Raw genomic sequence first — 64,030 nt, forward strand, 5'->3', positions numbered from 1 at the left:
ATCCCAGTTCACTCAGCTCCACAGGACAGACCCCCAACAGCAGTGGGGACCTTTACTGGGACAACAATATATACTCAGGTCTGTGGGGTATTAGCTTTCAGCACAGTATGGTCCATGTCCCCTCAACTCAGTCACCTGTGTGCCTGGCTCAGATATCTAGACAAGCAAGAAGGAACCTCTTGTCACAGGTAGACTCCTGACTTCCTGGCTGTTCCCCCTCTCACAGTTGGCCTTAACCCAGGCCAGTGACCACAGTCTCACTGTTCACTGTTCCACGGGAGCAAGTTTCCCTTAGCATACATGTACTATGGTCATTTGAGAGTCCTTAAGCAATATGGATGCTTATTGGCATATATTCATCATTATATAGAAGGACCTCCATGTTTAGAGCATCAGAGTGATGAATAGCAATGCCTTGTGTATGTCAAAACTCCTAGGCTGCAGACACTGCTGCTAGTCTATGAACTATTATAAGTGAGGGCAGGGACTGGATCTAATGGGTGTCCAGAGACCAACACAGAGCCTCACGCTGAGGAGATGGTCATCCCATGTTGGTTGATTGTCTATAGGCTAGTCAGTTGGCTAGGTGGGTGGGTAGATGGATGCCTGAATGGGAGAGGCAAGGTGGCTATAAAGTGTCTATATAAGTATCTAATTTATACCTCTAATAAACTGTAACTATACATTCCTGTGGTTCTGCAGCATAAAAATATTTTTACATATGCTGAAACATCATAGCCTACACATTTTCATTCAGTTAAACTATTTTCATACTGTACATAGAACAATGTTCTTGTCAGAAGAAAACTAAGCTATTGTTTCATGTATACTTTGTCTACACAGAAAAAATAAATAAAACTGCATTCTACATAAAGTTTCTAGCATAGGTACCATGCTAAGCATTAATCCCTTTTTTAAAAGCCAGTGATTTTGCATAAATCAAATAAACCGGAGGCTTCATCCTCAAGGACATTAGCTTTTAATGTTGAAGTAGAGAGGATTTCCACCAGATCTCAAATATCATTGCTAAATGACAAACCAGAGTTGGAAAAACAATACCCATTGTTCCATGGTATCAGGTTCTGTTGGGTGAGAAGTCTGGAAGTTAGAAGTTTGTGCCCTCTGGTTTTGAGGGGGACTTGACAGCTGGGCTCTGGAATCATGTGATGGCACCTGCACTCACACATCTGGGGGCTGAACTGAGATGACCCACTGGGCTGCCGAGCACAGTTCTGCATGAGGCTTTCCACACAGCTTGTGTTTCCCTGAAACATGGTGGCCTCCGGACAGTGGGAGCTTCTAACCTGACAGCTCATGGTGGTAGCGCAAGGATTCTAGTGCACGAGATAAAAGTCTCACTGCCCTTTGCACCCAGCTTTGGAAGCCCCATGGCATTGCGTCCATCTCAACTTACAGAAGCATGCAAAAAGAGTTTCAGAAGCATTACAGTTCTATACCCCTAGTCCTCAGAAATTGAACCTTAGAATGAAGATTATTATCTATGTATTTATCTATCTATCATCCATCTTATTTATTTATTTATTTATTTATTTATTTATTTATTTATTTATTTATTTAGAGACTTATTCTGTAGCCAGGGCAAGCCTAGAACTCTATATAGCCTAGGCTTGCCTTGAATTCATAATCCTCCTACCAACACTCCCAAATTCCGGGACTATAGGAATACTCACCACATCTTGTTGGGTAATCCCATTTGAATTCATCATTCTCTGGGCACCATTTTTTTAAAAAATATATACTATTTTGCCTTTTGTGGGAAATTTGCTCTTTCTCTCCCATCCTGCCTGAAGCATTGTGTTAACAGAGTTGTAAGAAGACTCTGCTCTCCTTTGATGAACTGGGACTCATCTTGGATCATGTTGATCTGGAGAGATGAGTCCTGGGCATCAGCTGGGCCAGTAGAGGGGTTCTTCCAAACGGGATGACAGAGCTCAAATTGGGAAAGCAGGCAAAGCCATAGAGTTTGGAATAACATCCAGCAAACAGGCGCTTGTGCCCCCAAGTAGCAGCTGACACCAACCTCCCACCACCCAGAGCTCTCCTCTGATTCTTGGTCTTTGGCTATATGCTTTGGCCTCAGGGCATCAGTTTTCTGGAAGGACTTGGAACCAGGGAAGAAAGGACAGTGGATTCAGATTCTTTGTGATGTAGCTTTCAGAGATAAGGATTTCAGGGAGAGACCATTTCTTAAAGCCATTTGTGTGTGTGTGTGTGTGTGTGTGTGTGTGTGTGTGTGTGTGTGTGTGTAGGGGTGTGGTGTAGAAATGAGGTGTATGTGTGCCAGGCCCTTGAGGCAGCGCCCAAAGATCTTGGGACTTTAGACTCACTGGCACCAGGGCACTGACAAGGTCACAATCTGGAATGTTGGGATTCAGATGACATCTTGGACTCTGTCCAACAAGACACCATCAACTCAGAAGGGCCCAAAGAACCAAAAGGTACCCAACTTCTCTTCCTATTACTGTGATAAAACATCTTGACCAAAAGCAACACACTCTGTCACTGAGGGGAGTCAGGATAGGAACTCAAATAGGGCAGGAACCTGGAGGCAGGAACTGATACAGAGGCCGTGGAGGAGTGCTGCTTACTGACTTGCGCTCTGTGGCTTCCTCAACCTGCTTTCTTATACACTCTAGGACCACCTGCCCAGGGTTGACACCACCCAAATGGTCTGGGCCTCCCACATCAATCACTTAGGAAATGCCCTACAGGTTTGCTCACTGGCCAACCTGGTGGTGCCATATTCTTAAAGCTCTCTCTTCCCAAATGACTTGAACTCATGTCAAATTCACATAAAACAGTGCCCAAGTTTTTCTGCCCAGCCTGCCTGGAATTGACGTGACTAAAAGGTTGTTATCTGTGGCAATAATCCTTGTCCACTAGCCCTGAATGACTCACTGTTTAGGAGACAAGATGGTAACACCCATATCCACCCCATCTCAGGGTCACTCAGGACTATAGGTAAGACCAATGTCCATCTTCTCCTGTGAGTGTGCTGCTCAGGATAAGCAATACTTTTAGCTAAGCTTAATCAGAATACATAAAATCTCTGCTGAGCCATTACTGGGCTGGAGGCATCAAAGCATGTTATATAATTTGATGGATACAACCATCCTGACAGTAGGCACTGAGTCTCCCAAACACTATTGCTGTTAAATATTTGTTGGTTTTACATGGGTAGAGACAATTCTGGAAAATGCTGATATGTTTAAACAGTGGTGTAACATATAATCCTGCAAGACATGGATATACACAGAATTTTCAAACTCATTTTATCACAGAATAACTGGAAATAACTCGATATTTTAAATAAGATAAAATTGATGCCATCATGTACGGTATAGAAGTTGCCTAGTCAGCAAAGTGCTTTCTACACAAACACGAGAACTTGGATTTAGAACCCAGCATCCTTGCGAAAAGGCCAGATGTAGTCGCACACACCTGTAATCCTCTCCCAGGGGACATGGAAGCCATACAGATCCCCAGAGCACCCTGGCCAGCTGACCTTAACATATCTTCATCTTAACATATATATCTTCATCATTTATATATATATATATGGTGAAGAGCAAGAGAGGACACCCAGTGTTGACTTCCGGCCTCCATGACCAGGCAAGTGCAATCTCCCTCCAACAGCCAGACACACACATGTGCAAGAGGAGAAGCTGAGTGAGGCCGCTGAGCCCAGCAAGCTGTTTAGAGGCGACTCAGCTGCTGCATGCCACCACCTGCTTCAAGACTGTGCATTGTTCTCCCCTGAATGCAGCTCTGGATAGGGCCCAGGACTGAGGCCACTGGCCCTGCTCACATCCCTGGGGCCGTAGAAGTCATAATAACTGCCTCCTTCTTTGTTTTTCTACATTTGCATCCTCGAGTTTCTTTCTGATCCCATGATGCTTCACGGTACAGCCTGTTTTGTGGCACTTATGCTTTTAATAAAACTCTCCACACTCAGCCACCAAGTATCTCTAAGGAACTAGCACATATATTAAAATACTTACAGGATCTTTGTTAGCTCTGTAGTGATTCTGATCAAATTAAAATGACCTTGTGTTTAGGAAGTATAGCAGGTCAGAAGGGAATTTTTTTTGTATCTCATGTGAAATAAAGGTATTTTTAGTTGAACCACACCTTCCTAAGACTTTGGAAACATCACCTGCATATTGTGAAAGTTAGTTTACTCTTTAAATTATATATGCATGCTTGTGTATGTGTGATATGGTACCAGGCACTAGGTTGAACAATAGTCAGCTTAACTTTAGTCCTCCATCAGAGACCTACGATTGTGAGGTACATCCAACCTTGAAAAAAAATCTGAGGCACGGAGTTGAGAATTGAGACACTTGGTTCAGTTTCTGCATGGGGGCGGGGGGTGTGAAGCTGGAATTTCAATCCAGACAGTCTAGCTTTGGACTCCACTGTAAACAAGAAAATGTTTTTGAAGTTTGCAGTGTCTTCCCCTATCTCATCTCATCTCTTCTCTTCTCTTCTCTTCTCTTCTCTTCTCTTCTCTTCTCTTCTCTTCTCTTCTCTTCTCTCTCTCTCTCTCTCTCTCTCTCTCTCTCTCTCTCTCTCTGTGTCTGTCTGTCTGTCTATCTGCCTGTTTGTTTCTGTGTCTGTCTGTGTGTGTGAGAGAGAATATGTGTTTGTGTGTGTGTGTGTGTGTTTGAGAAAGAGAGAGAGAGAGAGAGAGAGAGAGAGAGAGAGAGAGAGAGAGAGAGAGAGAGAGAAATGTTTGGGTGTGTGCATGCCATGGCATGGATATGAAGGTCAAAGGTCAATCTTGGACATCACCCTTACCTTCTTTCTTGTCTGAGATGGGCTCTCACTCTTTTGTTGCCCACCACTCCATAGTCCAGGCTAGCTGGCCTTCAAACTTTTGGAATTCTTCTCTCTCTACCTCTTATTCTATAGGCGCACTGGGATTACAGATGTGTGCTACCAACCTGGCTTTAAGTGGGTTCTGGGGACTCACTCAGAGTCCCCAGACTTGCATGGAAGGCTCTTTACCCACCACCCACCGCGAATGACCCCTGTGCTTGCTCTCGTATTTTACCTCTCCGTAGCCCTGATGGCTTTCTTTTTTTTTCTCATTTTTCTTTATTAAGAAATGTTCTACTCACTCCACATACTATCCACAACCCCCCACCTCACTCCTCCCATCCCCCAGCCCTCTTTTCCAAGCCACCCTGCTCTTTCTAACACATCACCTGCCGTGTGTTGTTGCCTGTGTTTACTGTCAACCCTCCAACTTGTTCACTTGCTTAACCCTGTGCTTGATAAACAATAGCTGCTTTAGAAAGATTTGCTGGGGGAGAGAAGGAAGGAGCGAGATGCTTGCTGTGTGTCCAAGAATAATTTGTTTGCCTTAAAAACAGAGCTGAGGTCAAATTGCATGTGGTCCTTTCAGAATGTTGTCTTTGCCTGGAAGACTCAACCTTGCTGATTGCTGTGACCCACTGTCTTCACAGAGCGGTGCTGACTGTGGCCATGCATCGTCACCATACTGATTCCCTTGGGGGACGGACAGGGCAGCAGGGCCACAGACTTGGTGTTGGGCTGGCTTTCCCAAATGGTAGACTCTGAAAATCCCAGTCTCCACCCACTACAGAGCCCAGAAGTAAGCTGAGATTCTCTGTGGAATGTGCCAGTATCTATATGCGGTTCTGAATACTGAATTCTCTATACTGGGCAAGTCTCAGCCACGCAGCTGGGGAACGGTATCAAAGGCTGTTTTGTTTGGTGATTGTTCACTGTACAAAGCACAGTAGGGGCTGGAGATGTTTTTATTTGTGAAAAAATATTTAACAAGCATCTCTGTCATTTGAATCTGGGACTGTTCACACACAGAAACCGGTGGGTTACCTTGAATTTCTTTTCTTTAGACAACAGACATGTACCACCTGCAGAGCAGAGAACATGTTCCACTGTGCTCAGGGCTCTGTCACGTGCATTCAGCAATGGTGCTCTGAACATTGCCTCTCTGTGGTCACCAAAAAATGCAATTTGGCAAATGTGTGGCTTCCAGCAGAAATGTATCTAAGTGTCAACTAAGTGACAGTGACAGGGAGGGAACGGGAGTCAGAGGAACACAACTGAGTTATGCTACAATCGGGCGTCATAAACCAGAAACTGAGTGTCTTGAGTTTTGTAATAAAACCCATAAGGCAATCAATCCTTTGGCTAGAGGTGAGGAGTCACGTGACAACACAAAACTACAAAGCAAGGGAGACAAATAGGGAACATGAGAAGGACAGAGGGCACGGGGGGGGGGGGGGACAGCAGCTGGGCACTTGCTAGCAACTGTTCCCCTCAGAGTGCACGGGGCTTTCAGGCATTTTAGCTTTGCATCATAATCCCTAAAGGATTCCTACACACTTTCAAGGAGCTTCACCAGACAGTGTCCGTTTCCCTAAAGACAACCCTGGCGTACTTTAGTAGGTGCAGACTTGGGAAGTGTGGCTGCGAATATTAAAGATCTCCTTTAAGGACATGCTCAGATGTAAAGCTCCTTGCTGGCTCCCCAGCTGCTCCCCAAATCAACTGTCTACTGAAATGTGTGAGCTGTCCGGTGTACCCTAGTCCTTTGTCCACAGTGTGGAGTGTCTTTGTTTCCACATCAAAGTGTCTAAGAAACATCCATTGTTCACCAAAATTGCTGACGCTGGTCTCTGTAAAAACAGCTGGACAGGTCTGTTTGGGAGAGATCAATTACAACCTTGTACCAGTAATCTGACTGTCTGCTGCTGCCAAGGGTCTCTGGTCCCTCGGGGGCCTGCATGATGCTTTAGTGTTAGGAGCCTGCATGGCCCTTCAGTGTTAGGAGCCTGCATGGCCCTTCAGTGTTAGGAGCCTGCATGGCCCTTCAGTGTTAGGAGTCTGCATGGCCCTTCAGTGTTAGGAGCCTGCATGGCCCTTCAGTGTTAGGAGCCTGCATGGCCCTTCAGTGTTAGGAGTCTGCATGGCCCTTCAGTGTTAGGAGTCTGCATGGCCCTTCAGTGTTAGGAGTCTGCATGGCCCTTCAGTGTTAGGAGCCTGCATGGCCCTTCAGTGTTTGTTAGGAGCCTGCATGGCCCTTCAGTGTTAGGAGTCTGCACGGTCCTTCAGTGTGGGGAGAATGCTATGCTGAAGAAAAGAGTTCTAGGAGGGGTGTTGAGACCCTTCCTTGGTGCTCTTGTTTCTCATATTGATCCTAGAAGACAATCAGGGTGGCTCCTGGGCATGTGCCATCAGAGCCAAGGCCTCACTACCACAGGTCTGGAGGTCAGCAGCAGCTCCAGGCCTGAGCTGGGTCAGGTATGAAAGCTGATGCTTAGAGGGATGCAATGGAAGCAATAGTATTGAGCTAGGGCACGGGTGGAGAGGGTGTAAGTGCCTACCCTGGCCCCTCAGTCCTTCCACCACCATGGGGACAAGTCTGCAGTCCGGTGGCTCTGCTGTCCCCCTCCATTTTCACACACAGAATCCACAAGTGAAGAAGCAAGCAAACACTCCAGGCAGTTCTTGGGAAGAACAAGGAGGCTTTATCTTGCAGTAGGAGAGACTGCTCAGTGTCCATAGTATCAAACAGTCTCGGTTAGTAGTGTTGATGAAAACAAACACACACACACACACACACACACACACACACACACACACACACGTGTGTGTGTGTGTGTGTGTGTGTGTGTGTGTGAGAGAGAGAGAGAGAGAGAGAGAGAGAGAGAGAGAGAGAGAAGCCCTCATAGCTAAGGATGTTACATGTATTATGTACAGAAAAACATATAGTAAGCATACATTGGTGTTTCCATTCTGCAGCCATGAAAGGTGTCAAAGGGGGCTCCACAGAGAATGAAAACCAAACCAAACCAAACACACCTCGGGTGCGTTAGTCCAGGCATTTCCTCCTGGAATGAACGGCTTCAGCACATTGCTAAGTGTTCTCGGATCTGGGCAGGTGTGAGAGCTCTCTGTTACTATGACGAAGTGCCTAAGGTGAAAAGATTATCTGTGCTCATGGTTGCTTCGGTCATTTGGCGCTGTTGTTTCTAGGCTTGTACTGAGGCAGAATAGCATGTGACGGGGGGATGTGGGGCAAAGCTGCTCACACGGAGTCAGGATGCAGAGAGAAGGAAGAAGCCACATCCTGATACTCCCTTCAAGGGCACAACCCCAGTGACCAACTCTGTCCGTCTAACACCTCTCACTAGTGCAGCAGGCCTTCGACACGTTCATTCTATTACAGCAATGGAATTAATGGGTTAGAGCTTTGAGGACAGAGGCCACCTAGGTCATCACCCAGGCCTTGCTCCCTAGATGTGTGGGTAGTGAAACCAGAGTGTACAGAGAAAAAGAGAGCGTGCTGGCCTTTTATAGAAGTCATCTTAATACCAGGTTATGAAAATAAAAAGCACTGCTAAAAAGTGAGTGCATTCATTTTTCACAAAACACAGCTTTCTTGAGGGCCAAGCCAAGGCTTGCAGCTTGCCACTCACTGGAATAGAGTCCATAGATGAACCACAGTTGTTTTCAAGTTACATTTTTAAGTATTGAAATTCTGGATTTTAAAATGCTCTCGGGAATGGAGAGGAGAAATTAGTCCCTGTGTCAGGAGATTGCTCATCTGCTACACTGGGAATCCAGGGATTTCCATGAAAAATGTCATAAGGTTCCTGAGCCTAACTCCCAGGACATGCCTCAGAGCATCTCCTGCCTTCTCATACACAGTGGGGACAATAACATCGACTCTACCTTGCTCGTAAGAAGAAAGATATCAAAAATAGATGAGTACATGAAGATTGTAGTTGGTTGTGTTTTACTCTTTTGCTCTTTACTCTTTTGGGGTACCACCACCCAGCTCCCAAATAATCACACATCTTTCTTTTGAATGCCCAGCCTCAGCTTGGCTTGTTTCTAACCAGCTTTCCTTAACTTAGATTATCCCATCTACCTTTTACCCTGGGCTTTTATCTTTCTCTATTTCTATATACCTTTCTTTATTTCTTATTTCCTATCTGGATATGTAGCTGAGTGGCTGACCCCTCTTTCCTTGCTCCTTAATCTTTCTTCCCCCCAGATTTTACCTTCTGTTTATTCTCTCTGCCTGCCAGCCCCACCTATCTTTTCTCCTGCCTTGCTGTTGGCCGTTCAGCTCTTTACTAGACCAATCAGATGTTTTAGACAGGCAAAGCTTCACAGAGTTAAACAAATGCAACATAAAAGAATGCAACACATCTTTGCATAATTAAACAGACATTCCATAGCATAAACAAATGTAACATATCTTAAAATAATATTCCACAACAGAAAATGATAGATAGGTAGGTGGATAGATATAGATAGATGATAGATAGATAATAGGTAGATAATTAGGAAGAGATGATAGAGAGATAGATAGATAGATAGATAGATAGATAGATAGATAGATAGATAGATAGATAGGTAGGTAGGTAGATAGATAGATAGATAGATAGATAGATAGATAGATAGATAGATAGATATGATATTATATGATAGACAATACCTAGGTAGATAGATGATAGGTAAGTAGATAGATAGATAGATAGATAGATAGATAGATAGATAGATAGATAGATAGATAGATAGAAGATGATAGGTAGAGAGTAGGTAAATAGAAGATAGATGATACATAATAGGCAGGTAGGTAGGTAGGTAGGTAGGTAGAGAGATGGATGGATGGATGGATAGATAAATCCTTATTTATTATTTCCAAGATACAGAGTGACATTACTCAAGCCCCAAACCTAACTAGTCTTGTTCCTTAGGGCTCATGACTTTGGGCCTGACCTACACACAGGTTCCCCCCGACCCACCCACCCATTTCCAATGCTTCTTTTGTAATGGCAGCAACTGGACAGCACAAGCCTGAGGAAATCCCAAAGATCACAGCCCCTGGATGTTGTATCAGCGTCTGAAAGGGGGGAACTTAATAGTGATGATGATAAGCTGCCGTAGAGGTCTCCTCGCCTGCAGAGAGTTTATAGCTGCGAACATTCATGAATTTTGGTAAAATGCAATGAGTAGCTGTGTGGTGCCAGGTAGCATGACATGGGCTTTAATTGTGATGGAAAGTGTGCATAGGACCTGAGCTCATAAAGCCAGTGGTTTGGGGGCTCCTGGCTCATAACTTCAGAACTATACTGCTAGGTGTATGGTTAGCAGTCCTCCAGGTACCAGCAGGGAAGTGGTGAGAAGAAAGCCTGGAAAAGTGGCAGAGGCCAGACCACACCCTAGGAGACTATGGTATGGAGTTTTGCTTTTATCTTAAGAGTTGATGGAGGTTTTAAGTTTCATGAAGCGGGGGGTGGGGGGGTGGGGGGTGAGATAAGGTTGCATGATTTGATATTTATTGATTCCTTGGGGGAGGAAACATTTCTTCAATAGCAATTCTTACATTCATTCTTTCATATTTTCTAATAATCTATAAGCAGGAGAACTTGAGAAGCACGTGAATGAGAACTCTCACTTCCAGAAGCGCTTTACTTTTCCCTGGGGAGATGTCTGAGACTCTGGGCACCCTCTCCAGAAAGCTGAGTGTGATTGTTCTGAGGGGGCACCTTGAGCAGGTGTGGGGGGCGGTGTTTGCCTGTCCCCAGGTTTATCTTACTATCAGACAAAGCCACAGGCTGAGTAAAAAGCATATCTCAGGGGTCCCAGGGCCAGCAACACCAGCATCGCCTGGGAGAATGTTAGGGTTGCAGAATCTCGGGTCTTGCACTATACAAAGTGAACCAGAAAGTGAGAGGTTGGGTACCAAATAGTCTCCCAGGGAACTCCATGGCTGTCTCTGTGAGGAGCCACCTACAAGTTTCAGACAGGAGAATCCAGACCTGGATTTGTTTGTGGATCTAGTTTAATAGCTCTGTGGTGAGAGGCCACAGACCCTGAGTTCCTTCTCCCGAAGAAAAAGAGGTCTTAGAATGAATGCCAACTATAGTTCAGATACGAACAGCTTATCGTATGTCCACATGACTAACGAAGTCTGTACAATATAGTTTTAAAAGTAATTACTATTTAATAGAACTAAGTTATAATTGTAGAAAATTCCAAATATATAGAAGAAAATAGAGGCCTGTGGCAGTTTCTCCACCCAGAGATACTGTTGCTTACATTCCACAGTTTGGGGTGAGAGGGAAATATTTTGGTCTATTTCTCATACAAAATGGGTAATATGCCTGTATCTGGCTCAGCGGCCTGCTCTTCCCCTAATAATATGTGGGGATAGATGCTCTCGTCATTGAGGTGTCTACTCACTTTGGTTAACGTTTGTGTAATATACCATTACACACTTGAACCATCATCTATTTACCTTTTCCCTATATTGGATGTTGGCCTTTTCCCATTGCTCAGGATTATTGCTTTGGTTAATCTCTCTATATCTTTCTCTGTCTCTGTCTCTGTCTCTGTCTCCCTCTCCCTATCTTTGTCTCTGTCTCTACACACACATACACACACACACACACACACACACACACACACACACACACACACACACACACCTGTCTCTCTCCACCCCACCCCTACCCTGTGTGTGTGTGTCTATTTAAATCTCTGTCTTCAGACCTGCCTAAGAATGCTGGAAATAGAACCACTGGCTCCATTCAGGCCTTTAATAAGTCACCAACTATTTTTCCTCAGACATAACTCTAGTTGCCGCAAACACCGGTAAGATAGTCGAGCCCCCGCCTGTGGCTCCCTGGCCAGCGTGTAATAGTGAGTTTCATCTCTTGCACTGTTATGAGGCAGCAGAAACGGCAGTTGGGCTAGTGATTGCAGACAGGACGTAGCTTGGGTTGTAAGCACTTAAGGAAGACACAGACACAAGACAGGGCAGTGTAAAGGGCCCAGGAGTACAGACGGGGACTGGGGTCACTGGGCTGATGGTCATGCTCTTTGTCACACCTCTTTAAAACGCAGCACTGGGACACACTTGGGGTCTGTGGGGAAACAATGAGCCTATAGTAATCACTGCTTTAGAAATCTGCAGGTAAGGCAGAAGGCTGTGGCTCCCAGAGGCCGAGAGGGGCCTGTCAGGAGCGGGTGGGAAGCAGCCAGTGAGCTCACGAACTTCTAAGGTCCCACCTTCTCCGTGACGCTGGGTGCCCCAAATGGCTGTTTCCCACATCTTTTCAGCTACTGAAGCAGCCAGTGAGCTCACGAACTTCTAAGGTCCCATCTTCCTCCGTGACGCTGGGTGCCCCAAATGGCTGTTTCCCACATCTTTTCAGCTACTGACCTACCTTCTCCTTCCTCCACCTGACAACATTCTGTTGCTTTCTTGCTACTGGACGCCTTTCTGGATGCTAGATCCTGAACATGGAGAGAAAGAACAAAGAGAGACACTCTAAAAGTGGAATTCCAACCCTCATTATAGGAGATGGAAAAAAGAGAGGGAGATGGCCAGCTTTTCACCATGTATTCATAGCCTCACCTGCTTGCCAGGCTGTCTTTAGTAGACACTGCTTGGAAGAGGATGTGGGGCAGGCAGAAGCCCCTCTCTAAGCCAGTCAGTCTACTTCTGCTAAAGTGGTCAAATAGTCAATCTTTGTTATGTGTGTTTACCACAATAAAAAATAAAATTTGCTCTTTGGTGGAAGAAGCCCAGACCTCCTTAGATATGCTGATGGACTGCCCACCTGCCCGATTTGGAACCTTGGGCAAAGTATGTAAGCTCATAGTTCCTGTGTCCTCATCTGTAAAATGGAAGGAATTAGAAAAGTACTGCATTGTAGACTCATACATCTTCAGTGCATCCTAACATGAAATACACTTAACGTAGTACTTGGCACCTAAGTAAGTGCACTTAAATGTTTATGCTATTAACGTAAGCCAGGCAAGCCCCACTGGAGAAGGGTTGGGCAGTACTAGGCAATGTCCTTCAGTGATCACAACGGGGATTCTACAGGTAACCAGTGAGGAGAGCCAAGGCATGCTGCCAAACAGCTTACAACACACCCCAAAACAAAGACTGCGCTGGCCCAAATGCCAGCGGCCCAGGGAGAATCCCAGGTTTAAATAGAACATACAGAGAGATGTGGAGATGTGTGTTGAGGACAGTGACTCGTGCTGTGGAAGATGGAAAGGACTGGGGTGATTCCCCGCAGATGTGCTGATAAAGAGCCCCGTGAGAGGCATTTCCTAAGGAGGGGAGGTCACCCAGAGAGTCTTGTAACCATTTTTTTTTCTGGGCTAAGAGGGGGACTTAGAGTATCCCTAAGCTATCATTCTCCTGGGGAGCTAACACTCACAGTCCCTGTAAAGAGGATTCTAGAAGGACAGTGTGTGGTTCTTGCCCATGGCTGAATGCATCTTGTGTTTGGGTAAATGATCTGGAAACTGAAAGAGAAGTCACTGTCGTGAATAGAAATAAAAATCGCTGGTTATAAGTAATAACACACATACACACACACAAGAAAAGAGATTAAATCTTGTATTCAGCCAGCAATCCGCCACAAGGAGAAGGAGACTCTGTTACCCACTTGCCATAGAAATGGTTATTTAATCTGATTCTCAAACAGTATAATCATACACTTTGCCTCGCACATACTCCAGTACTGGCTATTTACATCAAAAGGTCTATGTTCGTTTACTAGCCATGAAGATTTGAAAAAAGATCTTTATTTATGACCTCCAAAATTTTACCCTTAGGCTAACCCTGGAAACATTTGTAAGGTCTAACAAACCCCCATTCAGCCCCTTCATGGGCAACTGAACTTCAGGACCGGGTCAGGACCACATCAGGGCAAAGATTCTTTAGGGGAGAATGGCCTTGGGCAGTCCTGGTCATTAGAGGCTGGGGTGTAGTCAGTGATGATCATAGGATGAGTGGGAGATCCCACCCTATGAGGAACACCTTCGCTTCCCTTTCTCCAGACTTCTGGCCCCTCCGTGTGCTAGGGCTTTCTAGAACCTTGTATTTGTTCAGTGGATGCTATAGCAAGGAGTCCCATTAGAGACTTGCAGGGGGACCCAAAGGTGACCCAGGCACAGGGGGATTACCTGAGTTCTTGGTGTAATGGAGAGTCAGGACTGTCACTGATTCCACTAAGACAGTGGTATGTGCAATGAAGAATGGTACTTAAGAGGGCAGAGTGCTCCACCAGTGGGAAGTTTGGGACCGTTTTCTTGGCAAGGGTGGCATTGAAGTTGGAATTTGCATGTTGATAAGGATGTAGGTGTGGTTAAATGATGCTGTAACACCCTAAAGGAGAGCGGGAGCTGCTCCGTGGAGAAGCTGAATATGCCAGAAAAGAGATTTTTCTAGGATTTGTAGGGCAAATAGATATTGAGACCAGTAAAAGCTCACAGCGCCAGGATTTGTTTCAGCCATGGAGGAGCATGGGATTCTGCTACTGATACAAGATATGTGTCCTTCAGCAAATTATGTTACCGCTCAGTGCCTCGGTGTTTTCATCCAGAAATGGGCCCTTCTCCCCTTATGCTGGAGATTCAATGAGTAGATGTACTTTAGTGCACGCTGAGTGTTGCCTGGCCCAGTGTAAGTTCCTTCAAGTGACAAAAACTTTGCCTGCTATTTCTGATAAATATATATATATATATATATATATATATAAAATCAGGATGAAATGGGAGAATGGCCGGGAGAGCGGATGAGGGAGAATGGCCAGAAGCCTTGCCTCTGACTCGCTGGCCTGGGAGCTTGCTGAGCCCAGAACCAAATGTTTCACACTTCTCCCATAAGCTGCTTGGGCTCAGACTCCTGCAGTTTGATAAATGTGTTAAGAATAAAGATAAGGTTTTCAAGTTCTGGGCAATTTAAGAAAATATGGGTGCGAGTTTATCCCTGTAAGATTAAAGAATTGGGTGGGTTTAAAAGTTTAGTCTGCTGGAGGTCAGCCCAGGATGAGATTCAGAGGCCCAGAATAATTGGATACAGCTTTGACTTAGAACACCACAAGGAGCGTGTGTGTGCGGGGGTGTCTGTGGGGGTGTGTGTGTGTCTGTATGTCTCTGTGTGTGTTTGTGTGTGTGGTGTGTATGTGGTATGTGTGTGGGTGTGGGTGTCTGTATGTGGTGTTTGTGGTATGTGTGTGGTGTGTGTCTGTGAAGGCTCGTGCACACACGTGCATGTGTACACATCGCTGCCTTCCTGGGTCCCCTGGGCTGACTGGATAATCTGGGGGTGGCTACACATGAATGTGTGCTATTGTTTCAGGCACATGCCAGCCTTAAGAAATAGCACAAAGCAGGCCCATCCCTACTCAGCCAGAGCCCCCTCCATCACTCAGTCAGTCCCTTCCAGGTCACATGCCTCAGGGCTCTGCAGACAGGACACAGCTGCCTCAAATCTGCTGCCACAATCCCAAAGCTCTGCTGGCTTTAGAGAGCTCCACAGGGGACACTCGGAAGATCCGAGACCCAGGCACTATGTTCTCTCAGGAACTGTGGCTGGAAAATGAGAGAAAATGTGCTGTGGTTCGGAAGGCCAAGCCGGGCAGGAAGCGCCAAGAGCTGCTGGCCATTGCATTTGGGGTAAAGGTGGGACTCAGAGGTGCCTTTCTGTGGTCTCCTCTCAAGCTCTTTGCTTGTTCACAGATCTCCTCGCTCGTCCGAAGAGCTGCCCTCACACACAACGACAACCACTTCAACTATGAGAAGACACACAACTTCAAGGTAGGAGTCTGCATCCTTTCTGCTGCCCTGGGGGGAGGGCTGTGGGGGTGGGAGAGGGTCCCTGATGACTTCCAGCTGGTCTCTAGACAGAAAGGCGGGCGGCAGCAAATTCCTTTGTTTTCCACGTACCCGATGCCTTGTGTCAAACTAAAGGCCGGAGAAAGCAGCTGGCACCGCGCTACGGCTCTTAATACCTACACGTGTGTGTTAACTTGGTTCTGGGAAGCCAGGCCCACTTCCTCTTCATCTTTCCATGCCCGGTGAGAGGGAGGCAGGAGATTCCCACCCGGTGGCATTTAGAAATTCTGCGCAAAGCCTAGCAGTACTTTTCCACCCAGAAGGGCTGCTGCTGTCTATGGCAGAGTGCAAACAGTTGTCCAGTTCGTGTTTGCTGTTTGGTCTTTTGTGTTCGGCGGTTCTGAGGAGCCTGTTCCTTTGTAGACAGCTGCAGATGTCATGAGGAGAGAACCCATTCACTAGCTCATGTGTGCGCTTTGGGTTCAGGGGCATCTTGCAGCCTGGCCACGCTTGACCCCCCGCTCTCCAGTCTAAACAAAAAGATAGGGAACCTGGTGGGGGTTTGAGTGGTTTTTCCCACGTGCTGTCTTCCTTTGAGACCAGCTCTGGGTGTGAGCCGCCACCAGAAAATTAGGGCCTGGTTCTTTTACCCTGCTGTGTTGTCCCAGAAGTGTTCAGAGGGGAAACCGATGGACGACAAATTGCCCAGCATGGGAAGCCGCTGGGGGAGGAAGGATGGGGCCATGTTAGAGATCCACCTAAACAAATGGGTGATGATATGTGAAGCTGGGGGTTTTCAGATGCAAGACTCGGGAAGAAATGACTAGGTGGGGACTCGAGTGTGGCTTTCCTTCTGGGGCCACTGATCATGGGAATGAGATGGAACGGCAGGAACAAGGAAACCATTTCTGCTGCTGCTTATGAAGGGTCAAGCCCTTCCTAAGGATACATGTGCACCTATTTCCTTTGCATCCGTGTTAGCATGTTAGCCTGCTCTATCTCTCCGCTTCTAGTTTTAGAAAGCATGCAGCTCAGGCCTTTGTCTGTTATCCTTGATCAAAGAAACGCAAGTCTTCAACACTATGGGTTTAGTGATGGCATGGAGAGTTACGTTGTTCCGGGTCTCTTCCACACTAAGACGTTTATCATTCTCCCATTGCTGAATAATGACAGGTCTGGAGCATGAAGTGTCCGAATATTTTTTCTCCTCCTGGTTTTCTGTTTTAACCCCTGTGATCTCTTCTTTCCTTAAGAAAGTGTTTTTCTGACTTTGGACAGAAACCTCTGGTTTGGGCATCCTGTGGATGCACTGCCAGGCCTGACTGGATAGGTCTCGCTGGATTTTCAGATCCCTTCCCTTCCTCTCCAAAATTCCAGTGCCTTTGCTCTGAAGGTGCAGTTTGATTGCATTAGCATGAAACAGCTTCTCAGTGAATATTCCCCATGAGTTCAAAACATACGTGTACTCAGGTGATTGGCACTTTCAAAACCAACGCCAGTCTGTTTTAACTTATTCTCTGAAGCAGAAATGTTAAGACACTTTGAAAAAGCATGGGTGAATCTTATTCCCTAACTTTGCTCCCAAGATATGTTGGTAGGAGAACAAAGCATTCAGTGTGCCATGGAGAGAGAATGAAAAAAAACAACAACAAAACCCAGTATATATGTGTTGTCCCAGGTGGCTCCATGAGACAGACAGGAACACACCCCTTTTGTGGCTTACACAGACTGAAACCTAAGAGGCCCTGGAGTGGCTGCCACAGTTAACTGTGGCTTTCAATGCTACTGTTCCTGCCTTTGTCCTTCAGAATACGTGGCTGGGGCTGGAGGAGGCATTCACTGTGTTGTTATTCATCCCGTCCGCCTTAGGTCCTTTACCTCTTCTTACCTTCGACTGACCACAAACAGAAACGTAGCATGATCTTTTGGGAAAACATTCTAAAAACATATCACTGCTGTAAATATATCCATGGGTTTTTAGGAATACATCACTAACTAAAGAAAGCAGTCTTTTACCAAGGGCTCCACTAACTACTTGTAATTTGTGTTTTATACCTTAATTTTACATCAGCTTTTTATTTACGTTGACTTCTAATGGGTTGTATTCTGGAACTGGAAGATATGATGTACATAGCGTGGAGTTAGTGTTCTAACAAGAATGCATAGTCCTGGTTTTGTGCTTATCAGCAAATAACTTTTGCTTTGCTCCTACCTGAACTCTTACCTGAGATAGGAATCTGCCATCAGAGCCTGCTACCTCACCTCCAGCAAGCCTCCTTGCCCAGTAAGGTCTGTTGGTGTGGGGGGGTAGTTAAAGCAGCCTCTTCCATGCTACATTCAGGAACTTCTTCATGCGGAATGATCAGAAGCTGTCACTACTACACAACACTGGGAGAGCGCCCTTCTCAGACACTCCAGAGAACATAGCATACCTGGTACCTGCTTTTCACACAACACTGCCTAGAAATAAAAGAAAAAAATCCAACCAGTGCAAAAGCTTTGGAGGGTATGCCTCACTTCATGCAATAATCATCCTTTTCAAACTATTAGCTAGTGCTGTTTTGGTTCATTCAAAGCTGGGGTTTCCTAGGGCTCCTTGCACTTAAAACGCTCAAAGACAGTGGTAAAATTAAGACTCCAGGATAAATGAAAATTGTTTCTAGAGGACTAGAAAGAGCTTTCACTCTGTTGTCTGGCTGGCAGGGGGAACTCTCTTCTGTTGATGGAATAATCTCTTTAGGGCCTTGGTGGCTCACCTCTAAAACTCTTCAGGTGAGCAAACCCAAGCCCTAGCAACCTGCATCCATGTCCTCCCATGCCATCAGCACCCTGGCAGGACAGGTGCAGATAAGGACCATGACTACTCCATGATCTCTGGCAATGAGCTGGGCTCTCTCAGCTTCAGTTTCCTTGCCTGTAAAATGGGACTGTCATAGGGTTTAAAGACTGCATGCTGACCAGCAGGTAACTCTTCTGTGATTCCTGTGCCTAATGCTTTCTTTGCAGTGGGCTAATTAAATGTGGAAAAAAAGATAGATGTGAATGATGTGTTGCTTCTCTGTCCCTTGGGTAAGAGTTCATTTGATGCACACTTTTACTATGACTTTATTACTCATCCGTTTGTGCCTCTCACTCTGCTCCGTCTTGTGTTTGGTTTTCTCCATGATGTGTTTTTTTTTTTTATTTAATTCCCTCATTTCTGCATGTTCTTCTTTCTTTCCTCCATTTTTTCTCCCTTTCTTGTTAAATATGTATAACAGAAAACAAAATGAAGTCTGATGATGCTATTCCTTGAAATGTGTTCTGCCATGTACCTGAATGTCCCTCATTTGTTTAAAAAGTAGATGAGGGATTAAAATTTTTAGGCCTGGGTTCCATGTATATTTTACTCAGTTTTCAAGAAGTTTGTCATGTCTGTGAGGACTCTAGTAAGTTCCTGCCTCTGTCATAACAAATAACCACAAATTTGGTAACTTAAAGGAACAAAAATGTATTTTTTCATAGTTTTAGGTGCCAGAATCTACAGCCAAGCTGTGGGCATTGGCTCCTTCTGGAGATGCCCCAGGCCCTCACCTACCTATCCATGTGACCGGCAGTCCTTAGGGGTTCCTCAGCTTACATTCCTGCCTCCATCTTCCTATCACCATCTTCTGTGTCCTTGTAGATTTTCTTCAAGGTCACCAGTCACTGGGTGCAGGGCCATGCTCACCCAGCACAGACTCTTTCTAATTGTGTCTCCCACAATTTCCTAAAGGCCACATGCTCAGTGGCTAAGGATTAGGACAGGATCATACCTCAAGACACAGTACAGCCCATCTCAAGGACTTCATTGATTTTTTTTTTTTTCAGGAGACTTAAAGGGGAAGGACCTCTTCCTCATCCTGAGGGTACATCTTTATCCTCCACATGCGTTCAAGCATGCCATTTTATTAGAGGCTTTCAGGCCACAGAATGAAAGCTTTAGATGGTAATTAATGTCCACTAAGTGCCAGTCTCTAGTGTGGGCACCACTGCTAAGGTCCACGGCTACTCATTTAACATCTTGAAGGTTTCCACTGACTGATGTTTTTCCTACTTGTGCTTCATGGGTCTGACAGAAAGTGAAGAAATGTCCTTGTCTCTTTATTAAGCATTTCTTCACAAGTAAAAGATACAGTAAGGACACGAAGGTCTTAAAGGAGCTGGACAACCTTCCACTTGGAGGGTTGCATCCGAAGTGTCTGTTTGTTGTGGTTTGTTCGTGGAGGATGTATATGTTACCATTAAGGATCTGGCATGGCTGTTAGTTAAGACATGTGGTTAGGCAGCTCCGGCTGCATCATAGGCATGGCCTGATGCAAAACAAAAGTGTGAGGTGCCATGTTAAAACAGTAGTCAAGACAAGACAGGAGAGCCATTAGCCAAGATGGCCTACGACCACTGTGCCATTTCAGAGCCAGGCCTGCCCCTGAGCAAAGCTGGAGAGGAAGTGTGTCCATCTCTAGCACACTCCCACACCTGTTGTTTCTCTTGCCTGGTTACTCCTGTCCGCGGTGTTACTCCACTGATTCCTCCACCAAGACATGACGTCACTACTCAGTAGACCCGGGCTCCTCTTCCACTCCATTCTTCCAGGGTTCCTTGCTACTGCTGGGACACATGTTAAACTTGGTTTGAAAACAATCGTCTGGTTTCTGATAAACCTGCATGGGAAGTTACTCAAAGGTCCTCTGTTAGGTCTCTGTGATTAACCAGGACTGACTACTGCTCCACAGCGAGGACGTGTGTTGGTAAACTTTCCGTCACTATGACACAATGCCTGAGATAAACCCACTTAAAGAGCAAAGGGTATTTTTTGGCTCACGGCTTCAGAGATTTCAGTCCATGGTTTCTTGTGTCTGTCATTTTTGGGGCATGTGGTAAGACAGAACATCATGAATCAAAGTGCATGTTCAAGCAAAGCTGCTTACCTCACGGCAGCCAGGAAGCAAACAGAAAAACAAAGAAATGTTTCTCCTTGGGAACACATTCTTCAATGCTCTAACTTCCTCTACCTCCTAAAGTCGCTCTCACCTCCCAGTAGCACCATAACTGAGGACCAAACCTTCAGCACATGAGTTTCAGGGGAAACATTTAAAATCCAAACTGTGATAGTATGTGCTTAACATAAAAAGAGCTTGTTTGTGACGATAATGACTTAATTAATCCAGTTGTCCTGGTTTAAACAGATCCTTTGGGACCTAGTTGCATGCCATCTGCACCTAAAGCAGTAGTTCTCAACCTGTGGGTCACAACCATTTTCACAGGGGTCACCTAAGACCCTCCAGAAATGCAGATATTTACATTATGACTCACAACAGTAGCACAATTACAGTTATGAAGTAGCAATAAAAATAATGTTATGGGTTGGGGTCACCACATGAGGAACTGTAATAAAGGGTCGCAACATTAGGAAGGTAGGGAACCACTGCTCTAAAGGAACTGTGTTCACAGCAGGAATTTCAATCAAGTGTGAAAACAGTTTTTAGAGAAGGGCCTCATGTAGTCAGATGTCTGACCTCCGTGCCAGGGCGGACTTAGAGCGTGTCTCCCACCTAGCTAGTCTTTATGTGCATGTGAGGGTAACTTCATTACTTTCGCTGTGAATTCCTCACAGACCATCAGAGCCCAGGATAGAGAAAGGGGTCCAATGCAACTCCCAGCAGGGTGCCCATGTTAGGCCACACCAGGACGTGGCTCAGCCACACAGCTTCACAGTGTCAGTTACGGGCTACAGAGTCCGACCCCTATCAAGTGCTTAACTGTTTTTTAATTTTTTATGGACTTTGTCTGGATCTAAATAACACAAAATTCAAAAGGACTATTCTAAGTGACTAAATGCCTGATTCTGGCACTTTCCACCCAGAGAAATAATTATGCCTTTTGTGTTCTGTGTGGGACAAGAGAGTGAGCACCAGTGGTCACAATTCATACTAGGGGACTCCTTCTGAAACTTTCCAGAAAAGAGAGCCCTTCAGCCATTTATGCCTTTACTCCACCAACGCAGACCACAGGCTGCTTGTGTGCCAGGTGCCAGAAAGTGCTGAGGGAGAAATGGCTGCTCTCTCTGCCAAGGGCTTCACAGCCAGGACGCTTTTGACCACAGAGGGGACATTTGGCAATGTCTAGAGTTGTGCTTTTTTTTTTTTTTTTTTTTTTTCCAGAGACAGAGTTTCACTGTGTTAGCCCTGGCTGTCCTGAAACTCACTCTGTAGACCAGGCGGGCCTTGAACTCACAGAGACCCTCCTGCCTGCCCCCCCTGCCTCCTGAATGCTGGGATCAAAGGCGTGCACCACCACCACCTGGCTGGAGATCTGCTTTTCATCCCACCAGAGTGTACCAATGACATCCAGAGAGGCCAGGGAAGACATGGCCAGAACATCCCCCAGAGTAGTGTTACTCAGCTGCCTTTCCACAGCACTGAGGAGGAAAGACCATGCTCCAGGGAATGGGGGAGCCTCTGGTTTCTCCTGCCCAAGCAATAACCAGGTCTGACCCCACTTAACTTCTGAGATCAGGTAGAATCTGGTCTTTTCAGGGTGGTATGCCTTAGACCTCGAGAGGGGGTAAGTGTAACCAGGGGGGGAAATTGGCACAAGAGTATCTCAGTTCCAGGAGAAGAGCCAAGAAAGGCTTCATGGCCGGTGGTGTTTTAGAACATGGCCCTCTTTTCTCCGCTATAGTTCCACTTCCAAATGAGCAGCTGCTGGCACCTGCTCTTGCATCTGGACAGCAGCTGGGGTGTCACCTTCACCCCTTTCCCTGCCTTGGTGTAGATGACTCAAGCTCTGCCTTGGAACCTCTGCTGAGGAGGGTCCGAGGGCTTCCCTCAGCCAGGAACCCCAACTCTTCAGTCTCTGGGGACCACCGTTGGGATGATGAGCATGTAGCTGAAGCCTTGCTCCTAGTTTGTCAAATTCAGCATCGCCAACAAGGCCAGGTCTCTGAGCTTGTCCCCAGCTTTACCTTGGCACCACATCTTTAGTCCCGTTTTAAGTGCCCAGGCAGCTACTCTGGGGAACCTCAATGCCTTCGTTAGAGCCTGGCTTAGCACGGGGCTGTCTCACATCGTCTGTGCAGTGGCCCACACCGAGGGAGCAGCAAGTGTCTCTGTTACAGATGACGTCATTCCCTTCTGCTATCTCCTTACATCTGAGAAGGTTCACTTCGGGGTCAGAATTTCATCGGCTCCCGCAGGAAGGGAAAGCCCAGAGTTTAATGTCTCCCATGAGTTCATTGTCACATGATTGTGGGAAACACAGTAAATCAGAGGAACAATCCTCTGTGGAAACCTGGAGGTCTTGACTGTACTACTACTGGCCTTCTGGGCAACTGAGGCTGATTTGCCTTGCCTCCCACAGTGAGCCCTGGACCTCCAAAACGCAGGCTCTTGAATCTGGAAGGGTCTTTTGCCTACTCCAAGCCTGTCTTTTATACACATTAAACAGTCTAGAAAGTGGCTCTAGCCCTGTAGTCCTTTTCCAAGTAAAATGAAAGAGTCAAGTTCCTGTTTTTAATATGAATAATAGAACTGATAAGCTGGGGCAAAATGGTTTTGTTCTGTGTCAGTGAGTCTCAATTGAGGTTGTATTGCCCCACTACCAGGAAGCGTTGGCAATGTCTGGAGACATTTATGGCCCATCCCTTGAGGGATACTGTGAGCCTCTGGTATGTAGACAACCAGAGTACTGGGGGGGGGGGGGGGGAACAAAGGGGGGGAAAAGTCCCTGTAGTGCCCAGAATAGCCACCTACCTCCACAACCAAGAAATGTCTAGCCCCCAAATGTTAACAAGGATAAGGCTGAAGAACCCTGATATGAACTGATAAGGAAAAATAAAAACTCCTCACCACAGCACATCTTAAATAGCATTCGCTTCCAGCTTGAGTCTGGGCGAGTTGATTGTATGTTCGGGTGGTGTCTGCACTGGCCCATGAAAACATTTGCTCTCAAACCACTAGAGAGACCTGCCTTCCAGATTCAGCAAATGTGAGACAATAACATCCTGTTCATCTCCAGAGAGCCACGTGGGGATGCCTGGTGTCTGCCTGTGACTTTAACAGCTCTTCTTCCCCTTGTTTTTATTACGTGCCCATTTCTGGACCATTTGTCAAACACACCTTATCTCTTGTAATACCATCTTGTTGTTTGGTGTGGTTTTTGAATTCCAGGCAGACCGTGCCAGTATAATAGTCTTGGACAAACACTCTTCCTGTCTGGAGAATTTTCTTCCTGTCTGGGGTATTTTAGTTACTGCCCTCGAGTCTGCAAAATGCTCTTTCTCTTTTAAAAAAAAGATATTTTTGAAAATCAATAAAATTTCAGAGAATAGAAAGTGCTGATTAGTGATTTTTTTTAAGATACGGGATCTTTCACAGAGATGGAACATGTCACACGTCAACCCAAAGAGGGTGGCTCGGAGCACACCCTCAGCATTCCCTGGAGTCCGTTCTCTCCTCAGGTTCCAAAAGAAAACTGAATAACACACAAGCCACAAAAATAAACAGTGGCCCATCCTCAAAAGGAAATCGGGCAGTGGGCCTAAAATAACATTTGTCTAACTCACATTCCCCCACATTTTTATTTTGTTTTACTTGTGTGGGACTAGGCAGGAACATAGAGAGTCACTTGTTCCTTGTGAGGTCTACCTGCATTTACTGTTTGGTCCTGAGATACGTGTTAGGGAAGGACACGTTAACATGGGTTAAATAAGGACAGGGCTGATAAGCACTATATGCAGTTTTGATGTGCTGGATGGCTCTGTAGACTACTAGCAGAAATGAAGCTTAGAGTTGTGCAATGAGCAGCCCCTCATTTCTGGAAGTGGTTGGTAGTTAGCCCCCATCTATGTGCAGTAAACACTGAAATGGCTTTCCTAACTACTGAACCTGGCATTTGGACTTTTGCCCTGGGGAGGTTCCTTGGCACACTGGGTATGCTCCAGGTAGCTTTGTATCATCCCTCTCCTTACATCCCTCACAAGAAAAGACTGCTTCAACACCCAAGCCCACCTTCCTGGGCCCCTGAGTGTGCTGCTGTCTCATCTTAGAATGTTGTCAAGTGCTCACCAGTCAACAGCAATGGTCCCTCCTACTCATCGGCCCCAGTCTGGTGCATGTCTGTCTGTCTGTGTAAACCCTGTACCATCACTTGCCTCTGTTTTATTGCAACAGCTGGCTATTCTCCCTGTTATCCTGGCATAGACTGCCTTACATTATCAGGTGCGTCGCCTGACTCATAATCGCTTCCGTTGCCTGTTTATCCTTATAGACGGCCAGATCCTTGGGTATAGGGTTTGCTTGCTTCTCCGCTGTCTCTCAACTTCACATATACAAGGACAGGGCCAGGCTCAAAGCAGCAAGCTGCATGTAAACTAAATAGGCTCAGAAATGATGAGGTGATGGCAAGGTCACAAGTGAATATGGTAAGAAGCCTTTCTTCTCTCTGTCACCCTCGCACACTGAATGAGCTGCACACCATTCTGAGGTATGCCCATCACTGCTGTGTACCAAGTCTGCTGCATACAGTATATTTGGGGTGGTGTTTTGTCTTTATGATTTGCAGTCAGCTTTTGAAAATGCTGTGTGTTTTTGGGGAAAAAAGTACAATCTTTGAATTCTTGGGTACAAACAAAGTCCCTTTCCTATGTAGTCTATTAACATTTATTTATCAGTTTCAGTAAATACATGTTGAGCTCATCATAATGGTAGAGTTGTCAACATTTCCTTATAATTTTTCCATGTTTATTTTAGATTTTTGAAATTGTTTATATCCATGTAAGTTCAAAGTAGTTCTATCTTTCTGGTAAAATTTACTAATGTTAGGCCCTTTTATCACTACAACATGTAATGGGTGTATGTGGCTTACTGGGTTCACTGGGCCAGTAGCATTTTCCAAGTGCATCTTTTTGGCACCAATATTTCTCTGGCATTGTGTTTTGAGTGTGTTTCTTATAAATATTTGTTAAATACCATCTGCAAATACGTTTTTCCTCTGAGTAGATCACTAGAGAATTATAAATACTTTACATATGCCCACTAGTTTTATTGCTTTTTCTTACTTTTTTTTTGACTTGATCAAATCTGTGTGTCATTTCCCCCCCTGAGCATCTGTGGATATTTTTCTTCATTTATGGATTCTATGTACTCAAAAAAAAAAAAAAAGAAAAGAAAAAAAGAAAGAAAACCACTGTCTTTAATTACTTAAAGCATTCCTTGGTTAATAAATAGTTCCTTTTACATCTCCCAAAGTGTAAAGACCATGCAATGACTTGATTTTTACCCACATTCGGCCTTTTCACTTCTCGCTTTGTTCCTAAATCACTACAATTAGTTCTTTAGTGTTGATGTTTTATGCAGCTAGAACCACGGGGACTGGCCCCTTTTCTTTCCCTCACCCACCACTGTATCTTGTCTAGTACTCCTTTTTCTGATTCCTGCCACTCATGGAAGCATATCCTTTATCTCTTTGCATGAGGATCGGAAGTGCATATTGTCCACCAGAAAATATCACTATTTACCCTTCTCTGTGATTAAGTGGGTATAATTAAGTTAGGCTCACGATGTGATGGAGTTGTTCTGTGATCTGTAACCTCATTTTTGCTGAAGAAAAGGACTGTCTTCACCCTAACTGCTATCATTTTCCAGGTAAGTGGTTTTGCTGTTATATCTACAGGGATCAGGTTTGAACAGCGTTACCACAGTATGTGTTGAAAGCAGATTGTTTTTATTTTACTTTGTTTGAAACTCCTTCCACTTTTTTTAATCGGATGTTTTTGTGCCTTTTGCTAATTCTGGAAAATCTTAAATATTCCTTTCTTTCAGGATTGCATCCATCTATTTCCAATACCCTGCCATTTCTCAGCTCCTCAGGATCATCGCGCCTTTGTGTGTATTTGCCTGTTCTGCGTCTCCAGTGACTGATTGTATCAGTCCTATGGACAGTTCAGCATGCCCCAGTGTCTCCCACCTTTTCAAAGCACTGTCTCTTGAGCCCACAACTCCCTTGCAGTGTCTCCTTTCCCTGAGTGCCGTCATAGACAAGCTTCCTGTAGTACTGGGGACCAAACCTAAGGCTTCAAGCTTGCAAAGCAATTTTATTGCCACTGAGCTGCATCCTGAGAACCTCTTTCACGTTTCATATTTTAGTTCATGCCATGCTTTTGTTTTTTATTATAATTTTCTTTATTCTTAGGAAATGTATATATGTATAAGATGAAATGTGATCATATAAACCCCTTCCTGAGGAGTTATTGGCAATTGATGACTGTTGGGAGTGAGAGGATCATTGGTTTTTGGGAGTATGGCCACTGGCAGATTTCCCAGGATCTAGCGGATGGCTCTATACCCATGAACATATGGACAGAACTAATTGAATGTAGTGGGTTTGCTTTTTGCTTTTTGAGACAGTCTTGCTGTTGCCCAGATGGGCCTGAAACTCTCAGTCTTCCTTCCTCAGCTTCCCTGAACCACCAAGCCTGGCTAGCCAAGTGCCCTCATGGATTTTCCTACATGTTTCTCTAGTTCATTATTCCCCACTTATTCCTCAGTTCAAAGTGAACCCTTGAATCCGGGTTCAATCTCCAAAGAGACAGTTCCCGACAAGGTTTCCAATGACTTCCCTGTACCCAAATGGACATCTAGTACCCTAGTACCCTAATAGGGTGTCTTACCAGCGTTCGACATAGTGGTCCACCCCTTCCCTAAAACCATCTTCACCAGTTGGCTTCAGAATGCTTTGCTCTCTTGACCTTCTGACCAAGAATGGAGGAGCAGACATGAGCTCTCCTGATTTGCTTTCTCCTCCCTATCCCTAATACTTTTTAAGCCATTTGCCAAATTTAAAACACCGTCTGTTTTTTCAGGGATGGCCACAGGGATGGCCACATGCATCTCTGTAACCCCCACTCCTCCTCCAAGCTACCAAATGCATGTGACTTCCTGCTTTAACTAACACTTCAGCATGATGGCATTGTCTGTAGCCTACCCAAAGCCCAGCACCAAACTTCTCCCCACTAGAGTATCATCCCCACCTCATCACACGGTATTACCTTCCACCTGGTTCTTAAGGGGGAAGTAAGGGGTCATTCATAACTTTCCCCACTCTCTCTCTTTCTCAGAGACCCATGTGCATTCTACTGTGAGGTTGTACAAATTCTACCTTCAAAACATACCTTAATGCAGGCCCGTACCATCTTTCCTGCCAGCGCTCTGCTTTTAGCCTCCATCATTCCTCAACTAGACAACTAAGCAGTTTCCAAACCTGTTCCACTGTTGACACCATCTTACCCATGCTCAGTACAGGTTCAGAATAATCTTTTGAGTGAGTCGCTTTTCTACTTCAGATCCTCCAGGATTGCCTTGTGGAGCCTACTCCAACTTGGCATCACAAAGAAAGTGAGTGGCCCACTTGACTTTCCCTTTCCCACCCTCTCCCTCATCTCCATCCCTCCCCTCTTTCTCTCTGTTCTAGCCACAGCCGCCTGAGCTGCCTAGTCACACCAAGCTCTTTTGTTCCTACAAAGTGTCCATAATTCCTTCTGCCCCGAATGTTCCCTGCCCTTCCTCTACAAAAGCGGCTTTTCTTCTTCTCTCAGTCACCTTCCAGGACCGTCCAGGAAAGTGCCTCCCCCGTTATTCTCGCTATGGTAGCAGCCCCACCTTCCTTCTCTAGCCCTTTTCATACTAGTTTTGTTTAACTTAGATATTATTTTACCTTATGGTACAACTTCGACAGTATATTAATAATCAACTTTACTGCCAAAATTACCTGGCACCTTTAGCATTTTTCTAGTAAAACATTAATGGTTGTTGAATTCAGAACATGTTCGACTCTTGGTGGCTCATTTTCCCCCCAAGAGTTCTTTTAGTGCGGAGTTCTGTTTCAGTGGGCCTAGAAATGAATCGTGGCATTTGGAAAAGGCAAGTGCCTCGTGGATTCTGTGCATTCTTACAAGGAGTGCTTAGTCATGGGTTAGGCTCATACCCCAATGGAACACTTCTCCACGTAAGTAAAAACAGCTTTTGAGACCGGCGTCACCATTTTTAAAACAAACAATGTACTGGGCAACTTGATGAGCTAAAATACCCGAAAGGCGAGGGTAGCTGAGTTTGTCTGCATAGAGCCGCGGTCATAACACATTCCTTCGGATTCATTACCACACTTTCTTTCTCTGTTGCCGTTCACACTTGAGTGCCACTGGGAGGCTGGTGTGGCTTGCCACCCTCTAGACACAGTTGCCAGGGTATGTAGATGAACAAAGGAACTGAATGGGCTGCTCCTTCTACAGGGGTATCAGGTTGATTGCTTCTCCTTAGAGAGTGTTCACCTTCCCAAACTGTGACAATATTTGTTATTTTGGTTTGTTTGTTAGCTAAGAATAGTATTTTTAAAAAGTACTAGTACATGGGTCCCCTACCTTGTTTAAAAACATGACTGTCTGACTTATCTTAGCTTTAATTGAGGGTTAGAGAAGTTTTGAAAGGACTTTGTCAAAACTCAGATTGTCACATAGATTCATGTCCTCAATATACTGTCTGTGTGGTTTTCAGCTCCTCTTGGCCTGGTTCCACAGCAAGGACTCTCCTGCTTCTGCCTTCTGAACTGCCTCGGTGCTGGAGAACAGTTTTGCTTTGCATTGTGCCGTGCTGTGCTGTGCTGTGCTGTGTTGTTGTGTTGTACTGTGCTGTGCTGTGTTGTGTTGTGTTGATTCATGGATTAATGAGTACCTCTGCACCTGAATAACCTAAGCTAAGACCATTCTTACTTTGTAACGTTTGGAATATCGAACAGCCGGGTGAGATACTGAACAGTAAGACCAGCACTTTGGCCAGCCAGGAGAGCCTTCCGAATTACTCACCTGAAAGCCATGTATTGCAGGGCTGGCTGAATATAGCCCCTGTCCCTGGAAAAGCCACTCCGTGGGCCCTTCCATAAGCCTGCTTTTTTCACCAACTCCTTTACTTTTTTAAATGCCTTTTTCTGGAAGTGGCTCAAAGCCTTGAAACCTTTTAATTATCCCATAACCATGGTTTATTTATATCTGGCTGGAAATTCTACACCTGGATGGAGCAACTTCAGTCAGGAGGACACAGTAATTGAGTTCTTGCCCAAAACAACTTGCTGAGCTAAATGCAGGATGGAGCGACCTAGCAGCCAGCTTTTAGGCTATCTTAGGTTTATACTCACAGAGCCTTGTTTGGGGTGTGACAGTCTCATTCCTTCTCTGTAGTCTCTCTCCTTCCCTACATTCTGCTCATGCCAGGGTATGCTGGATCCTTGGAGAATTTCTAAGATCAAAGCCTGTCTCTGTTTCTTCCAGCCCAGCATGCAACTCTGCCTCGCTACACGGAAAAGGGCCAGGGACAGAGCATCGCTGCTGAGCCTTCTTTGTTTCATGTTTGATGCCTTCAGGTGACTGAACCTTCTGTGCTGTTCTGTTTGGCTCACAGGTGCACACATTCCGAGGCCCACACTGGTGTGAATACTGTGCCAATTTCATGTGGGGGCTCATCGCCCAAGGAGTTCGGTGTTCAGGTAGACACAAAACTTTCTCCTCTTCTACTTACATCAAGTGCCACTTTGTTGAGTGGGAAGCAGCCTTCAGAGCCAGGGACTGTGATTAGATGAGCTCAGATGTCTCGCTTCCTTAAAGGCCCAAAGGCCCCCCCCACTCTCTCTGCTTGTTGGGGAGCCCATTCTAAGGGTTTGCAAGACTGAAACAGAACTTTAAAAAGCCACCAGACAAGTCCACTTCCTTAAAATGCACCTGTCTCCCCAAATGAGCAGTAGCCCTTAAGAGAAAATGGTTGAGCCGGGCGGTGGTGGCGCACGCCTTTAATCCCAGCACTCGGGAGGCAGAGCCAGGCGGATCTCTGTGAGTTCGAGGCCAGCCTGGGCTACCAAGTGAGTCCCAGGAAAGGCGCAAAGCTACATAGAGAAACCCTGTCTCGAAAAACCAAAAAAAAAAAAAAAAAAAAAAAAAAGAGAGAAAATGGTTGAAATAGATTCTAATGGAACTGCATAGGTTTCTAAAATGCCATATTTCTTTCCTATCCCATCTTAGACAAGACATAAAAACAACACTGTATAATTGTGGTGAGTATTTGCCACAAACACAAGGCTGCAGCCTCACCAGCAGAACCAAAGGAAGATATGGTTATCTCCTATTAAATGAAAAGGAGATAGAGTCCTAAAGGTGATGGCTCATTGCCAGATGCTAAGTGGTGAAACATTCATTTAAAAGCGGCAAGAGTCCAGAACTCACGTTCAGTTCTTTGCCATCAAATTGATAGTGAAACTACATCCGTTAAATAATTTAAGTTTTTAAACTTAAAAATAATTTAAATCATGTTTTTCTTCATCCTTTGAAAAATTTCATACAATGTATTTTGATCAAATTTGTTTTGATTTCACACACTTCAAAGTAGTTTGAACCCCAAGGTGTTTTCTATCTAGAAATGGATGCATACCCCAACTACAAATATCATGAGTCACATCTTCTTTAAGGGACACTGAACAAAATGCCAAGGGCTGCCAAATCAGCGTGTTAGCTGGGCTTTCTCTCTCACCCTGCCATGCCTTTCCTGGCACACACTGGAGCTGAGAGCAGGAACAGCTGCCTCTGGTTTTGACTGGAATACCACAGATTCTGTGGCTGCTTGCCTCCTTCCTATGACATGACCAACAGAATCAGCTGATGGCTCCCTCTGAGGGCTTCCTCTTGCCCATGGTGTCCGTTTAGTCCATGGGATCATATATCCTCTGCCTTCCTTCCTGCCTAGAAGGTACTTTCTTAGCTCCCATTCTGTAGGCACAGCAACACCCATATCAGTGCCTAACTGGTGTGTGAGTAATTCCAGCTTCTCATCCTGGGTCCTGAGGCAGGTGGCAAACCCAGATCAGAAACAGCCTCTCCAGAATGTTCTAATACCCTGCTGAACACAGAACAGACGTGCAGGGCTTCACAAAGCATCCCACAGCCTGAGTGCGGTAGTCTACCAGCTGAATTACTCTGTGCTTGTTAGTTGGGTCTGTCCAGATTAGACCTACCAAAAATATCCCTTGTCACAGATATTATCCAGTTTCAGCAGGAAATTGGTCCAAAGTCAATATTATGGAAACAGGACTCTGGGCTCCAGTTAGCTGTAATCAGCAGATTTCTCTAGGATGGAAGGGGTTCTGTGATTTTTTTTTTTTATTTGCTTGTTTCTGTCTCTATTTTGTTTTAATGGAAACATAATATAAGGTTATATTGTAAGTTGTCTCCAGTGGTTACTTTTTGATCTAATATTTCCCCCTGAAGATCAGGAAGACTAGAAATTGGCCGTTGATAGTCAAGGGAGTCAACACAGGCCTCTGTTGTCCATAATGTAGATATTTTTTTAATGGTCCAGGTTTTATTTGGGCACATGGAGTTCTACTGGTTTATAAAAATTAAACATTTTTATATTTGCTATGAGAAATCCTAATTTTAATAGGATCAGTGTTCTCTATAAATAAACTAAATGCCTTTAAAGTTTAGGATTACATGGCAATTCTGTGCTTAAGTTTCTTACAAAGGCAGTGTCTGCACCAGACACTTGCAGGTTCGTGCTTAGAGCAGCACTGTTCATCGTGGTTGAAAGATGGATAGAACTCAACCCCACTGACGATGGCCGAACAGATAACGTGCATAGACACACAGTGGAATGTTCATCAGTCATAAAAGACAAGAAAGCCAAGCAAAGTGTGAAGAAATGCAGCTGTTAGAATCTAGGTAGGACCCACTGGCTGTCACTGCCAGCGAGTGAGTCCAGGGTGTGTGTGTGTGTGAGTGTGTGTGTGTGTGTTTACTATTTGGTGGGCATCAAGTTGTAGTGCTGTAGGAGCACACAGGCTTTCATAGCAGGTGACGGAGTAGCTGTATGACAATGTTTTTGATGCTACTTAACTCTGCACATTAAAATGCAGAAGCAGCTGGATCTCCGTGAGTTCGAGGCCAGCCTGGCCTACATAGCAAGTTCCAGGCCAGCCAGGGATACACAGTGAGACCCTATCTCTAATAAATAAACAAATATAATATAATATTAAATTAAATAATTATTGAATTATTTTAAATTAAAATTTAATTTAAAATTTTAATTAAATGTGAATAAATTACAATTTAATGGTTAAAATAGTAAATATATCTTGTCTATTTTGCTGCAGTTTATCAAAAATAAACTTTTAAATGAAGTTTGTAAGTTGTAGTGAAATCCACTAACGAAAGAGCAGCAGGCCTGGCCTCTGTGTCTCCGCTCTGTGTCCTTGCTGTGTCTGATTTGACTGAGCACGGGCACAGCAGCACGGCACTAGATTGGAGACACTGTGTAAGGATTCGACCATCATGATCACCTGGTGCTGGTGTAATCCTCACTTTATAAACCAGGATCCCAGGAAGAAAACCGGTTCGGGTTAGTGAAGTCCAAATTTAAATTTACATCCACTAAGTAGCTCCATCAAAATGAAACTGAATTATACTTGGATTTAGTTGAATTTCACATGCCGATTAAGCTAAGACAGTTAGAACTTTTCCTTTGAAAGGGGGAGCAGAGAACTGAGCCAGGAAATATTACCTGGGACTCACCATTGGTGGCTGCACAGAAGTCAGCACATGTCGACCTTTGCTGTGGTTAACACTGCTTTTATAAGCAACTCTCCACAATATTTATTATTGTGCTTGTATCTCATATGTATAGAAATACCATCTTTATACCTAGGAAAAACGATGAGAAGACATTTTAAGTGCAGAGCACATTCACATTGAGCAACTTTGTCATGAAACTTTCATGTTCCAGAAAGTAAACTGTGTCTCGTAATTGTGGAGAAAGTTCGTTGGTGGATGCCAACTGCTAACAAGGCTTTTAATTTGTGCATTGAACTCAAAAGCATCTTTTCAGCTTTGGCTCTGGGTATAAGCTTTATAAATAATTACTGTAATCATCACATTACAAGGCATTGTCGTCAAATATCAGTTCTCAGTGTCCTGGAGTACAGTTCAACGTCACTTCCATTATGTCACAGCACAGCAACTAGAAGGGAATGGCCCCCTCCAACTTCCAGTAAGAAGAATTAGAAACTACAGGCTGGTCTCCAGGAAAGGCAGAGGGAATAGAAGTCAGGAGCTCTGCAAATCAAAGACCAGACAGTCCTGCAGACAGTTACTATGTATCCCACAAAGGAGCATCAGGGATTCAAGGGCACCTTGAAGGAGCCTCAATGCTCTTAATGAGTCAAGACTAACTCTGAGAATCTATATCCCAGAGCTCCCTGTGGACCCCCCAGAAACCCCAGTATAAAGAGAAAAGGCCTCCTGGCACCCTGACCAGTGACCTGACTATGTCAGCCAGGTGTTCTGTTCTTCTGGTCCAGAAAACAGAGACAGTCAGAAGGACAGTACAGTCATATAACACCTCCAAGTCAAGATGAATCCCATGCTCATCTAGTAGGAAGCACCCTCTCTGCATGGGATGGACATTCCAGGGAAGTCCATCAAACCCTTGGGTACTGTGATATGCAAGGCTAACGTGGCTTCTTTGTTCACAGATTGTGGGTTAAACGTACACAAACAGTGCTCCAAGCATGTCCCCAACGACTGCCAGCCTGATCTCAAGAGGATCAAGAAAGTGTACTGTTGTGACCTCACCACGCTTGTGAAAGCTCATAATACCCAGAGACCCATGGTGGTAGACATATGTATTCGGGAAATTGAAGCAAGAGGTTTGGAAAACACTCTCTACCATGAAATTATTATATTATGTTTACTATATTATATTGATTTTAATTTTAATTTTTGTTGAGGAAACCAACTCACTTTACTACCCGTTATGGCAATGACTTGCACACACACAAAAACACACATACAGATAAATATACTACAGCCAACCAGTAACCTCTATGTCTGCAGATGTTTACTGAGCATTTAAATACAGGCTAGAGACTGATGATATGAAAGTTTCCATTCTCAGCCTCAAGATGGTAGATTGGAGAATCAGAGGGACAAATAAACATAACTATACCCAAAGTACCACAGGTCCCAGAGAAAGATGTCTTTGTCCTGTTGGAGTCCTTTAAACAAGGGACTTGGTCCCTTTTTGAATATGCTTCCTCGTCTGTACAGTGAGTGAAATCAGTTGTACCCTAGATAGTGGTGTTGAGGGTCAAAACAAGTCTGTACATATAAAGGACCTGTACAGTGCCCAGCATGGAGGGCACATCTTGTGCAAGCTCCTTCCACTCTTGCTGAAGGACCAACTGTGTTAGTTACTTCTCTCATTATTCTAACAAAATACCAGACAAAACAGCAGCTGGAGAAAGGAAGCATTTATCTGGGCTCACAGTTTGAGAATACAGTTCATCACAGGAAGACATGGCAGGAGAAATGTGGGGCGGCTGGTCACATGGTGTCTACAGTAAACAAAACAAAATGAAGAGGTGAACGGTCACTACAGTGGATGCTGTTTTGAATCCAAATGTTCCGTTAGAGTAGGGAGATAAGAAAAAACAAATACTAGGACGATGGCTGGCAGCCTCTGCTACTCTACAAACTCCAGCCCATCTCTCACGACTGCCCCCCATGATCAGCTTCCGAGGGGGTCTCCCTAGATGACTTCTCCCCCTATAAGCAGGACTGCACGTCCACCACTGTGTACTCCCATAAACTGCTATGACCTTTCTCTGTCAATGCATGCCCCACTCTTGTTGGGATGAGCTTAGATGTACTACCTGGAACAGAGTGGCACCCAGGTTTTGTCTTGTGGCTCACTTCCAGTTAATCAAGAGTGGCAATTTCAACAGTGGATACTGAACATAAAGACGAGAGTCATTAAGCATGCCTGTCATGAGATGGTAGAGCTGAATATAACCAAGCATGCCTGCCATTAGAGGGTAGAGCCTTGTGAGATTAAGCATGCCATGGTCCCAGGAAAAGAGCAGAGACCCCATCCCTTGTATTTAGTACAGACCCTCATATATGGCAGATTACATATGCCATAAAAGTAAAAATTGAAAACCAGAAACGTATGTTAGTTATCAAGAGTTAGTTAAACAGAATGTATGTTTCACTTATTTTTGCTGTAGCTCAGTTTTGACACCTGTTCAATTTTTACACATGGAATCTGATCCTCTATTCTTTCTGGTATTTTAATCTTGTATGTCACTGACTGGGTATGGGTGGGCAAGCTAGGTTTCAGCATGGGTCCAACACATCAATATACTCCAGAGGGCAGAAACACATTCTCTTTCTTACAGTGATGAATTCTCAAACTACTAAATAGAACTTAACTTTACCACATCTAATTTATATGATTAGCTATCTGAAGGCAGAATAATTAAATCAAACATACTTAGTAAGTTAGCATACTGTCTTATTTATGATTATGATTATGATTAAACATAAAAGGCTATAAAATTTCCCTAATAAATTGGGGATAATCAAGGATGGGTATGTACAATATACCACATGGCTGAATAAGATGCCAGAGAGAAAGCTGAACTCTGCTTGCATTGGTGAAATGGGTGTGCAGAATTCTCATGAACAGGGGTAGGTAGGGAGAATCTTAGATCTCGGCTCACTTTATAGCCAGGCAGAGGGAAGACCCACTCTCCACTGAGAAGCCCATCTCCAACAGGCAGATGAAGACAGACTCATGTGGAGATTGGTAGGAAAAGGCCAAGTTCTTAGGCAACCGAGCAGGATGCATCAGTCAGATTGCTACCCAAATCTGCTCACTTTTGACAGCACTCGGTGCAGGTAGAAAATCAGAGGGGCTTTTTTAGATGCCATGGGACACCAAAATTAAAGGCTCCTCATCTCTCCTGCACTCCCCTGTCCTGCAGGATTAAAGTCGGAAGGGATTTACAGAGTCTCTGGGTTCACAGAACACATTGAAGATGTCAAGATGGCATTTGACAGAGGTGAGTGTGAACTCTTTAACGCTTCCTGACTTACCCCAGTACCCTCTATGACAGAACAAGAGCTCCCTTAGAGTGGAAGTGGGGTTTTTAATGCTGCCTGACTTACCCCAGTACCCTCTAGGACAGAACAAGAGCTCCCTTAGAGTGGAAGTGGGGTCTGGGAACTACCGAGAGTCCTTCTTCAGAAATTGGAAAAGTTGAGCTTTAAAATTCTCTGGGAGAAGTGTTTCCTTAGAGAGGTAACCTCAGGAGAAAGAGTATCTGAAAGATTTGAACGGGAAGCTTGTCCACATACCATCAGAGAATGCTGTCTGCATCCTCATTTCAGGATCTCACTAGTAGCTTTTTCCCAAGGTTCCAGAGAAGGGAGCTGGGCATGAAAGCATGGGGTTCGGGAGATAAGTCCTTTGTTCTTTAGGGACACACACTATTCAGGAGCCTTTCTCTTAATATCATATTGTCTGTCATATCTGCTATGCATTTGCTGTCTTGGTTTGTGCTTTTAGCTATCTGATAGCTTCTTTAAAAACTTAGAACCTGCCAGGCGGTGGTGGCACACCAGAGTGAGCTCCAGGACAGGTACCAAAACAAAACAGAGAAACCCTATCTCGAAAAAAAAACCAAAAAAACAAAAACGAAAACCCAAAGCAAAACAAAAACAAAAAACCCTTAGAATCAGAATCAATTTGCTAAGGCATTTATGCTTTAAATTCTCCATATAAAATATGTCAGTAATCTCTATATGATTGAACAATATTTATCCAGAAAAAAAAATCTCATGACCTGTGTTAGGTGAAATGGTTTGAAACTAATAGTAAAACTTGAAAGTTAAAAAAATATATATATTTAAGGGCCAGCAAGACGGCTCAGTGAGTGAGTACTTGGCACCAAGCCCTACCACTAATGTTCCATCCCCTAGAGCCACACGATGGAGGAGATAGCCAACTCCTACAAGTCATTCTCTGACTGCCATCTGTGAGCCGTGGCACAGCACAGCTAGACCCCCTAAAAAATTAAATATAATCTTTTTTAAAAAATAGAATGCTTCAAAGTGCTGGGAAGATGGCTCAGCAGGTAAGAGCACTTGGTGAGCAAGCATGAAGATCTGAGTTCAAATCTCCAGAACCCACTTAAAGATCTCATGTGTGCTTGTAAGCTCAGCACTGTGGGGTTGGAGATAGGAGGACAGCTGGGGCTTGATGGCTCCTGGTTCCATGTGTGCACACAAGGGGCATGTATATACACATACCACATGCATACACATACTCACACCTATGCACACACAAAAAATGCCTTGAGAATAACCATAACAATTAACAAGAAATAGAATTGTACCTATGCTATGAGTAGGAAGGGTCACATTCAAAGACACTTCAGTGAGCCTGACAAAAGGCCTTGGAAACCAAAAATATCCAGTGATTATTTATACATATGATCTTCTAGTCCAAGGCCAAAAACACTGGCAAAGACAACATAGAGATTAAAAAAGATGATCTGGCCACAACATATCAAGTTTCATGATGACATTTTCATACATGTGTATCATTGTATGTCACTTCATATTAGGTTGTTTCTCTATCATGAAGAGGCATGTCTGCAATAGGAATTAGTGTGATGCATTTCTGCTGGCTGGTTAGCAGGGTCTGGAACTAGAGAAGTCCTGCTCATCTACCCTGCTGCCCTCTTGTCTGTCCTCACTCTTCAGAGCTCTGCCACTCTCACTGAGGGCCCTTCTGTCACCTCAAGCTCCCGACATTATTAGGAGCTGAGAGTCTGAGGCTTGCCAGGACACATCTGTGGGATCTCCTTTTCCTGCGTCTGCTTTAACTTGGTGAGAGAAGATCTAATTGAGCCGTGGACCATTCCCTGTTTTTCAGATGGTGAAAAGGCCGATATCTCTGCTAACATCTACCCAGACATAAACATCATCACTGGAGCCCTGAAACTGTACTTCAGAGATTTACCCATCCCAGTCATCACATACGACACCTATTCCAAATTTATAGAGGCAGCGAGTAAGTACAGAGAACTACAGGCCTCTTCATCTCAGGAAAAATAAAGCTAAGAACTCTTCCAAGATTTTCATGGGCACTGGCCTTGTCGAGTGGGGCCCCAGAAGTTCAGCAAATAGAAACCCAGGTAGCACTCGCTAGATGTTCCACATCCATACCCGTCCAGCTCTGCAGGCAGAAGCTGAGAACCAGGCAGCTCTGACTCTCATCATTGCTCCCTGTGTCCTGGACAGGAGCACAGGGAGATCAGTTCTAGCATTTTCTGAAAGTAAATTTTTGTAATTAAAAAAAAATTAGTTTTTCTCCAAAGAGGGACATGTAAACCACTGTGCAAAGTCACATTGGGAACCAGCTAAAACCACATCCAGGCTTTGCCTGTTCATGTTGTTCAAGGTAAGTAAAAGCAGTCAGCTGTAGAGCTGCAGAATCCCAGCACTAAAGGAGGCAGAGTCAGGAGGATCTGGAGATCAAAGCTAGCCTGGGACCATCAGCATTTATCTTCTATCAGCCAACAGTTCCTCATCCAGTGTTGACCAGCTAGGCCCACTGCTCTTGGGAGAGGGCGGGTAAAGGGTATTTCAAGAGAAGGGGCCACACTTTGCCTGGTAATGGGTAGTAACAAAGCAGGAGGAACTCAGATGCTGAGATGCATGGACGTACTTTTGGCTTTGTAGAGTATTATGTATCTTTAAAGGTTTCAGTATATATGTTAGTGTCTGACAGGAGGAAGCAAAGGCCTGTTGAGATCTGTCCTAGGGTTTTTATTGCTGTAAAGAGACACCATGACCACAGAACTCTTACAAAAAACATTTAATTGGGGTGGTTGGCTTTCAGTTCAGAAGTCAGTCCATTATCATCATGGTGGGAGTATGGTGGCGTGCAGGCAGATGGTAGCTGAGAATCCAACATCTTGCAGGCAACAGGAAGTTGACTGACAAACTCAGTGGTATGTTGAGCATAGGAAACCTCAAAGCCCATCCCCACAATGACATACTTCCTCCAACAAGACCTTACCTACTCCAACAAAGGCATACCTCCTAATAGTGCCACTCTCTATGAGATTATGAGGGCCAATTATATTCTGTGGGGGCCAATTACATTCAAACCACCACAAGATCCATGCACAATGTACTTTCCAGGTGAGCTGTGGTCCTGCCCCCTGGGTTCTGGTGGTATGAGATAGAAAAGGTTCTAGCAGCAAGTGTTTCCATTCCAAGAGGGATAGCAGAAGGGCTTGCCTAGAGTGCCTGCCAAAACCTATCAGTGGCCCGAAGTCCACACACTCTTCCTTCCATTGATAATGTGCATAGTATCTGCTTCCTAACCTGGGTTGCACACAAGGTTAACCCTTGCAGTGCCTTTGTGCATATGCTTTTATTGACAGCATTGTTGATTGGCCCATCTGCCAATGTCCTTGAATTGAAAAGTGTATTTGAAATGGAGGCCTAGGAAGGAAAGAGCCATTAGACAACTTCAAGGGCACACTACCCACACAATACAGAGGAAATTAGAGCTTTGATAGATTCAACACAGTCAGGCCTCAGAAGGGCAACACAAACTGTGTATACACCACCAGAGTTAAGAACTCTACAGGACTCTTGCTCCCTGGGTGGTGAGCACAAAAGCCACCTACTTCACAGATGTCCATTTAAATATACAGTGCTCAACCTCAGCTCTTTCTGGAATGAGACAGGACACAAGGAAGCTGAGTGAAAGAGTATATGAGATTGTAAGAATTTGTTAGATGCCCCATTTGCAACAAAGACAAAGAAAACAGACTTCTCCTCATGCCTCTGGACTGTTGATGTCCAGTGTTGTTGATTGTGTGTTCTTCACAGAAATCGCCAATGCGGATGAGAGGCTGGAAGCTGTCCATGAGGTCCTGATGCTGCTGCCTCCTGCCCACTATGAGACCCTGCGATACCTGATGATCCACCTCAGAAAGTAAGCCAACCCCTCCATACCTGACCACCCCTGACCTGCCCAGGGCAGGAAGACGTTCAGGGCACCCCACTGAAAGTACACAGAGCAGCTCTTGGTGTGGTGTGAATTCTAGAAGCTGTGACTGGAGATGCCCAAGGAAGGCAGCATTGTTTCCTTTAAAGGAGCCTCTGTCCACTCCAGAGAGGAAGGCTAACAACTTTTCCCATTTCCATTTCCATTTCTGGCTATCAGCGTGGGATGCAGCCTTGGCTCCCTCTGGACCACCACTTCTGTGTGCTGACCCTGGGGAAATACTTCCAGGAGACTTTACCTCAAGGATGCTAGTTTCTTAATCACAGCTGATTCTTCAGCCGCAGCTGACCAGAACCACACAGTTCAAACCACTGTATGAGCAGCCCTGAGGCAGTCTTGGCTTCCTACTGAAACTTCATATGCCAGGCCTCCATCACCTGCATTGTTCTCAGCATTCTTTTTTATTTAATTAAAAAAGAATTTTTTATTCATTTTACATACCAGCCACAGATCCCCCTCTCATCCCTCCTCCTGCTTCACCACCACCACCACCACCACCATCCGCCTAAGCCCCTCCCCTGACCCACCCCTCATCCTCTCCTCCAAAAGGGTAAGTTCTCCCATGGGGGGGGGCACAGCAAAGCCTCGTACATTGAGTTGAAGTAGGACCAAGCCCCTTTCTGCTGCATCAAGGGTGAGCAAGGTATCCGACCATAGGTAATGGGCTCCAGAAAGCCAGCTCATGCACCAGGGATAGATCCTGATCATACTGCCAGGGGCCCCTCAGACAGACCCAGCTACACAACTATCTCCTGTCTGCAGAGGTCTAGTCCGGTCCCATGCAGGTTCTACGGCTATTCTCAGCATTCTTATCTTCTAAGAGCACACAGAACACCCCATTGAGCACTAATGGCTTCTCCAGCCCAAAGTTCCAAACACTCCACAAACCTCAGAAAAACAACATGGCCCAGTCTATTATGACAACCATCCACTCTCAGGTACTCATGCCTGGTCTAGTTAGGTTTCTGTTGCTGTGATAAAGGCCATGACCAAAAGCAACTAGGGGAGAAAAGGGTTTATTTGGCTTACATTTCTTCACTGAGAGAAGTCAGGGCAGGAACTCAAGGCAGGCACCTGGAGGCAGGAAGCTAGAGGCAGGAACTGAAGCAGAGGCCATGGAGGAACCCTGCTTACAAGGATGGCACCACCCACAGTAGATGGGCCCTCCCATGTCAATCATCAATCATGAAAATGGCTCACAGGCCAATCTGATGAAGACCTTTTCTCAATTGAGGTCCCTCCTCCCAGGATGAAGAATGACCTCTCTCCTGCTTGGTTTTTTTGTTTGTTTGTTTGTTTTTGTTTGTTTGTTTGTTTTTTAGCTCTGCAGCATGAAAATGATTCAGACTGAGTTGACCAAAAATAACATGAAGTGGCTAATTTGAATCTGCTCCAAGGGAACAGAGAACAAGGGATTGTTTCTCAGCAAAACCTAAACACGTGTTTAACACAGTCTATTCTGTTTTGTAGAACTTACTCCTTTTTGTCTATGATGAACACTCTTAAAAGACTTAATTCCTTAAGGCCAGAATCTGGAAAATCATCATCCATTCCAAAGAGAAACCAGTAACGCAACTTTAGGAGTTAGATTTCCTCCTTAAAGCCTCTGGTTCTTCTCTGGATGCTGGTCCAACAATAATGACTGCTCTGTACCTTATCCTTTGGGAACTAGGCATAATAAACAATTGCCCTCTAGTCTGGCCACATTCCAGCCATTCTTCTGCCCTGTGACAATAGCCAGGGTCTTCCTAAACACAGAGCAGCCTGTTCTACAAACAGTCTTTCCCCTCTGTACCAATCCACACTCAGCCCCTTCTCCAGCATGCAGACCTGTAGGAAGTAGTGACGAAAACCAGACTTCCATGAGAGGCCCATGAAGGTCCCATGGGTCAGCTAGTGACCTCCTGCCCCTTCAAACCGATATCCCCTAAATAACAGTTGCACATTTCTTCAAGAGGAAGGACAGATTCCCAATCTGTAAACTGTCTTCACTCTCGATTCTAGTAAGTCATTTAGTTCTACTGACTGAAGGCAGTATCAATAACTAAAAAAGGAAAATAAATCAGAACATTACCTGTTAAAAGACAGTCTTTCATTCTTAGTCTCCATTTGCTTTTGCAGGCTCCTGAACCCAGAGATGGTCTCGGAACCAAAGTGCAAATAGCTAGTATGTTAGTCCTTCTGCAAATGTGCATGAGGTTTCTGTGTTTGCCTTGCAGGGTTACTATGAATGAAAAGGACAATTTGATGAACGCAGAGAATCTGGGGATCGTGTTCGGGCCTACCCTGATGAGACCCCCCGAGGACAGCACCCTCACCACCCTCCATGACATGCGGTACCAAAAGTTGATTGTGCAGATTTTAATAGAAAACGAAGACGTTTTGTTCTAATCCATCAGGGAAATGAGCTGGTATCGCTAATGGAATAAAAACATTTCTTACACTTGATTTGTTTTTCAAACAAGTGGCAGAATTTCCTGGACCACAGTGGACTGCAGAGTTGGGGACTGTGTCTCCCTCTTCCACAGGAGAGCAAGGGTGAGGGTAGGAAACCCCTTACCTCGGGTCTTTTGCCGTGCCTCGTATGTATGTCCGTTTTGCTGGAAGAGTGATTAATAAATCTTTCTTTAACTTATTAAAAAAAATGTAGACCTTTAAGCTTCAGTCTTACCAGTAATAAAAGGGAACTTAATTCATAAAGGTACTTGGTACAGTATACATTTTCCACCTTCAAAAAAAGAAGACAATTCTATATGTTAAATGTTAAATGAATCCTATATTGTAAAATGTATTTTATTTTAGCTGCAAGAATGTTATTTTATTTTAGCAAATAGAACTCAATGCAGTGCATTGGTTATTGCCCTGTACCAAGCTTGTCCCCGTTCTTGCTGTGATGGCTGGTGAATGTTGACCGGAAATGCAGTATCACCTTGACATACCTCTGTCCTGATTAGTGCTTCAATGAAAGTCCACCCCTCCTCCCACGCCCCGGCTTTTCACAGTTTGTGCTCCTTGGCACTGGCTTTCTGCTGTGAGATAGTGTATGTTCATAGTGATTCTTAGGATGGTCCGAAGCATCCACAAGTTTCCTTTCTATAAGCATTTTGTGACTCCCCAGAGGATGTTATGGAATTGGTTGTGGCCTTTCCATATCTCCAGTGTGTGTCCTAGAACATGCAGAGTGTGTCTTGTTACCCAAAGTGACCTGAGGACATGGGATGCACCTGGGCCACATCACAGGTTAGCACTTTTCCTCTCCTCAGCTGGGCCTGTCAAGTTTATGTCAATGGAAAATTGAAACTCTTTGCCATATTTCCATATTGATGAATCACGAACCTACAGGATCATTGTTGAGTCTTCTTCCTTACTTTTGTTTTATAAACCTATTATTAAGTTATGAATAAATAAGGCTTTTTTTTTTTTTACCAAATGTTTTTCCTTCATGAAAGTTGTTCTGTATGGAAGATAATTTAACATGATTTTATTACTAGAGCCCCATCCAATTGGTTATATTTATCTTAGCATGAGTTTTTCACACCAAGATCTCTATATTTGTAAGATAGGCAAAATATTTAAAACAGCAAAAACTGTAAATCTAGATTTTTAAAGCCAGTTGCAGTGTCTTTGTGTGGATTGTCTGAGATGACCCATGTACTGACCAGTCTTGTCTGGAGTGCCCAGAAGAGAACCGCCACGTTAAGGGGGTGGAGACTGCAGAGGCTGTTGTTCAGTACCTTCCCCAGGCCCTGCAGGCAGAATCTTGGCATCTGGGGTTCAGTTTGGCCTGCTCCCTGCTGTCAACACTCCTCACACTGTACAGATTTGTTTGTTGTGGCTTCTGCTGTACTTCTTGATACTGTCAAAAATAATCTGGAAATGGTTTTATTTTGTGAAGTGAGCAACACTTTGTAATTTACAACCGTGTAAATGGAAGGAAAAGCATTCCATGTATTAAATGCTCTGTCCATCATTTTGGAGTGTGTTAAGGGCGTGGTATCTGGGGGCAGAAGATGAGACTCTTCAAAACCTTGTTTTCAGATACATGTGAGAGTGGATTCTATCTTAGCAAACGGCAAGATGAAGTAGGACCTCAAGACGTCCCCACCTCACCTGAGCCACCCCAAAGAGTTCACAGCTCACGTGGGTGACCCCAGAGCATCCCCACAACACCTGGGCAATCTGTTTCTCCATGCACTTTACCTGCTGGGAGGTAAAGACTTCTCACTTCTGAAAGGCACATTGCACCTACGCCCCTGCCCCCTCCCTACTATGTAGCAGTAAAGAGTGTTCTGAGAAAATGATGCTGGGACTTGAACAAAGGACAAGGACTTTGGAGTCAGAAAGGCCCACGTTGATTCTAGACTGACTAGCCTGATACCAGATCTGACTAGTGGAAGCAGGAGATAGGATGCAGAGGAGGGAGGCTGGAGATGAGTATGTGCCTGTGGAAATGTGGCCATCACATTCAGATTGTGACACTGTAAAGAACCGTGTGGCCTAAAATAACCAGTTATTGATTTTTCTTGTTACCACTTTAAGAGCGGCTGGAGGGGGTGGATGGTCGCATGGGAGTAGGGAAGAAAGGAACAGAGGAGAGAAGACTTTGTCCTGGGTTGAGATGAAGTCCCAGCAATATTCAGGGATGTTGGGACGTGGCTCAGTAGTGTGCTGTGAGGAGATTCGCTTGACTCTTCTCCAAAGTGATCCCAGCACTTGATCCCCTCAACCTTGCTTTAATCTATAGCCTGTTCACCACACCTGTCACCCAAACCATCTGGCAGCCTGACATAGCTCCTCTTACCTGGCTCCACATTTCCTTCCAGTGGGATAATACCAACTATAAAGAAGAAGCAGTTTTGGAGATTTCCACAAGGGATTTGTGGGAGGTGGAATGGGCAGGGTGAGTGGGAGAAGACAGCAGGAAGGTGCGTGGGGCCGCTATTTCCTCCCATCCCCTTGAGTGGATTTTCAGAAGCTCTGGTCTTGGCTGGGTTGGGTCTGGTGTGTAAGTTAAGGATGGCAACAGAGGACAGTGAAGGGAAGGGGAAGTGTCCCTGCGTCAGGCGTGCAGAGAGCATCAGGGAGAAACAGCATCAGCCAGATGAAGGCTGTCTGTGCTGTCCTCACTCCACTGAAAACCAATGTGGGTGGCTTATACAATCCCAACCTCTATCGAAATCCAATTTATACATGTTCTTTAAATTTTTAAAATCTAACATTTATTAGCTTCCAGCAAACTTGGATCAAGCTTCCCTTACTCTGAAAGGGTAGAGGCAAGGGAAAGGTTTATCTCATGGAAAGGATTAAATAGTAAGTTTAGTCTGGCTAAAAGAAAAATCTGGTCATGCTAAGAGTTTCAGCCTTTAATGTAAGGGGTGTGGGAGCCCCTAATGTTTCCAAAGAAACTTTAAGTTGTCTATTTATCTTATATTTACAGAAAAGTGGCCAAGATGCTAGAGAATTTTTACATAGCTGTGAGCCAGTTTCCCATAATGCTACTGTCCTGTGAAACCAGGGCACACCCAGCAAAACCGAGAAATCAACACTAGCGTACCTCTATTCACTGAACTTTAAACTATCAACTTCCATGGGTGTCGTCATTAATTTCTCTTCTGTTGTTGTATCCCAGGATACAGGCTATTCATGCAGCACTAGTACGTGCTCTTAGGAATCTGGAATGGCTCCGCATAGAAAGGCCCCCACCACACATGCCTGGCAACTTGAGTGCCAGCACCGGAATGAATCCATGTCAACGGACTCGGCAAAGTTGTCCTCTTCCATACGCACACATGCTGTGGCACACTTATATCACACTCATATCACACACACACACACACACACACACACACACAAACACACAATTGTAATAAACTAACTAAAAAATAAAAGGACTTGAGACTGCTGAGGTGGCTAAATGTATTCAAGAACTTGCTACACATCCTTGATAATCTGTGTTTGGTCTCCAACTCATGGTGGAAAGAGAGACACAATTTCTGCAATTGACCTCTGACCTACACACAAATGCTGTGGCACAGGCCTACCTATACCTTCATACTCACACCATGCACACTAATGATAAGTCAGAAAGGAAATGTGAAATATTTGATTGTGACCCCTTAGAGAATGTGGGAGCATGCAGGGAACAACGATGAGCATCAGTAGTTGCTCATAGCAACAAGACTGAGATGCTGGTAGCTTGGACCAGGTAGAGATAGGCACGACTGGGTTGCAGTTAGGAAGTGGAAGTTGAGAAGTTTAGCTATAGACCGGATTTAAGAGTCTGATCTAATGCCCAGTCTCTTACTTCATCAGCCATGAGGTATTTACTAAAACAAAAGGTACACACAAGCATTAGGTGTCACTGGGGAGGAAGAGGAGATGTAAGAAAGGCTGGACCTGATGACATGGAACCACCAGGGCCATTTCCGAATAATTGCTGAGCTGGAGATACTAGCTTTGGTACTCAGTGAACAAAATGTCTGAGAGCATAGAGGGGACACCCAGGAAAACCAGGTAGACATCTCCAAAGTACTAACGTTCAGGAGAGGAGGAGAGTGGGCAATGAGACCCATTGCAATGTAATAAAACAGTGACGATTTCCATGAGCTCTTCAGAAAGTATCCCATCCTGGGGGCTGGAGAGATGGGTCAGTGGGTAGGAGTGCTGGCTGCCCTTGCAAAGGACCAGAGTTCAGTTTCCAGCACTCGTGTTGGGTGGCTCACATCTGCCTGTCACTCTAGCTGCCAGAGATCCAGTGCCCCTTCCTGGCCTCCATGGGCACCTATGCACACATGCTTACGTACACTCAGAGAGACACACGTATGCTCATAAATAAAAATAAAACCCTTTGTACGTGCCATACATTCTGCTTAGTGTCACAATGTCCTTGTACCCATTGTTCTCTTGTGTTTGCTAGGCTTAAGGCATCTAACATAGTTAGACCCTGTGTTCTGGAGAGGTTTGCTTAGTTAGATGCTTTGTGAATATGAGTAAGTCATGCTGTGGTCTCATTCTTTGTGTTCCCCTCTCTCAAGTTCATATGCTGAATCCTTCTCCCCTGTTCCATGGTTCTTGGAGGCAGAGCTTTCCAGCAGTGATTGGGTGGGGCCCTATGACTGGAATTAGTGTCCTCACAAAAGAGAACCCAGAGAGCTCTCATGTCTTCTCCACTGTGTGAAAATAACTGCTTGTGATCCAGGAAGAGGGCAGACCAGACAACAGACCTTCCAGCATTTTGCTCTTGACTTCTCAGCCTCCAGAAATGTAAGTAATACATGTATATTGTTTGCAAACCACCCAGCCTGTGGCATTTCATTATAGTAACATTGACTTAGTTAGGATTACTGTTGCTGGGATGAAACACTGACCAAAGCAACTTGATGGGGGCGGGGCGTTATTTGGCTTACACTTCCACATCTCTGTTCATCAAAATAGGAAGTCAGGACAGGAACTCAAACAAGACAGGAACCTGGAGGCAGGAGCTGCTGCAAAAGCTGTTGAAGGGTGCTTCTTACTGGCTTGCTCCCAGTGGCTTGCTCAGCCTGCTTTCTTATAGAACCCAGAATGAGCAGTCCAAGGAAGGCACTACCCACACAGGCTGGGCCCTCCCACATCAGTCTCTAATTAAGAAAATGTCCTACAGGCTGGGTGGTTTGCAGATCTTATGGAGGCATTTTTCTCAGCTGAGGCTCCCTCCTCTCTGATGACTCTAGCATCTGTCAAATTGACGCAAAATTATCCAGCCCAAGCATGAGTAGACTAAGGTAGTTAGCAGTATTATGTTTTCCTAATTTGAGTTGAAAAGGTTTTTATCACACAAGTTCCTCTTTGTTGTCTTCCTACTGATGACTTGTTTTTATATTTCTAATATAGAATATCACAAACTACAGTAATTGTATATGCAGCTGCCTCCCACTAAAATACAAACTCCTTGAGGCAAGACGCATGGCTTCCACTTGCAGAAGTAACACATGGCACATCTCTGCTCATCCTCTGACACTTTCCCTGGCTTCCCAAAGCAGAGAATGCAGGAAGTGCTAGCCATAGTATGTGAGAGAACATATGGGTGGTTTGGAAACTAAAGTGGTAGTGCAGAGGAAGGGGATGAGAGCAAATATTCAGGCCAGCATGAGAGATGGAAGAGCCTGTGTGCCAAGAAAGAGGAGGATGTAAGTTCAAGGATGACAGGTCCATCAAGTGGCAAGACAAACCAGAAAATAAAAGACTGCAGGCTCCATGCCAATCAGGATGCTGTTTTAGGCAGGAGCAGTCCAGCTCAGCTCACTCATGGCATGAGGGACAAGAGGAGAGAGGAGAGACAGGTGTGAGTTCTTCGGGAGGGAGGCAGTCAGGACCACCAACAAGGGCCAAGTTCAAAGGATAGAGTCTCATATGGACATCACAACTTCTGGTTTTCATCACTAAGTAATTATTTTTAAGAAAATAAAAGAATCCAGAAGAAAAGTGTGGTCTGCAGGGAGATGTTGGGGGTTTAGTCTGTGTGTTAGCATCAATGGTGTGAATTTCTGGTTGGTCTCTAGAACTCAGCAGGGAGGATGAGCTCATAGACAGGTAACTCAGAATGATAACATGGACAACTGGTAAAAAGAGAACCCAGATGACCACCCAGGTAAGAACAAAACCTAAAGAGTATCAAACTCAGAGAACCTGGGGGAAGAACAAAAAGTGGCCACAGGAGGCAGAGCCGGGAACATAAGACCAAAGCTGGGAAGACGCCACTTTTGGAAAAGGCCGTGCTTTGCACTCTCACCCTCCAACCCCAAGTCAGTAGTGTCAGCAAGAAGGGCTTCAGTGGGGACAGAAGCTAAAAGGCAGGTGGGTGATGAGAGTGGGTGTGATGAGAAGAGACAATACGACTCAAAAGAACAGCAGATCAGCTCTTGTTTCACAGGCTTATCAATCCCCTGTGTGTGTAAACAGCAGCCAATAGAAAATCCTCCATGGTTGCCGAATGCGTAACTTTGCATAATCTTTTCAACAGCTGTGCACTTCAGAATCTTCAGTGTTAACATATTTACTGGAACATATTTTGGAAACTAGTTGCCAAGCATACTTGCCTTTCCTGCCCCTTAATTTCTAAGCTGAGTGTAATCTTGGTCTATAGTAGTTCTCTATCTGAAAATTGATACAATAACAATAAGCTGCCCTCCTGGCACCTCAGACACTTTTCAAAGGGTCAGTTGATATCCTGTGAATACTCCAAGCTCAACGTAAAGTGTATAGAAATGCACAAATATTAGTTGTATACCCAGTCCCATTCTTCCCAAACCAATCCCCTACCTGATGGGGCAAGCCAAGTTTAACTCATGTACTGGTGGGTTTGGAGGCCAGAAAGGCACAAGACTGGATAAAAGGATCCTACCAAGGACAATATAAAGCTTCAAGCATTGAGGAACAGGCCCAAAAGAACTCAACCTTGGAAAGAGCATCCAACTTTCAAGAAAGAACCTGTGTGGGGCTGGGGATGTGGGAGCTCTGTAGGAAAGCACTTGGCCAAGCATGCATGAGGCCAAGGTTCAACCCCAAGAACCACAAAAAAAAAAATTTAAAAAGCTTGCATTCAATTTCCTGGGCCAGCAAGATAACTCAGCACTTGCTGTTAACTTGACAATCTGAGTTCAGTCCCAGGACCCCACATGATAGATGGTGAGAACTGACTCCAAGATGTCTCTAACTTCCAAAGGTGTGCTGTGGTAAGCACTCACCCACACTCACACAAAAACACACAGAAATAAAAATAAAGGAATTAAAAAAAAAAAAAGACCTGCATCAAGACAAAAATAGTTCTCCTCATTCCAAAGATTCAGTGCTACAGCCAAATCAACAATAAGCCTGTTCGTTCACATACATGGTGTGTATACAAACGGTATGTGTCTGGGAAAGGGACATGAGGTACTTTTCCAGGGAGTCATAAAAATACAATTTTTTTTTATAATCCATCAAGCTCCTGGATGGATCCCAGTGTCTCCTCCCTGCCTCATGAGCAAGTTCAATGCTAGCATGGTCAACTTCATGTCAATACCCATAAAGACTTCTTGAGTATGAATAAGGAGACAGACATTAATCTATAGGTAGTATTAGCAGTAGATCTATCTACCAGGAAAGGTTATTTTAAAAATTTATTATGTATATGTGTGTAGAGGGGTATGTGCCCCATGTACAAGCAGGCACCCTCACAGGCCACAAGTGGGTGTCAGATCCCTTGAAACTGAGTTCAAGCAATTGTGAGCTGTCCAGTATGGATGCTGGGAACTGAACTGATGATTTCTTCAAGAGAAGTTATCATTGAGCCATCTCTCCAGCCTCAATCAGGAAATTTTTGTGGCACATGAAATAAAACTGATTTAAAAGGACTTAAACAATAAGACATATGCTAGCTGAACAGGAAGTCCAGCTGTAGGACCGTCCAAGCCTGGTTCTGTCTTTCTGTCAGTCAGCTCTTCTCTCAGGTTTTGACTCGGGTGTTTACATGGCTGCTTTGTTCCAACTAATGGCAAAGAACCATTTCTAGGAGCTTTCACCATCTGTCAATCACACTGGCCAAGATGGTTTTTCATGTGCATGGCTAAGCCAGTGGCTGAGGGCAATGATATCAGAAGGGATTTTCACACATGGTGCTTCACAAAGAAAGATCCCTTTGACACCAAGACCTAGGACTTGCTAATGAGTCCGGATATTGGGCTTGGCTCAGGTTTGGGGCTCTGCAAACGATTTTTTTCTATTTTTTCCACTTTTTATTGAAAAATAAAATGCAATACATCCTAACCATGCTTTCCCCTCCCTCCCCTCTCCCTCACACCCACTCCCCCTCCATCTCCCATCAGAAAAGAGCAGGTCTCCAGTGACAACAACCAAACACAACAAAACAAAATACAACACGACAAGGCAAAAGCCTTCACACCAAAGCTGGACAAGGCAACACAACAGGAGGAAAAGAGTCCCAAGAGCAGGCAAAAGAGTCAGAGACACACCCACTCCCACAGTTTGGAGGCCCACAAAAACACCAAGCTAACAGCCACAATATATATGCAGAGGACCTGGTGCAGACCCATGCAGGCCCTGTGCTTGTCACTTGAGTCTCTGTGAGCCCAATGTGAGACCTGCTTAGTTGATTCAGTGGGCCGTGTTCTGGTGTCCTCCACCCCCTCTGACTCCTACAGTCTTTCTACCCCCTCTTCCACAGGATTCCCTGAACTCCTAAGGGAGAGACCAGCTGGAGGCCTCTCTCTCTCTCTCTCTCTCTCTCTCTCTCTCTCTCTCTCTCTGCACAATGTCTGGCTGTGGGTCTCTGCATCCACTCCCACCTGCTGCCAAAGAAAGCCTCTCTGTGAAGAAAATTGTACAAAGCACCGACCTATGAGTATAGCAGAATATCATTAGGGTCATTTCATTGACTTGCTTGTTTCTCTCTCTCTCTCCTCTCTCTCTCTCTCTCCTCTCTCTCTCTCTCTCTCTCTCTCTGACCAATCGTATTTGGTTCTACTCTAGGTCTCCAAGCTATCCAGTCTCCTGTTTCTGGCCACCCAAGCAGTGTCAGGCACAGGCTCCCTCTCTTGGAGTGAGCCTTAAGTTAAATCAGACGGTGGTTGGCCACTCTCACAATTTCTGTATCACCATTGCCCCAGCACATCTTGCAAGCAGGACAGACTGTAGGTCAGAGGTTTTGTGGCTGAGTTTATATCCACGGTTCACTTTCGGTAGCCTGCAGAGTACCTTGCCACAGCAAAGAGACTAGGAACAGGGTGAAGGCTCCACGCAGGTAACAACTGGACTTCTCCACCTTCAATGAGCTGTGTGGATGTTGTCCTTGGCAATGAGGCACCACTATCAGAATGTGGAAAGTGATCCTCTGTCCTAGCATTAGCCTTGGTTGTTTGGGGATCTCCACAGGACAGCTACTCAATTGAACGCAGCCCAGTCCCACCACTGGGAGCCTTCCCTGGCTACAAGAGATGGCAGTTTAGACTCCATATCCCTCATTACTAGAAGTCCTCACTAGGATCACCCTCATAAATTCCAGGAGGTTTCCACTGCACTGGATTTCCACACTGACCCCATAATGCTCCCCAATTCTAGCCCTCTCTCCCCACATCCTCTCCCTCCATCTCCCCACACACTTGATCCCTCCTGTTCCCATCCCCACCCACCCCAGTCTACCTGCAAAATCTATTCTATTTCCCCTTCCCAGGGAGATCCATGCATTCCCCCCTAGAGTGCTCCTCTTTACCTAACCTCTCTAGGTCTACAGATTGTAGCTTGGCTATCATTTGCTTAACAGCTAATATTCACTTATAAGTGAGTACACGCCATATTTGTCTTTCAGGATCTGGGTTACCTCCCCTGGGATGATTTTTTTCCTAGTTCCCTCTATTTGCCTGCAAATTTCCTGCTGTCATTTTCTTTAACAACTGAGTAATACTCCATTGTGTAAATGTCCCACATTTTCTTTTCATTCTTTGGTTGAGAGACATCTAGGTTGGTTCTAGTTTCTGGCTATTGTGAATAAAGCCTCAAAGAACATAGTTGAGCAACTGTCCTTGTGGTAGGATGGAGTGTCCTTTGGGTAAATATTCAAGAGTGGTATGGCTGGGTCTTGAGACCTAGGACATTAGTAAATCAAGAGATCAGGCATGGCTCAGGTTCTGGAGCTCTGCAGACTTGATTTTTTATTTATTCCTCCAAGCAATTTAATTACAAGATAAAGTTCGGCAAGCTGAGATTAAGAATAACCAGAATTTATACCTGAGCCAGGGATGGGTCTGCTTTACTTAAGGTATCTTGATAATGGAGGGAATAGAATTCCCTGATAAGAGGACAGTGGCTATATAGCATTATGCAGACTGTTCCATTCTTAAGAGATGCATAGAATCATCCGCACCTCCTTTAGTCACTTAGGACTCCAAACGCCCCAACTCCACAACTCTACTGAGAACTCTAGTGCAGGTCTGTTTAAACTACTAGCATCATGAGGTGTGGGAGCCCACAGAGGCTTCCTAGTGAGAACTTACTCAGGGTCAGAGAATCTAAGCTTGCTTTACCCAGCAGGCCTGCATAATCAGATGATTTGACCACGGATGTGGTTACCAGGTGTTTGGAAGGGTCTACACTTGGCTGTATGATGTGCTTTGATGTTGCTAGGGGGAAGTCTTTTGCCTCTTCCCTTGGCATATTATAAAAAGCTCTTTTGAATAAATTTCTGGACTGTTGGGTATTGATCCAGGCCCTCCCAAAGCTATCCTGTGTTTCTGTCTTTCTCTCATCAGCTAGGTCTCTCCTTCTATCTGATATTTTCTTATCCATCTGTCTTCCACCTAAGAGCCTTTCAAAAGGTAGGAGCTGGACTCCCACAATGAGGACATGAATCTTAGACCTGGTCCTACCTGGAATGGTACCTCATAGACAATAGGCACCTCAGGCTTAATGGTATGTATTTCGAAAATAAAATTCCCATTTGGATGCAGTGGAGGGTAAGGGGGTGGAGAAACAGGAGAATCTGGAAATGTGCATCTATCCTGTGCAGAGGGATATACTAACTTTCTACTGAAAGCAGTGCTGTATCCTTACAGGAGCACTGGATTTATAGCCACGTGACCTAGCTTGGCGCAGGGTCAAGGCTTTTTAACATTTCTGAGTTTCAGGTTTCTCTCTTTTGAAATATGAAAATGAATGCTTGTCTGGCTACCATTCAACCATCTACTTCATGGAATTGTCACGGAAGGCAGATGACATTGGAACAGGTGTGAAGCACTACCACACACCTTCACACATCTCAGTACCCCATCCCCATCCTCAGGCCCCTCTGCCCATCCTCCTGTGGTAACACACATGTGTGCCTCTGAAACTACTGTGTCCTCTACTTATTTTCAGACAATCATACCCGCTCTGCCTTTGAATACTATCTGTCAACAACTCTAAATTAGCTTCAAGATTCAGCAAGGTACCTAAGGTCCTGTACAAATCCCTTCTGCCTGAACTAGCCTGGAAGCCAGTCACACAGTCAAGGCTCCAGAGGAGCATGCCTTCCCTCTGCTGCTTAGCTCCCAGAATCCTTCACACCCACTCCATTTGTATCTCATTAAGAGATTTTTAAAGTTCTAAATAAATGAGAGGCCTTGGCCCCATTTTCCCAGCCTCTACCATTCTTTGACATATTTTATGTCTCACATCACATATCCAGCAAATGCATGGTTTATACAAGTAGCACCGTGATTGTGTAAGTGTACATTCTATCTTCTCTCCTCCATGTTTTTGGAATATATCTATACTGACACATCGATCTAGTCCATCCACTCTTATTGTTGCAAAATACCATATTCAGTAATTTAACATTCCTAATGTCAGAGATAGAAACTAGGTCATTTCCATTTTTCTGTTGATACCTGACATCTCCAGATGTATTTTCATTAAATTCTGCATCTACTTCAAGTCGAGAGCTAAATCATGAAGGGAGATTATAATCAATTTGACTAGCCTAGCATGCTTCCCAGTGGTGGCAACAACCCATTTTTCTCCCCAGCCGTGCTTGGGAGTGCTTGCCCGCACTTCGTGTCCTTGTCAACACTTGGCATTATCTATCACAGCTAAATATTTTTGCTAAACTGGTGAGATTTTGTTTTCATCTTTCTTTCCTCAATCCCACTGAAGTTGAGCAATTCTTTTGGTTTAATGACTGTTTGTCTCCTCTGTGAAACTGGTCTTTCTGAAGTTCTACCAGGGCTCTATTCAACTTGTCTCACCTCTCCTGATTTGTTTTATTTATGAATTCCAAACTATCTCCTTTTCAGTCATCTGTGTTCTGTGAACAGCCGAAGCAATCTTGAACAAGAGAGAAACATGGCTGAGAGTATTACCATGCCTGATGTCAAGCTGAGCTAGAGAGCCATAGGCAACAAAACAGTATGGTATTGGCACAAAAAAAAAACAGATCAATGGAGCAGAATAGAGGATCCAGATGTAGACTCAAGCAATCTCAGCCAAAGATTTCAGTTTTGACAAGCCAAAAACCACAGTGGAGAAACGAAACAATCTTCAACAAACAGTGCTGAGAAAACAGGAAATTAACATGTACAAGAATGAAATAGATCCTGTACAAATTCCACTCCAGATGGCTCAGGAAGCTCAGAACAAAGCTCAAATGAGCTAGAGAAAGTGTGCTACAGGAAGTATGCCATGGGAAGTGCACTATAGGAGGTGTGCAGCAGGGAGTATGCAGTAGGAAGTACACTGTAGGAGGTGTGCTATAGGAAATATGCAATGGGAAGTGCACTACAGGAAGTATGCTACAGGAAGTATGCTACAGGAAGTGCACTATAGGAGGTGTGCTACAGAAAATATGCAATGGAGAGTGCACTACAGGAAGTGTGCAGCAGGAAGTATGCAGTAGGAAGTGCATTATAGGAAGTGTGCTATAGGAAATATGCAACAGTAAATGCACTACAGGAAGTATGCCATAGGAAGTGTACTACAGGAAGTGTGCTGTGGGACAGAGACACAGGTTTTCTAAAAAGGACGCTGGTCATTCAGGAAGTAAGGCAAACAACTGACAAATGAGACCTCATGAAGTTGAAAGTTTCTTTGCAACAAAGGAAACTGTCAAATGAATAAAGAGACATCCTACAGGACAAGAAAAAAATCTTTGCCACTTGTATGTTTGATAGAGAACTAACATCTCAAATATACAAAAGAACTCAAGAAAAACAACCTGATCACAAAAGGGAAGTGAGTTGAACAGAAGAGGCTTAAAGGGGGTGTGCCTTTCATTTCTACACTCCGCCCCCATCTCTGTCTCTCTAAAAGGGGGCGTGCCTTTCATTTCTACACTCCGCCCCCATCTCTGTCTCTCTAAAAGGGAGTGTGCCTTTCATTTCTACACTCCGCCCCCATCTCTGTCTCTCTAAAAGGGGGTGTGCCTTTCATTTCTACACTCCGCCCCCATCTCTGTCTCTCTTGATTTTGGGATAGGTTCTCATGCTATACCCTCAGCTGGCCTTTTGCTCACAGCAACTCCCCCATTTCAGGCTCTCAAGTGCTGAGATTACAGGGATGAGGCACCAGGTCATGCTATCTATTTCTAATAGATTATCAGATGTTAGGAATGTTGCTGAGTATCTATATCTCTATATCTGATGTCTAATAACCTGTTGGATAATCTCATTAATGTTCATAGTTTTGTCTAAATATCATCTTAGTTTCTGCATAATTTAATGGAATATAACTTTAGGCAACTTTTCCCATTCTTCCTAATTCTCATACTTCCTCCTCCTCCCTCTCTTCCAGAGGCATGGACCTCCAGTAATGACAGCAATCAGATCTTGCTTCTGACTAACAAGAACATATCTAAAATGTCCACATTTAATGTGATAGATGTTGTAACTTTTACACAACTGTTCCTCAAATTTGATATGTGTTGGAGTCACCTAGAAAACTGTAGCTAGAGTTTTCTTGCCTGGCCCACAGTCAGGACAAATCTCTGTTACCCGCCAGTCCCACAGCCACTCAGACCCAAACAAGCAAACACAGAGACTTATATTGCTTACAAACTGTATGGCCGTGGCAGGCTTCTTGCTAACTGTTCTTATAGCTTAAATTAATCCATTTCCATTAATCTATACCTTGCCACATGGCTCGTGGCTTACCGGCATCTTCACATGCTGTTTCTCATCGTGGTGGCTGGCAGTGTCTCTCTGACTCAGCCTTCCACTTCCCAGCTTTATTCTCCTCCTTGCCCCGCCTTTACTTCCTGCCTAGCCAACGGCCAATCAGTGTTTTATTGATTAATTAGCAACACATTTGCCATACATCCCACAGCACTTCCCCCTTTTTTTTTTCAAAAAGGAAGGTTTTAACCTTAACAAAGTAAAATTACATATAATTTGGGAATTTGGGCGTAGCTTCTCTTACTACTTCCTGCTGGAGGGGGGCGCTGTATCTTATGGGGATACAAAGAAAATTTTAGAATTATGGAATAGTCCATGAGGCTGTATCGTCTGAGCCAGATGCCTTCAAACCATTCTGGATGTTGGATCATCTGGGCCATGGTGTCATTGGAGACCTTCAGGGGGTCTTGGCTGGTCAAACCTGATGTATCTTAATCTGGAACAAATCCATAGCCTTTGGCTTTCTGTGGGAACAAAAGTAGAGACTCCTTTCCAAAGTAACATATCCTTATATCCAAATTTTGAAGTCAAGGTACCTTTAAAATATACATTTTGGCATAACTCAACAGCTTTTACAATCAAATGTTTTTCTGCAGTTAAAAATTCCAAAGACAACACAATCCAGATTCTCTGTGTAATATTCATCTTTACGTGGCTTATTTTTTATACTACCTTTACTGTCTCTTTAAAGACTTTATTTTTAAAAACTATTTATTTCTTTATTTAACTTTATATATCACCTTTTTTGTCTCTTTCAAGCCTACGTATCTTTTACACACATTGTAAACTATTACACCTGAATCTGTCTTATTGTGAATCTATTGCTTTAAACTGCAGCAGCTGTGGCTGCTGGCTCCGCCCACCTCAGCTTCCCAACATGGCTACGTTTACCGCCAGCTCTGGGAGCTATCGTGGGTCTATGCTTTTATCCAAGCAGCGTGTAGCCCAAAAACCTCTTTTTTTGTTTTGTACCTGCAAAGGCTAAATCCACCACGCAGCTTAATGTGCCACTTGCAGAGGCCTCATTCCCGCCAGTAGCTCCAACTGGCAGCTGCCGCTCATTTGAGAGAGACAATTAGGAAGCTGGTTTTAGCTCCGTTTTAGAATCTTTTTTCTCAGTTTTTAGGTGGAAACTCTTGCCACCACGTTGGACGCCATTTGTAGATAGAGTTTTCTTGCCTGGCCCACAGTCAGGACAAATCTCTGTTACCCGCCAGTCCCACAGCCACTCAGACCCGACCAAGCAAACACAGAGACTTATGTTGCTTTCAAACTGTATGGCCATGGCAGGCTTCTTGCTAACTGTTCTTATAGCTTAAATTAATCCATTTCTATAAGTCTATACCTTGCCACATGGCTCGTGGCTTACCGGCATCTTCACATGCTGTTTCTCATCGTGGTGGCTGGCAGTGTCTCTCTGACTCAGCCTTCCACTTCCCAGCTTTATTCTCCTCCTTGCCCCGCCTTTACTTCCTGCCTAGCCAACGGCCAATCAGTGTTTTATTGATTAATTAGCAACACATTTGCCATACAGAAAACTAACACCATGGATGCCAGGTGTGCTGGGAAAGGAACAGACTGTACCACCGTGGTCCTCTGGGGTTCTGCTTCCCAACAAAGGAGAACCACTCTTCCTCATGAACATTCTATCACAGAATCTCCCTTCTTGAACCTGTGAGAACATTCCTTAAAACTCGTGCTCCAATGGTGTTTCATAAAATGGCCTCTTCTGCAATCTCTGGAGCTATTTCCTCCATCAGCTGTTTATACAGTAATATAGCAAATATGTTTCTAAAAATTAAGCCATCCTTACTACCCTAGAAAACATTTCATCCTGGAATATGTAATGTATTTTTAGAGTACTGGTTTAGAGAATTATGCATCCAGCTCTTTACCTATTTAAATTTTATATCCGAGCTGAGGGTACAGTTCACTGAAAGAATACTTGCCCAGCATGCATGAGACCATGAGTTTACTTCTCGTTATAGGAAAAAATTATCAAGCTTTATTTATGGAACTGAGCCATAGAGGTTCATGGCTTTCTGCAATTCTCCTTTCCTACTTAGAAAACAGTCAGCACAAGGTTAGCTGCAAGGGGCAGAAAATCCAGATTTCAATAGACTGAATGAGACAGCAGCAAGTTATTTGTCTCTCAAGAAATTCTGAGTGCATGGTGGAGACCTGGTGTAGCAACAGCATGTGGTGGAGGGCCAGGGGCCTTCCCTCGGGGGTCTACTGCAGATCTCCTGCCTGTAGCTCCCTGAGCCAGTGCTGTCTGCTCCCGCAGGAGGATTGCTAATGGCAGGCACAGAGGGCAAGCAGCACTGCTGGGGCTATGTCAGCATGGAGCAGACACTGAGGCCAGCCTTGTTGCCTTGACTCATGACTTGCCGCTCCACACGCTGGTGTGCTCCCCCAAAGCAAGGTACCCCGAGAAAGAGGGAAGCTCCAATGCAGGAAATATGGGCAACGGTTCCAGGCGTCCCTAGGGCAGGCAGCCAGGAAGAAGTCAGCCCAGAGTGAAGGGGCATGGAGGTACCCCAGAGTGGCTTTCCCAGAAAACCCGAGAGACACACAGTGTTGATGTGATTACGCCGGTAAAGAAGCACACTGTGATGGTTACTGCTCTCAGCACAATGACGAAGTAGCCATCAAAATACAACTCAAGTGAGGAGGGATTTGGCTCACGGTTTCATGGGAATCAGTCTGTCGTGGAAGGGGAGGGGGAGGGGACAGCTAAGTACAGGACTGCAGGGGCCTGCAACTACACATCTCTAAGGCCTAACACCACCTGCCACAAACTTCTCAAACAGCAGACTTGCTTGGGAGCAGCTGTTCCAGCACAGGAGCCTGAGGCGGACAATCAGACTCAAACCACAACATGCACTAAAAGGTTACGGGAAGGGCAGAAAGGGACAAGGTAAACAAATAGAAAATTTTTATTTAAAAAAAAACAAAAACCCTGTCTCAGAAAACCAAAAAATAGAAAAATAAAAAAATAAAAAAATAAAATAAAAAAAATCAATAATTTCATGAAAAGAAACTTGGAGAGTATATGTGTATCTGTAGATTTAAATGTTTAACCCAAACAATATCTGCATAGGCTCAATATAAACATAGAGCAGACAAACCAAACCTGTGATATGTTTTCAGGAAGGAATATGAAAGAAGAGAAAGAGTCACAGTGGCATAGGTGAACTAAGTTCTCAGTTATCATGCTAGGGCTGTCTAAGGCTCAGTAAATCAAAAGAAAGCATGACACCACCATGTTTGGAGGTACGGAGAGCTGTGAAGACCAAAAATAAAGTAAAAAATCACTGGAAATGGTGGGAGAGATAATTGTGGGACTTAAGGTAAGGGACTGTACTGGCTGGTTTTGTGTGTCAACTTGACACAAGCTAGAGTCATCAGAGGAAGGAGCCTCAACTGAGGAAATGTCTCCTTGAGATCCAGCTGTAAGGCATTTTCCCATTTAGTGATCAATGGGGGAGGGCCCAGCCCATGGTGGGTGGTGCCATCCCTGGGCTGCTGGTCCTGGATTCTACAAGAAAGTGGGCTGAGCAAGCCATGGGAAGCAAGCCAATAAGAAACATCCCTCCATGGCTTCTGCATCAGTTCCTGGCTCCAGGATCTTGTCCTGTTTGAGTTTCTATCCTGACTTCAGAGTGGGTACTAAGAATTGAACTTGGGTCCTCTGCAAGAAAAGTAGATATTCTTAACCACTGAGCCACCTCTCTAGCCCCAGTAAATCCCTGTGATTTTCCAAAAACATTTTAAAAACATTCAGCCCTTAAATGTACAAACATATACTATTTTAATAAAATAAAAACAAAAAGAGAGTCATGTTGTCTGACATATTAGAGACATTACTCCACAGACCTCTTCCTTCTCCTGCGTGGCTCTGTGATGCAGGTGATTTGTTGAGACCCCAGAACTACAGTCTGGTGATGGTGACCTTCCTTCTGAGGAGCTCTACCAGCCACTTCTTAATCCTTTCATGTCTCATTGCTCTCAGACCTACCCTGATATACTTTTCCATTAACTAATTTTGGTGCTTAGAGGTAAAAACCTTTCCTGAGTCATATACAGAAAACTCCCGCCTGATTGGATAGCCATTGAAAATGCTCCTGAAAGCAGTGTGACTCAGAATGAATTGTCACATATTACATATTCTACAGTAAATGTTGTTGTTGGAGCCAGGAACCGGCCAAGGCCAACAAACAATATTGGGAACACTTTGTAAGACTTTGATGTTACTTTCCAAAAGACTTTGGAATTGACTGGTGGGTTGGTTGGTTCGTTGGTTCGTTGGTTCATTAGTTTGTTGGTTGGTTGGCTAATTGATAGAGTTTACTTACACAAATTTTAGCCAATAAAAGAAATTAGTCACAAGGAAAGCAAGCATTCCCTGGGTGTCTACTGTATGGACAGTATGCTAGGGAACTGAATAAGCATATTGTCTACTTTAGTCCTGGCTGCCTTCTAGAGAAGTGAATTGAATTATCCCCACTTTACATACAAGGAAAGCAGATTCTGGAGACACCAAGCAATTTTTTCAAAGCCACCCAGCCAGCATCCAACCCAACCGTCAAGTCCTTTTTGTAAGAAACTTATTTTATGACAATCCCCACAGCTAATCCCAGCTCTCTGTGATCCCAGAGCGCATCACCACTTAAGCAACCATGTGTGATTTAGTTTTGTCTGAAAGGGAAAGTTAGAAGACAGTGACCTAATCAGAATTTTTGAAGTATGACTCTTCTGATAACCTTGATAACAACAAAAGTTTATCGATCTAATGATTATCTAAATGCAAGTCAAGACTTAAATAGGCAAACAGGAGAAAAGGCACTGTACTGGGTACTGACGAACTGAAGCCTGCTCAAAATCGCTCCACCTCTTAAGTCTGGTGACCTTGGAGAAACTGCTTCAACTTCCAGGATGATTCTGTAAGACTGGAGGTGCACATCTCTCAGAGAGGCTCTGGCCATTCAAAGTGAGAAGCCTGTAGTGAGATTCCAAGTTTGCCGTTATAACAGAGGCTTTCCAGTTGCAGCTGAGGCACTTCCTCTTGCTATGTAAATGAAATTGCATCTGTGTGCACATGCCTGAATGCTCACTAAGTGAAAGTATGCAAAGGAGGTGCCCCTGTGCTTGTCCTGAGGACAGATGGGCACCCTAAGCATCACTAACCCCCCTGAGAGCCCGAAGAAAGGGAAGCAGTGACTCTTTGTGGATTGCTGCTCCAGACACTGGACCATCCCTGATGAAGGTGAGGAAACCCTAAGATCACCATGCACCTTTCATCAGATAGCCACCTCTGTCTGTGTGACACACGGGGCTGACACGTCAAGCAACCACGGAAGAGAAAACAGCCCAGCAAACAGAGTATAAGGGAACTGCCACTTTGCACAGGGACATGAGCAACAGTAGAGAGCACGTCACCTTTGCAAGGAGCCCTGACCTGAAATCAGGTGACCAGCAGGAGAACCTTGCCTTAAAGGACAGCACGTGACTTCCACCGACATCAATGGTTTTCTGACGAATAATAAAGCTGAATTCTCATTGTTCCCTGAGCAAGGTCAGATGTCTTATTGAGCCTTGCTGGAGAATGTCCTGCTCTGAATTCCTTCAGTTCAGTTTTTAACAAAGCCTCAGCAACAACCCTATACCGTAATATCCCTGTATTTTACCACCTAACCCATTTCTCTCTGTTGTTACTTCAGCATGATAGTTTTCTTCCAATATGCTAGCAACAAAAACAAACAAACAAAGCCAGATTATTGTCTACCAACCACACTCACATCAGAATTAAAGGGAAACCAAGCTGCTGTCACATGGAATGCTGAACAGCATTTCATGGCTGTTTTATTGCTTTTCTTTTTTCTGAATCAGTCATTTTATAATCAAAGAATTCATAGCTATGTTTTCTATGATAACTCATTCAACAATACTGAGGCTATTGTTGCAGGCCCCATTCCAGGTGCAAAGACTCGTCAGTGACGCATCTACACTCACGTGGAGAGACACACAGCAGAGTGGTGGACTGTGTCCCTGTACTCGGAAGCAGTCTCCCTGGGGTCACATGCCAGCTCTGACACCAACCAGCTGTGTGATCTCTGCAAAGTAGTAAGTTCTCCATCCCTAGCTTCTTGGTCTATAATAATGGCTGTCATTGAGCTCTTAGGAAAATGAGTATTTATAGTATGCTAACAGGTGATTCTAGAAGTATACTTGATACAAAGCAGGTATCATGTAAATGATGGTTACATAAAATGGAACTATTAACTAGCGAGGGAGACCGGGTAATTAAACAAATAAATACATGAACAAGAAAGTCAAGCGAATAAGATAGACACCCCACCAGATGTGTATAATTAAAGCTCATTCATGGCCCTTGGTGGGGGCGGGTTGTTGGATGGATCCTCCACTGACAGAGGTGCACTCAGAAACAACTTCTATCTTGGTAGCTTCTGGAAGCAAAAAGGACATGTTCACAAGCCAGAGACTCACCCAAGGTAAAGATTAACAGAAGATGCTGTCCTCATTAACTCCAAGTCCCCAGGGGGCCTGATGACTTCAGTGAGTGCATGACATAGCAAAAGATCTCTCTGTTCATCTTTTCACAGGTCTGCATGCACAGTTAAGTTACAGAAGAACAGGAAAGACTGGTGGGGGTGGGGGTGAAGAGTAAAAGCATTGATG

General features: G+C 44.6%; 1 protein-coding gene across 3 annotated transcripts; it reads left to right on the forward strand.

Annotated features, from left to right (window-relative positions):
- The first annotated feature begins 10,138 nt into the window (after positions 1-10,138).
- Positions 10,139-43,100, forward strand: LOC131906972 (beta-chimaerin). Of its 3 annotated transcripts, none has more exons than XM_059257868.1 (8): positions 10,139-10,263; positions 15,577-15,654; positions 30,141-30,225; positions 34,255-34,428; positions 36,547-36,624; positions 38,502-38,639; positions 40,475-40,580; positions 42,872-43,100. In XM_059257868.1, exons 1-8 carry the CDS (start codon positions 10,261-10,263, stop codon positions 43,041-43,043), a joined length of 834 nt encoding a protein of 277 aa, XP_059113851.1. In that variant the 5' UTR covers positions 10,139-10,260; the 3' UTR covers positions 43,044-43,100. The 3 variants fall into 3 exon arrangements, with proteins under 3 accessions (XP_059113851.1, XP_059113852.1, XP_059113849.1); XM_059257869.1 differs by lacking the exon at positions 30,141-30,225 and adding an exon at positions 30,011-30,102 and having other exon boundaries at positions 10,217-10,263; XM_059257866.1 differs by lacking the exon at positions 10,139-10,263 and having other exon boundaries at positions 15,409-15,654.
- The last annotated feature ends 20,930 nt before the right edge of the window (positions 43,101-64,030 follow it).

Source organism: Peromyscus eremicus, chromosome 3, assembly GCF_949786415.1.
Source record: "Peromyscus eremicus chromosome 3, PerEre_H2_v1, whole genome shotgun sequence".
In the NCBI taxonomy this organism is placed as follows: Eukaryota; Metazoa; Chordata; class Mammalia; order Rodentia; family Cricetidae; genus Peromyscus; species Peromyscus eremicus.

Excerpts from the sequence above, each read along its gene's own strand:
- LOC131906972 (XM_059257866.1), top strand. The coding sequence starts at position 15,409 with ATGTTCTCTCAGGAACTGTGGCTGGAAAATGAGAGAAAATGTGCTGTG. Across the intron at positions 15,655-30,140 it reads AGAAGACACACAACTTCAAG|GTGCACACATTCCGAGGCCC; the intron begins GTAGGAGTCTGC and ends TTTGGCTCACAG. Across the intron at positions 36,625-38,501 it reads CAAGATGGCATTTGACAGAG|ATGGTGAAAAGGCCGATATC; the intron begins GTGAGTGTGAAC and ends CCTGTTTTTCAG.